The sequence below is a fragment of the Fundulus heteroclitus genome, chromosome 9 (genome assembly GCF_011125445.2).
Source record: "Fundulus heteroclitus isolate FHET01 chromosome 9, MU-UCD_Fhet_4.1, whole genome shotgun sequence".
Lineage (NCBI taxonomy): Eukaryota > Metazoa > Chordata > Actinopteri > Cyprinodontiformes > Fundulidae > Fundulus > Fundulus heteroclitus.
This window is the reverse complement of record NC_046369.1, coordinates 18401697-18470811: the sequence shown is the minus strand read 5'-3', so window position 1 is coordinate 18470811 and position 69115 is coordinate 18401697. Positions and strand designations below refer to the sequence as shown.

General features: G+C 40.8%; 6 protein-coding genes across 7 annotated transcripts in view; 2 read left to right on the top strand and 4 right to left on the bottom strand.

The window, feature by feature from the left end:
- LOC105921724 (afadin- and alpha-actinin-binding protein) overlaps positions 1–9264 on the top strand; it is a 10572-nt gene extending 1308 nt beyond the window's left edge. Inside the window, exons 2-14 of the mRNA XM_012857581.3 lie at positions 44–139; positions 485–636; positions 787–990; positions 1179–1289; positions 1402–1537; positions 1999–2074; positions 2587–2767; positions 3002–3152; positions 3517–3653; positions 7021–7194; positions 7275–7392; positions 7481–7622; positions 7720–9264. Coding sequence (XP_012713035.2) covers positions 121–139; positions 485–636; positions 787–990; positions 1179–1289; positions 1402–1537; positions 1999–2074; positions 2587–2767; positions 3002–3152; positions 3517–3653; positions 7021–7194; positions 7275–7392; positions 7481–7622; positions 7720–7858 — 1740 coding nt within the window. The 5' untranslated portion in view covers positions 44–120 and the 3' untranslated portion in view covers positions 7859–9264. The remainder of the gene's footprint in view (positions 1–43; positions 140–484; positions 637–786; positions 991–1178; positions 1290–1401; positions 1538–1998; positions 2075–2586; positions 2768–3001; positions 3153–3516; positions 3654–7020; positions 7195–7274; positions 7393–7480; positions 7623–7719) is intronic.
- A 5991-nt stretch (positions 9265–15255) lies between these two features.
- On the bottom strand, positions 15256–23753 carry LOC105921725 (vitellogenin-1-like). The gene is made up of 33 exons (XM_036141157.1): positions 23682–23753; positions 23402–23416; positions 23061–23212; positions 22712–22963; positions 22459–22620; positions 22230–22378; positions 21994–22144; positions 21750–21907; positions 21496–21661; positions 21285–21410; positions 20976–21194; positions 20673–20890; positions 20494–20591; positions 20293–20417; positions 20099–20200; positions 19889–20008; positions 19614–19803; positions 19344–19437; positions 19055–19240; positions 18835–18973; positions 18537–18753; positions 17898–18448; positions 17734–17820; positions 17409–17612; positions 17182–17324; positions 16968–17103; positions 16761–16884; positions 16491–16671; positions 16299–16393; positions 16060–16154; positions 15765–15930; positions 15512–15673; positions 15256–15428 (listed from the first exon to the last, which is right to left on the bottom strand). The coding sequence occupies exons 1-33, from the start codon at positions 23719–23721 to the stop codon at positions 15337–15339; spliced, it is 5115 nt and encodes a 1704-aa protein (XP_035997050.1). The 5' UTR covers positions 23722–23753; the 3' UTR covers positions 15256–15336.
- A 9963-nt stretch (positions 23754–33716) lies between these two features.
- On the bottom strand, positions 33717–42195 carry LOC105928625 (vitellogenin-1). Its single transcript, XM_036141158.1, has 33 exons — positions 42152–42195; positions 41884–41898; positions 41543–41694; positions 41194–41445; positions 40941–41102; positions 40712–40860; positions 40476–40626; positions 40232–40389; positions 39978–40143; positions 39767–39892; positions 39458–39676; positions 39155–39372; positions 38976–39073; positions 38775–38899; positions 38569–38670; positions 38359–38478; positions 38084–38273; positions 37814–37907; positions 37526–37711; positions 37306–37444; positions 37008–37224; positions 36360–36919; positions 36196–36282; positions 35868–36071; positions 35641–35783; positions 35427–35562; positions 35220–35343; positions 34950–35130; positions 34758–34852; positions 34519–34613; positions 34224–34389; positions 33967–34128; positions 33717–33883 (listed from the first exon to the last, which is right to left on the bottom strand). The coding sequence occupies exons 1-33, from the start codon at positions 42189–42191 to the stop codon at positions 33792–33794; spliced, it is 5124 nt and encodes a 1707-aa protein (XP_035997051.1). The 5' UTR covers positions 42192–42195; the 3' UTR covers positions 33717–33791.
- Positions 42196–49683: 7488 nt separating this feature from the next.
- Positions 49684–59589, bottom strand: LOC105928644 (vitellogenin-2-like). Its single transcript, XM_012866001.3, has 34 exons — positions 59520–59589; positions 59289–59309; positions 59051–59202; positions 58676–58927; positions 58426–58590; positions 58190–58338; positions 57953–58103; positions 57712–57869; positions 57465–57630; positions 57248–57373; positions 56846–57064; positions 56529–56746; positions 56344–56441; positions 56134–56258; positions 55902–56003; positions 55691–55810; positions 55410–55596; positions 55216–55309; positions 54924–55109; positions 54693–54834; positions 54364–54577; positions 53863–54275; positions 53715–53759; positions 53208–53276; positions 52904–53110; positions 52133–52275; positions 51875–52013; positions 51655–51784; positions 50953–51136; positions 50686–50780; positions 50498–50592; positions 50238–50403; positions 49961–50122; positions 49684–49873 (listed from the first exon to the last, which is right to left on the bottom strand). The coding sequence occupies exons 1-34, from the start codon at positions 59557–59559 to the stop codon at positions 49761–49763; spliced, it is 5046 nt and encodes a 1681-aa protein (XP_012721455.2). The 5' UTR covers positions 59560–59589; the 3' UTR covers positions 49684–49760.
- Positions 59590–61882: 2293 nt separating this feature from the next.
- On the top strand, positions 61883–67980 carry ctbs (chitobiase, di-N-acetyl-). The gene is made up of 7 exons (XM_012866066.3): positions 61883–62098; positions 64302–64440; positions 64615–64823; positions 64915–65086; positions 65181–65278; positions 67244–67408; positions 67513–67980. The coding sequence occupies exons 1-7, from the start codon at positions 61985–61987 to the stop codon at positions 67708–67710; spliced, it is 1095 nt and encodes a 364-aa protein (XP_012721520.2). The 5' UTR covers positions 61883–61984; the 3' UTR covers positions 67711–67980.
- Positions 67970–69115, bottom strand: part of spata1 (spermatogenesis associated 1) — a 5809-nt gene continuing 4663 nt past the window's right edge. For both annotated transcript variants that reach the window (XM_012866065.3, XM_036141156.1), the window contains 2 exons: positions 68412–68510; positions 67970–68293 (listed from right to left, as the gene is read on the bottom strand). In XM_012866065.3, coding sequence (XP_012721519.2) covers positions 68174–68293; positions 68412–68510 — 219 coding nt within the window. In that variant the 3' untranslated portion in view covers positions 67970–68173. The remainder of the gene's footprint in view (positions 68294–68411; positions 68511–69115) is intronic.

Below are 69115 nucleotides of genomic sequence, written 5' to 3'. Positions count from 1 at the left end.
GAGTGCGTTGACTGGCCTTTGCTAATCTGACTGTCTATTTCAGGACCTAGCAGTCATGTTTTCTAATCTGCACAAGCAGTAGATTTTCCACGGTGGTTACCTGACGGCCGCACTGCAAAAATGCCAGAGTCCTCTCAGGGTGAGTATAAGCTTTATAGCAAGTCTTGTAAATTATTGTAATCAATCGCTGAATGCTCCATGTCTCCCAAAGCATTGTGTCCTTGTTTTGTGTTATAATTGATTCTCCTATTAGCCTTACCCTTCAGTGCTATCTATACATAGCTGTCCTGTAGGTTTCTCTTCAGCTTAGTCCTCTGTCTCGTGTCCTTTTTCAGAAATCATAACATAAATTCTGTTTAGTTACTGTGCAAAGAATGACCTAAATCCTTGAACAGCTTATTTTAGTTGAAAAGTTAGCTCTTCTTTCATATATTAAATGAGAGTGCACCGCAGATATTTTGACAGACTTCTTTTCTCCTTCAAGTCAAGGACGCTCCCTCCTGCTCTGTTGAATGTAGAACACCCCCCTTGAGGCAGTTCAGCCAGTCATCGCTGCCACTCCACAGAAACTCCCATAGGCTCAGCACCTTCTGCACAGAGCACAATCTGCAGGAATGCCTGTCTCACATCAGTCAGGTTTGTTAGCCTTTCAGCCGTGCCTGTTGTAGTTTTAGATGGGAAATGCCTAGAGGTAAACTGAGTCCAAATGAAAGATCTGGTGCAACTTGCAGCAGTGTCTTGGAATGCTGAATGTCAGCCCTTCATTTGATTTGTCTTCTTTTACAGGAGGTGTCATTGCTGGGCCTCTCCCCCGTCTGGTCCGAGTCGGACGGCGGCTCACAGCTGAATGTTGTGGCTGTGCTGAATTGCATGTATGACCTGATTCAGTTACACCACAGGAGCTTGAGAACGCTGGAAAACATGGAAGTGGAGCAGCTGAAACTCAGTAGCAACGTGGATTACCTGAAGATCAGTAACACTCATCTAAAGGTGCCCTAATGAGTGACTTATCTGTTTTTTTTTTACATTATATTATTATTAATATTACAGAATATTTAATAAATTGTGAATAAAATCGCATCTAAAGCACAAATTAGCAGTTTTGGCAAAAAAAAAAACACATTCGATTTTACTGTGTTAAGCTTTACTACAGCAAAACTTTCCATTGTGTTGTGCAGGAAGAGGTTGAACTTTCCAAAAGACAAAACACGGGATTGCTCGAGAGAGAACGACAGCTGCAGCTGAAACTGAAGAGTCTCCAGAACTGCCTGAAAAATGAAAAAGAAGAGGTATGATGAGGCAATGTGCACTCAATCACGAGTCAGGTTGTCATAGTTGGCCTCACACATTTTGTACAAAAAAAAAAAGCATAATTTTTTGTTATTTTCTTCTTCTCGACAGGTGCAAAAACTGCAGAACATAATCTCGAGCCGCGCCTGTCAGTACAATCACGAAATGAAAAGGAGGGAGAGAGAATTTAACAAACTGAAGGAGCGACTGAATCAACTCCTGGCTGACAAAAAGGAGAGGAAACAAGGTTAAAAAATGCATAAATTGTTTGCATGCTTATTCTTTATTTTAGTATTTAGGGCATACTGAGGAATTTAAAGTTTGCAGCCAAAGGTCTGAAAGGTGCTCATTCCTCTAAAGAGCTGCAAATAAGAGTGATAGTTGTGTTTATGAAAAGCCAGCAGATACTTGGGGGAAGATTGATGAATTTTTTTTGAAAATAACATTTAATTTAATTTAATTTAATCCTTTTCAGTTGAATCAGAGGTTTTAATGTTAACGTGGGTAGAATAATAACAAACGAAATCTGCCATAACACATAAACTGTTGCTAATGACCAAGGGCTTGGAAACAGCTGTAGAACAAATTTGCACGCAATATGAGACAAAACTGAACAGATAAAAGGATATCCTTATGCACAACGTAGCGGGGGAAGATCTTCACTGGCCTTATTTTCTGTTCTGTGTGTTTTATTTTGTTTTCTTTCAGCGATTGACGTGCTAAACAACATAGGAAGAGCCGATGGCAGGAGAAGCCTTTGGAAAACTGAAAAGACAGAGGCGAAGTAGGTTCTGTTCACTTTAAAAATTACATCGGTATAGCCATGATAACCCAGTCAGTTTGTTTCTAAAATAGACATTTTAACATCAGAATGCTATGTTATTTTAATTAAGTGAGGCAGTTGCAAAAATGTTGTATTGACATACAAAGGGAAAAAAATTAAATTGGAAGTATATAACATGTATGTAAAGAGGTTTTTGACAAAGATTATTAAGGATTATAATGTCATATATGTAGCTAAAGTGTTATTTTCAGCAAGGATTTTTAAGTAACGTTATATTTCAAACACGAACTGCAAAAAAAGTAATTTAGTTCTATCAAGTCATCTAGGTTTTTATCAGATTTTAATATAATACGGAGCTTTACCATTGAGAACATCGTGTCTAAGAGAATTTTAAATTCGGTTCTTGATTATGTATGTATTTTTTTACTTTTCTGTGCAGATTCAGCTGGTTGCTGACTCTAGTTTTATTACTGCTTAATAACGTAAATTATGCTGTTGTTTCTCACCTCAAGGCATGAGGGGGAGATGTATCGGACTCTTCTGAGCGACTACGACATGAGGCAGAGGGAGCTCGTTCTGGAAAATGCAGAACTGTGGAAGGTGATGCAGCAGATGAAGAAAGAGATGGTGTCCATCTTGAAGTCAAGAAAACTGGCCCTGAAAGGAGGAAAGCAGGAACTTAATGGCATGCAGGTTGGATAGGGCTGTTTTGTTGTTCCTCTTTAACATCGGTGCTAGTGCTGTTTGTAAATGCTGCGTAAAACCTGTTAATCCACTGCTGCACATAATCAAATTATTTACTCTTATTTAAAATAAATAACAAGCTTTCTTTCTTCTTTGTGTATTTTAGTAGAAAAAAGGTAAAAAATAGATATGTTTTTCCACACTTTCCAAAGCCTTGACAAGAACCTTGTATCCTGATTTCAGGCTGCCTCAGACGATGAAGACGAGGAGGTGTTTGACTCCAGTAAGGAAAGTTTAGAGCTGTATTGTATTCATGCCAGGGAGAAGCTGACCAACAGTATTCGCCTCCAGTGGAGAAGATTTAAGAGCCATGTTGAAATACTGGACAGCCAAGGTAGTTTGAAGAAAAAGTCTTGTGGGGTTTGACGACATTTTGCCGTTTCCAAATAGATAGGGAGGGAATTACTCACAACTAACCATCCAAACAATGATTTGATTTTATTCTTATTTTTTTTTAGGCTAAAAAAATTACATTTAAAGATCAAGGATTGAACAAATGTTCTCAAATTAGCCAAGATCTTATAGAGTGTACTTAAAAAGCAACAGCTAAAAAAATTGTTCAGTTTTCTAATAACCCAACGCTCCGCGTTTGCATTAACCTATCATTAATTCTCACGGCTCTCTTCCTTTGGTAATAAGATAAATCTAGACTTGTAACACCTTCGGGACACAGCTGACTTTCCATGGTGTTTTTTCAGTATCTTTGACTCAGATGTCGGAATCTAAAAATACTGACGGTGTCCTTCGTGAGAGTCAGGAGGAGGAGATGGACAGACTAAAGAAGGAGATCCAGCAGTGTAAAGATTTCATTCAAACACAGCAGCAGCTCCTACAGGTAAGATAACATTGTTGGAGGGCCTAAATTTCAAGTTATGTTGGAAAAACATGTTGCTGTGTTGGATAAATCCTTAAGGAACAAATCATCCTGACCTTTCTGCTTTCTCACTAAAAGGAGATAACTAGTCCATCCATAATGGTGTCTCACACTAAAATAGTCAAATCAGCCTTATTGGTGGGTTGATTATATTCTAATTTTAATCGGAAATGAGCTCTAATCCTACTTTAAATTAACTCGTTTTTAATGAGGATTAAGGCTGGATCCCATTCCAAACCTTTCCTTTCATTATCAGTCCTTTTTGCATTCTGTAGTTTCTTGCGTGCAAGGAAAGGAAAAGTGGCAACGATTTCTAGTCTGGAAAAACATCAAACCTTTTCTCAGGTACCAACCCACCATTTTTTATTATATAGAGTGGTGTATGTGACTATACATTAACCTTAGTAAGCACAAAAATAACTTATAATTTAAAGTGTATTAGATTTTAGCATCAAAACAAGCATTATGATGTGTAATTCAATGCATTGTATTATATTTTGTTTGTTGTCCTTTTTTTTTGTTTCAGATATGTTGTCACAAAAAACAAATCACAAAAAATGTATTGTTGTTCTTCCTTAACAAGCTAAAATAAATAGTGTATGTTGACATCTGCTACAGTTGATATAGCTGTTCACAGGACACATGTGGGCTTATTAAGTTATGAATTTTAACATGCAGGATTACTGAAAATGTATGATGTTTGGGCTTCTTGAAGGTGTTTTGTAATTTTTAAAATAATATTTGGACCACTGCCTGGTTTAGGTAGGATGGGATTTGAGAATGGCATGAGAGTATAGGTAACACAACTGTGCCTAAGTCTAGGACTGTTGTACACCGCGACTGAAAAACCACGATTAGATTAATTTGCTTTAAATTCTTTTTAACCGCACATGTCATCAAATTCTAGAACAAAAATAAAACCTATAAATCCTTAAAGAAAACCAAAAAAATCGATCACAGGCTGCCCAGATAAGACAGAAAACTGTTGTTTTTGTAACAAAAGAATGGATGTGTGATCGCTTATCATCTGCACAGAAAATTAAATTTAACAAAGACTTTTCAAACTTTAATGTTTTAAAAAAGGCTTTCTTTTGCAGCAATCTTTACTCTTTATTTGTTATCTTTCAGTAGAAGGTATCTGCTGATGTCCACAGGTGGAGTTAAATCAATAGCATGCTCTCTAAATGATCTTCCTGTATGTTGAGAAACAATAGTTGGCCTCAATAGATTTTTTGCTGTGTGTCTGTGACAAATAACTAACTGTTTACCTTACTGCTGCTGTCTGGTTGTATATCAGTCTTTTCACTTCCCTTTTATCTGTGATATTTACCATTAGGGTTAAAGTAAGGTTTTAGGGTCATATTGTTGGAAGAAATGTAACTTTAAATAGACTGATGCAGTATGCTTTGGGTAATAGATGGGGTAAAAGTAAGACTTGCTCAACTACTACATAGTTCCCTATTACTTGTTTTTCTGGTGACAGTTGTTTGAAAAAATTAGAAGGGCTGAAGGCAGTGGAGATCATAGTAATAATGCTGGGCAGAACGGCAGCAGAAATAGTTGTTAATAATAAGTTAATTAAATGCTTGCATTATTTTGGCTGTTAAAAGTAAGAATTGGTTCAACTGGTAAAGTGGGATCGATTATTGGAACGTTGATTTAGCTACGCACCAGGATTCACATGCAGTAAAACAGATAACATCTCCAGGACAACACATTCTTCCACAGGACAAAGCTAGGAGGCAGCCCCCTCTTTGGGGTCGTGCCTCAATGTTAGGGGGCCAAAAACTGTTCGGGCCAATCAAGTTGCCGTATTATGGTGGAAGGCGGGACATACCAGCTGTGACAAAAGCAAGAGCTGCAGATTCCACAGCTAGCATGGCAGCGCAGGACAACACATGCGTAGCTGCTGCTGTCACATCTGCTTTGTTAGAATCCACGATTTCTTCTTTGAAAGAACAGCAAGAAGTGCCTTGACCAGCATAACTTTCTGTGGTTTCTCATGGCGCCTGCTGCTTACATTTTCCTTTGATACCGCGATTGGCTAAAACCAACCTTTGGTAGTCGGGCACTAGGTGTTGCTTATACCAATCAGCTCGGGAAGTTCTGCTGAATGTCCCACCTTTCCACAAATGGATTGGATAGAAGCAGATCCAGATTGATAATGTGCAGAATGTAGAGTGCTACACATTATCAATCTGGCTGGCCAGGTTAATGTTCCCTCTCTTTTTCTACTGGAGTTTGTGGAGTTACCGGCAAGAAGCTCAGCGCTGAAACTTTTGATTATTTCTCAGCCATATTAGAATAAATGGGTAAGCCATCCTAAGTCATCCTTAGAGGGTGTTTTATAGTGTTATATAGTGTTTTATAGTTCCGAACCGAAAGGGCTGTGGGTCTATCCCCACCACGCCTCAGGGTTCTGCGGGGTAGCAGTGCCGTGCTGAGCTGAGCTGGCTGCAGCGCTCCCGACTCAGAGGGGAACTGATTTTCACAGAGGAGCTGAATTTCGCACACCGGGACTTTTTGGGTACGGAAATGTGTGTAAGGAGACATTATCCTTTTTGGTATTTGACCCACCATAAGCCACACACTTTTTAGCCATGTTTAATCCGTCTATTTGTGTTTGAGAAAGCGAGTTTGCAACCAGGAAGTATCTTGTTACCATGTCAACAGATCAATGCTTGCCTACAAATTACGTCATCGGTCATGCAAATTTTTTTTATGAGCCTTGAGGTAAAAAGCCTTAAAAATACACTTTTTCATCGATTTAAAAAAAGAAAAAATTCCTCAGGTCATAATAATATGTTAACTTTCTAACATATAGCAACTTGTATGATCTCAGATTCAAGAAGTACTTTAAATATGAACACTAACCTAAATGCAAACAGATTTTTTTCCTTTTCTTATTGCCGTTTTTGTGTCAATCTTTATTTTCTCTGTTGTGATTTAAAGGCATAATGGGCTTGCCAGAGGATGCTTTTAAATGCCTTGACAGAGGATGGTTTGCTAAGTCTCCCTTACAAAATGTCTCCTGACTTCTTCCTCCCCAATAGTTAATTCATAAATCTTCATATTATCAACTCCAATTTAAGGTGCAGGAACCCATTCAAGAGATGCCATCGTACAAATGGCTTTTGATAACAACTGAAGTTAAAAAAAAAAAAAACAACAACAATGTGAGCATATCTGCAGGAAGGCACACCAGCATCTACACTGCTTGTTATGATGAGACTGGTTTATAGCGCTCTTATTTTACTCTAGGTTTTTCTGTAGGGTCATGGTGCTCTTCAGATCCTGACATATGCACACTCTCTCTATCTGGTTGCAGAGGCAGCTGAGCTCTCCGTGCGATGACGACTCAGCATCACTGCAGAACGATGGCTACATGCTGCAGGAGAAGAAGCGCCTCGCCGAGGAATTGAAGAGCTTAGAGGAACAGAAGAAGATCTTTGAGAGGGAAAGGAGGAACTTTACTGAAGCGGCTATTAGATTGAGCCATGAGGTGATTATAATACTGCACAGGAGAGGCATGCCCAATAATGTTTACCTTGATTGATTTTCTAAATGTCATTTAAATTGCAGAGGAAGAGTTTTGAGGAAGATCGGGCGACATGGCTCAAACAGCAGTTTCTAAGCATGAGCCCTTTTGAAAACTCAAAGCAACTTCATCTGTCGAACTCTGCAAGTGCCTTAATGATCAGTGAGTCTGTCCTTATCTTCAGAAGGATTTAACAGTTACTGTTCTGTTCATCTTGGCATGTCATTAAGTCATAGTTTTATCTAAGCAGCTGAAACAGAAGTCAGTCCACCAATGGCTCCAGAAACGACCAACGAATGGCAATCAGACTTGGATTCTCGGACATCCAGATCTGTCTCTCTCACATCGTCTTCCACAGCAGACTTGGACCTTTGCCTTACTCCAGAAAATGGGTACAGTGTCTCTACTTGAATTTAGGCATGTAAATTAACAAGTTACGAGTTTCAAAGTAGCTATGCTCTGTCTCTCTCTGCAACGTGTGACTTGCAGCTCATCAAAACACAGAAAATTGGAACACTTTGAGGAATCGAGCCACCTCTGCGAAGACGTTCCTCTGCGGTGCAAACAGTGGAGGGAGAGCGACGACCTCAGCAGCCATTCACTCACACAGGAGAACAGCACTATATGAAGTCATGGAGCTATCGTCCTTCGAATGAGGGATCTCTTGATATCTATCCTATATTTATGTGTAGTCGCAGAAATGTGTCTTAATGCAAACAGCGAGGATTAGAAAGTACAATGAAGCCAAACATGTCCTGTTGATGCCTGGAACAAAATGTATTATAAAAGGTTCTTTTTTATGCACTTAGTGTTTTTAAATGTTTAGAAAAGTATTTATGTGTACTTGCGGCACTGCCATCAGGTCCCTCTGTGGTGTAGCGGGCCAGGTCTTTCATGGGGGTGGGGGCAGGGGGTTGCGTTTGGAAGAGATCCAGCTTAAAACCTCTGCCAAGTTTGTGTGCAAGTTGTAGTGACTTGCTGCGGCGACCTCTAAATAAGGGAGAAGAGGAAAGGACTCGCTATGGCTACTGAAATCATTGTTATCAAGAGTCATACTTTTAAAAGTTGTCATGAGTGACAACTTTTAATCTCAATGCAGGTGCACAACAACAAACACATTTCTCTTTGATAGTGTTCTTAGTTGTGCTTAGTTTTTAATTCTGATTCATTTAGCCCTAAAAGAGGCCTTCCTTGTGAGAACTTGACAAGCATTTTGTTTTTATCTGGCCAAGCTCTGTAACGTAAGGCTAAAGCAGCTATTTATGCCGGAGCAAATAGGATGTAACACAAATAAGATGAAACAGTCTATCATTTCTTAGTCTTAATATGAAGTTTATTAGAACCTGAGTTGCTGAATTTTGTGTTAATGTGTGAGAGGGTGCAAATTCGAAGAAAAAAAAAAAAGAAAGTCATGTGTTAGATTTAAACCAATTCAGTGTTTCTATGATTGTAAACGTAATGCTTTGTTAAGGTTGCTAGCAGTTACAGTACATCTAAATGTGAAATCATACACGTCATCCTTGAATAATTTATTACAGGTGTTACACTATCGTTCCGAAGATATTTCCTTTCATCAATCCGTTCATGAGCTTGTTTCTGATTTTTCACCTGCCGCTCTTTATGGTGCTGGTGTGCACTTTGGGAGACCTAAACTCAAATATGCTGGCTATCTTTGTTAATGCTGTTGGGAAAAGGAAACAACTAAAATCATGAAAAGAAAATCATCTAATTGGTAAATTATCTTGGGCTTGATTAAAAAGGAAAAAAAAAAAATTTAACTATTCTCAGCAGTAATGACAATATATGGATCCCTCTGTCTTTGAAAGGTCTTGCTGTCAAGCTGAATACATGAAAAGCAGATTTGACATAACCAAATTCGGCTTTTGCGTAAAAGCCAAAATATAGATGTAGTCCTATTTACTATGAAATTAAAAGAGAAAGAAATTGTGTTGTACCAAACATTTTCTATTATATGAACATTTGAATGTGTCATTAATGATTTAACCCTAATTAAAAGTAAATGCATCAACCACCTATGCTGGAGGGCTAAATTCGTTTTTGTAATTGGGGCTGAAGATTGGAACACTCCTGCTGTAGGAACACTTTTACTGGTTACCTCCTCTGTGACAGCCTACAGCTAATAAATTTGCTTGTGTCAGGGATTGTAGGATCTGAACCCGAATTCAGCCACACACAGAGCTTCATGTTTAAGAGTTTATTGAAGAAGCTAAGTTGTGGAGGATGAGAATCAGGCTGGAGCAGGTGAATAATGAGTGCAGGAGCTGGAGGTCTGGAGAGCTGCACCATGTGGCAAAACTGGACACACAAAAGCTGCAGAGTGGCAACACTAGAAAGAAGCTTTGCAAGACCATTCTTTTTCAAGGTTTTTAGCTTGCATACAGTACAGACTATTGTATTTAGACATACAGTATATGTGCATATATAGATTTAAGCCAAATAAATAGCTGTGTGATTATTTATATATATGGAGCTGCTGAGGTTCAGGAAGAAGTGGAGCTGTGCATAGAGCCCGTTTGGGACACAAAAAATAGGTTGTGATGATGTGAGGTAAAAAGGTGTTAAACAGGTTCAAAAAAGGCACAGACTTGGAAATCCCCTTTACAATAATGCAAGCGATTGAGTGTGTAGTGCAGCATGAGCATGTATAAACTTACCAGTGACGTGCAGTCAGGGGAGGCATGTGAGGCCAGGCCTCACTTGTCATCATGGAAAGAAAGAAAATATATAATAATAATAATGATAACATAATATATATTGTGATTCACCCAGTAATTTGTAATGAAAGTTCTTTTTTTTTAATCCATCCATCCATCCATTTTCTGATCCGCTTTATCCCTTATGGGGTCGCGGGGGTGCTGGTGCCTATCTCCAGCGTACACTGGGCGAGAGGCGGGGTACACCCTGGACAGGTCGCCAGTCTGTCGAAGCTTTTTTTTAATCTAATTTCTTTATTTTTTTTTAATCATATTCTCTTTAAAATCGAAGACTTTTTGCTATTTTTCATGTAAATCCTTGGTGGCGCTTCATAGCGAAGTCGGTGAGGCCGCAGCCAGCTTGGCCTCCCCTGGGATTGCGCAATCCCATGTTAACTGCACTGGCTTCCATTCTGTGAATGCATCTTCCTGTCTCTAGATCATACATTCAATTGTTCAAACATTTATGAACTGGTTTTCCACAATTTATTATATGTGGATTACGAATTGTGTTTTGGTCATTAAACTGTGTGTTTTCGTGTGCTGCTGGGCGATCATAAAAGCCAAAGAACGGGTTGCAGGTGAAGCTAGCAGTTCCTTGGCCTCTAGGCAGGGGGCGCTCAAGGAGCACCGCTCGTGATCCCCAGCGTCAAAGCAAGTTATGGATGTATTATTAGCGAGTTCTGCTAAACAAGTAAAGCACTAAAAAGATTCTAAACATACAGCCGGAGCAGGACTGATCAAGGAAGGCTTTCCTCCCTGGCAGTGAGCTCCATTGAGACTGAGAGACTTTTAAAACTGAAGAAGATAAAGAGGACGTTTACCGGAAAATGACGATATTTTTGTTCAGAAAGAGCGCAGCTGGTCTTAATCTATAAGTAGAGGTAAGACAGCGATAATTATTCATGTTTTGTTTTTGTAATGAAATGTGCATAGTGTAGGTTATAGTTTTTGAATGTGTTACAAATGCAGAAATCCATCATAACTCAAACTGTTACCAATCAAATGACAAATAATTTAGTTTTATTTATTTTTTTAACCAAGAATCAATCCTTCAGCACTTTGCAATGAGTCTACTCTGTAGAGTGTATGTATTTGTAAATCTGACTGGTGACATCAGTGCCTCACCAGCTATGGACCCTACCGCACGTCACTGAAACTTACATAAAGTGTGTATAACTTCATTATGTATATGGTAGTAGTTAATGTGCAAGTGTATTGTTTGCTCCTATAAGGTGAGTTAACTCTGGTCAGTGAGTCAGCTAACATGAGATCATCTCTGGTTTCTTCAAGGCCTTCTGTGTCTGAAGAGCCATCAGCCGTGGTAATCAGGCATTGTGGCCTGAGAGGTCTGGATAAAATAAGAGGAGAAGAGGATATATTATGTGCAGAACAGACATTTTTAAAACACAAGAAAAAAATACAACTAAACTGCCTCTTGATTCTGCCACAGCTAGGGAAGTGCAGTGAAACTCATGTTCAGTGCAGAGACTCAGAAAGATGTTATATCCTCAGACAACTTAAACCTGAGTATATAGCCACTCTGTTTTACATAGCATACTTCACACACTACATTACTGAATACGTTAGTTTATCACTTAAATCATGTCAACGCTTTATCACTTTAACTTTACTAATACTCTAAGTAATTTTTTTTCCTTTCTTGTCAACCGTTATTTCCATCAGTGTTCCTATTTTCCTCCACTCATTTAATTTTTCTTTCTGTCTTCCTATCTTCTTCCTCTCTCCTCTTGTATCAATCTTACATTAATTCTAAAACAGAGACATTATATAATTAAAATCACTTCCAAAAACATTAGAATATACAACATAAAAACGTCCTATTATTATTATTATTATTATTATTATTATTATTATTATTATTATTATTATTATTATTATTATTATTATTATCTCGTCTGATTAAATACAAATAATGCTAATTACCACAGTATTAGGAGCTACAAGCAAAAACAACATAAGTGACCATTAAACAGGTCGTTATCTCTCTTCCTCCATCATTCTCAGGCCATGCAGATCTTCATTCAGTTCTCCTGCTACTGACTCCTATTTTTTCATGAGGAACTTTCATATATCCAAACTGAGCAGTAAAAAAGCACACCTAAGCCTGGCGGTCTACGCTCATAAATCACAACCATAAATCAGCAAAACAACTTGTAATAACTCTACTTATAACTAACTATCTGAAATATAAACTAAAGGTCACCAATCAGTTCTAAAACATCTTTAGACAAACCCTTGTTGATCCCTGGAGAACCAGCGTACCAGATTAGCGCCTTACAAAGAGTTTTCAATCATTCCGTTACATCGGGGACGTCTGGTCACCCTATCTGAGAGTCTGGTCTGTGGGGGTGGTTTACAGCAGGCACCCTGCTGAGAGAGAGGCCGTCTTTGCAGCAGGGTGGTGAAATTCCTTCTGGTACCTTCCCATAGTACATGGTCAGAATTCAATCTGACTACGATTATTTCCCATTCCTACCTGGCTAGTTTGGCCCTTTGTGGGCTAGAATACTCATCCATGACCCATTTTTATGGTTGTTGTTAAAGAAATTAAGTTCTTTCGCAGCTACTCCTGCTGTTACTCTGTTGTATGATGCACCTGCTACAAAAACTGATTTTGTATCTGGAGGGAGTGTAAGAACTCTAGGAATGGGTCGAAGCAGAGCTGCTGGAGCTGAAGGACGAAGATGAGGAGTGCTCTTTTCTCAAAGACAGGAATTTGTTTTGTTGCTGCTTCACCAGGACTGGACCTTTTAATGCAATGCAAATGTCCTGTAGCCTCAGTAGAAAAAACAGAACCAAAGCATAAAGTTTAGCTGATTTTAAGGGTTGTGTTGTTCAGGTCATAGTGAGCATTTATCTGCCTCTAAACTAGGCCTTCTGCCCCTTAGAGCTTTCAGGGCGGAGATTTCAGTCTATTACAGCATAGCGCTTTTCCAAAGGTGTTCTTGGACCCGAATTCCTTCAGATCCTCACCAAGCTCCCTCCTGTTCAGTTGTGGGCTAAATGTTCATCTCTCTCAAAATCATGCTCACCCCTATAAGGCTTGGTTTTTGATAGAGTGATGGTCATTTTATATTTCATTTATTCCCCATGATCACTCCATATTGTCAACATTAGACAGTGTTTGGTCAGCACAGTCGGAAAATCAGCAGGGAACCAAATAGTTATTTTCCCCCACTGAATTTTGGCTACTGACTTAAATATGAAATGTAAAGGGTAGAAAAACAAAAATTTTCCACTTCATTGTCGGATATTTCTTTGAATAAAGAAGTTTCCTTTCTGCAAGGCTTTTAACTCACATAAACAAAAGAGATCACATTACCCCAGTATTAGCAGCTTTGCACTGGTTACCGGTCCAGTATAGAATCCAGTTCAAAATTCTTGTCCTTACTTTTAAAGCCCTGCATGGTCTAGCTCCTCCCTACATTTCTGAGCTGATACAGCTCCATACTCCGACCCATAGTCTGAGGTCACTGGGCCAATCATTGTTAGTGGTCCCACGCACTTATTTTAAAACTAGAGGGGATCGCTCATTCCAGGCAGTGGCTCCGAGGCTGTGGAATGTTTTGCCTCTCTCTTTACGTTGTTTGAACTCTGTTGCTTCTTTTAAAAAGCAACTAAAGACGCTGCTATTCAAGCAGGCTTTTTATTAGACATGTGGGTTTTATGGTTTCGTTTGTATGTTTTTTTTCCATTTTGTTTTAAAATGCTGTTTAGTATTGCTGTATACTGTTTTTGTTTTTTTTTGTTTTTTGTTTTTTGTATTTGTATTTTACTGTGAAGCACTTTGTGATTTTTATCTGAGAAAAGTGCTATATAAATAAATTTTACTTTACTTACTTTACTTTCCTTATTCCATTTGAAGCAGTTCATTGTGTGTTTGAGTTATATAAAAACCCCAAAGTTAGTTGCAGGTCTGCACATTTTCACACCCAGAATCAGTAAAAGCTTCTTTCGGCACTTGAAGAAGGCAGAGCAGCTGAGTCTGGTGAGCATTTTCCCTTTAGTCTCTGTTCTGTCTCTCTTCGAGGTCGATTGTGTTTGTTCCTCTCCTCTCCAGCGCTTCAGCCCCCCCCCCCCCCCCCCCCCCCTGCTTCTGCTGCTATGTCTTGTCTTTCTGAGCACTTTCTTCATATCAACCGAACTCTGAAAAACATGGATCTGGTAAGCTGGACTCTTAATGCTATTGATCAAATTTTTTCGACGGGTAGGCAACAAAAGGGGGACCTGTCCGGCCCCGATTTGACTCATTTCGTGGGATACACCCTATATTCTTGGATGGGAAATGGTGTGACTTTCAACTTTGTCATTCCTGGACGTGGAAACATTTACATTTAGATTCATGAAACTTGGATTTCTACTTATTGGATTTGGTGTATTTTTGATGTATCAACAAATACAGCAGATGTCGGTAGCAATTTGGCCTTGATCAGTCTACCAGCTGCATATGACGCGCTCACTAGGCGGTGAACGGACAGACCCGGATGTTGTAGGAGCAGCTGGATGTGCTGGTACGCTGACTGGCTTCGGTGGTTGAACTCAAGGGGAGATGGGATAAAATCTGGAAGCGAAACGCGGAACAGTCTAACAATTTGGAATATTGGATTCGCTATTTGGAGTCAGCAAAGACTTATAGCTGACGGGAAAGTCAGTGCAGCTTGTCTCATAACAAATGAAGTATTTGGACTATGCCTTCCCTATCTAGTCACTCCTGGATTGTTATGGCAAGAGAGCTCAGAACTCTTCCCTGCTACCTCCTCCCCCGCTGACATCTATGGATGCTTTCTGAACTGTTGGCTGGCTGATAACATCAAGGACAATGGCCTCTGGAGAGTGTTCACGGAAATATAAACACTTCAGACACACAAAACTGATGCTCATAAAAACAGATGAAATTACACACGACTAGTCTCAAATGTTTTAACTTTCTGCTTATATGTGTCTCGTCTTATTTGTGCTTCTCGTGCTGAGGTTTTTGATATCAAACTGTATTCTGTTATAGGATAAAGTTTGAAATATATATTTTTTTCCTCTCACCTCCCTTTTTGTGCCCTCTATCTTTCCACAGAGTAATGGCAGCGCCCTGTGGGCACCATGTAAGCAGTTGTCCTTGGCAGCAAGGCCTCAGTAAATTGTCTCCCTCTGAAATGTTTGTGATGATTGTGATGGTGGTTGTACTGAAACAGTAATTTCCCTCTGGGATTATTAAAGTATTTCTGATTCTGATTTAAAATCTATGCAAATTAATAGATTGCCTACATATACTTAAATAATCACTCCAGTGTAATGATGTTGAGATGCAGTTTATTTACTGTTACAGATTAAAAAAAAACGTACACATAGTAGTGACTTAAAGGAAATCTTATGTTTAAGAGCACTTGGCGTTGCAGCTGCAAGCCAGGTGAGCCTGGGTAGTTTGTCTTAGATCCACACTTCTGTCATAGACGGTGGTCTGAGGATCTGCACAAACAGGTAAACGCACCAGTTAGAAATTGCACTTTGAAAATCTTTACACGTTATTAACTTAATTAAAAAAAACTCACCAGATGCCAGGCAGCTGAAACCAACAGTGACAGGTGTGGTCTTGACAGGCAAACAACCGGGCAGACAGCGAGGTACAGGCTCAACTGAGAAGCATGTGGAGTCCTCACCGTGGATGGTCAACTGTTTCTCCAGCTGCACAGATTCAAGTTTCAGACGGCACTCTGTAGGAGGACAACATGTTGATGAGTTTTTGAAGAAGGCAATACGCACTTTATTCACATGCAAAACCTGTAGATACAGATAGGGGTTTACCAGATGCATCCCTGCAGCTTTCAGCAGGAAGAATCCAGGAGTGAGCAAAGCTGACTGAGTTCTTGGCCACGCGTCCGTTGGGAGTGTGGTACTCCTGTCTGATCTCTCCATCAGCCTTTCCACAGAGTCCACAGGTCTTTCCTTTCATCCAGTCAGCAACTTTGATCTGCATTGCAACATCAGATGGGGCATTGAGAATAGAATTATACACTATATTTGAGGTTTCCCTAAAACCCCACTTCTGAGCTTCTGGCATTTGCAGGGGAAATCTATCAATAAATAGCATTGCTTGTACCCTCCATGTCTTCCTATCAAAGTAGACTTCTTGGAGACCGTGGCTGGGTGCATAGACAGCAAGTCCCTCTCCGCTTTGTCTGATCTCGATGGAAGCTGTAACAGTTTCATGATGCATACTTATCAGTGAATTAATAAAACATTATGACACTCAGAAATGGAAAGGGAAATTATCAGGAGTATTTGTAGCTCATAGTTATAGGTGCAATAATGAAATAAAACAGGACTGTTCATAGTGACCTGTTGGGTGGCGGTAAGGCAGGCTGGTGGGGGGTATTTCCATTTCGTTGACCTTCACAGTGACGTTGTTGTCCTTTGGAAACATGTCAATATCGCTGAAAGCAGAGAAGTGAAAACCCTCTTAATCTTGGGGTCTTAACCATCTTGTAAATGAAGCTAAAATAGTTACCCTACATTGTGCTGGAAACTTACATCTCAGAAATCTTGACATTGATGTGGTGTTGTTCGGACGTATCTTTCCTCAGGAGAACCATGAATTTCAGCTCATCTGTGCAGTCCTGTGCTGCAACCTGGTAGCAAGAGGAAGGCATCTTGTTCTTGTAGCTCCTGTTGTTGAATGTGTAGAGTGTGTCTTCGACAAAGCTGCATTCAGCTGGAAAGCGTAAGAAAATAGGCTTTTAATCTGGACTTGCCAGACAAAGTCATGTTGAATATCTCTATGAAAGAAAAATTCCCCATTACCTGCAGCAGCCTTAGAAACCATGAAGTGGATCTTGTCAATGACTTCATCAAAGGGGCTGAGACCTTTGATCTCATCAATGGGCATAGACATGGGAAGATGCATAGTGACATTGTAGACAGAGCTCTGTAAGAAGAGTTAATTAAAATTATTAAAACAAACATTAATGGTACTTTCTACTGGGAGAACAAAGCTAGAACCCTTCATACCATTGGAGTTTTGGTTATGATGTCAATTGTCTTTTCAGATGTGGCAACTGCGATGACTGAGATATTCCTGGTGCTGTTTTCTCTCTTTGTGTGGATCAAGTCAGACAATACTTTAACAGGAATGTACTTGTTAACCCTGGGGGGGAATGAAGAAATGTCAGAAATTGTGCAAAGATTTTTGATCTGAGATCTTAGGAGTATTGTAGATACTTACATCTTTCCATAGCGTTTCAGGGTAGAAGGCAGTCTTTCCCAGGACACTCTGAGGCGAGCAGCAGGGCTTGAAGAAACAATACCAGTCTCTCCTGTAACATTGGTGCTGTATTTCCTGCACTGTTCTCCCCAGGAAATCTTGGTCTATTGACAAACATCATTACATTAGTAGAAGTCACCTACAGTTGCTTATAGTCTTTAATTCTATAACTTGTAAACAGGGCTTACTGTAACTTTGTGCTTGCTCAACACAACTGCATCAGCACAGATCCTCCAGTTGCTATCAGAAGAAATGTTGGCGACAATGATCTGAACTCTGGCATTTGGTTTGTCAAGGTAGAAACCAAGCTGGTATCCCACCATCCTCTTGTCAGCTTTGACAGCACGGAGAATCACTGCCACAACGGCTTCTTCCTCGCCAAGATATTTTTTCTGTGGTTACAGTCAAGATAAATTATTGTAGGTTCACACTTAAAATCATGCAGAATAAAAATGATAACTCTAAGTGCTTATTGTTTTTTTTTTTGTTTTTTTTATTATGACCAAATTTCACCTCTTTGTAGATGGCTTCAACGCTTGAGGCACTGCTACCGGAGGCAACCATTTTCTTGTGTAACCTCTGGAACTTCTCCATCACTTCCTGTAAAGCACAAATGTTGTCAACTTTCCCAGATGTGTTAAAACTCTTGCCTGAATAATCAAAAGGAATATGTTTACCTTTGAGCGACGATCACTGGAGCTAGAAGAGCTTGAGCTGTCACTGAAGAAAGATGCAAGGCTTGATGCAGAGCTGGTCCTACTTGAACTGCTGCTGGATCTTGTTGAGTTGACTCTCCTGCTGCTCCTACTGCTGCTGCTGCTGCTACTACTGCTGCTGCTGCTGCTTCTCCTGCTGCTGCTGCTGCTGCTACTGCTGCTGCTGCTACTGCTGCTGCTGCTACTGCTGCTGCTGCTGCTGCTGCTTCTGCTGCGACGGCTACTGCTGCTGCTGCTGCTATTGGTCCTGGCTGCAAGGTCAATCTTACGGCTGGAGCGAGATGAAGAGGAGGACCTTGAAGAACGGCTCTCAGAAGAGCTGCTGGAGCTGGAGGAGGAAGATGAGGAGCTGTTCCGTCTTGAAGACAGGATTTTGTTGAGCTTCACCAGGACTGGACCTCCTTCTTCAGTTTCTTCGTCCTCACTCAGGTTGATGCGTTTAACAAGCTTCTCTGCAGCCTTTGCTCCGACTTTAACCTCCATCTCCAATCTCTCAACAACTTCTCCTTCAACTTAAAGGGAAAGATAGTAATGCCATCAAGACCTTTTACGCACAACATGCTTCCACAGACTACTATGTGTTGTTTTGCCAGCGCTTACTTGGTGTCACAGAGAAAGAGAAGTTGTGGCTACCAGCCAGTTTGTACAAGACAATGTCTTGGATGGAGGCTCCATTTTGACTGGCCAACTTGAAACAGGCCTTCAGTCCAACACCAATGTGCTTAGCGCAGTACTTTTTGGCAAATCGACGGAACTTATATTCAGGAATGGGCTCTACATCTTCTTCTTCCATGGGAAGGAGTTCTGAGGAGTCTAACTGTAAGAGAAGTAAGTGATTAATTAATCACAATTTGATTGCAGATTTAACGGTAGCTGTCGAAGCGATGTTAAAAGTTACCATGCTATTGCCAGTGGGATCAAGCTTGGATGAGCGTTTCCTGTTTGGGAAGGATGCCAAAACTTTGGCGGGGAGAAGAGGAGTGATTCTCTCAACCAAAGGTTCCTCGATGTTTCTTGCTACAGCAAAGGTTGTAACACTGTTGGGGGAAAAATAAACCAATTCAGTTGGGCTCTAAGGGTAAGGACAAAAGTCATGTCAAAATTTTTCACAGGCTTACTTCATGGATGTGATGTTTTCCGGCACATCAACAGGAAGAGCTTCAAGCTTAAAGTCACCCTCTTTGATATTAAGTCTTGCAGCTATTTTGGCTGGCACAACAGAGTGCACTTTAGCGCGAGCTACCAAAGCAGCCTGGAAGATGTTGGTGTTAAGTCCCATAACGGCATATGTGTCCATGGCAACCCTGGAGAAATAAATGAAAAGGTTTTTATTTTGAATTTTATCATATTAATAATTTTGTGCTGAATTTTTTGTTGGACAAGCAGGGTTAGACACTAGCCACCTACATTGGTCTGATCTCAGCCTTGAGCTCAACGTCTGTCTCCAGCAGAGTCTTGACGTCGAAGTCTGCTGACAGACGTGGTGACGTGTTGGGCTTGACTGAGAAAACAGAAAGCTTGTGAGTTTTCCCATTGCATTAAACTGACTGCAAGGTTTTCTTTTGAATACTGTAGTCAGATTTCATTGAGAGAAGATGTGAATATCCTCAAATCTAAAAGTGAAGGTAAATTGCAAAGCTTGGTCAGTCTTTCACTGTAAAATGGTAATTTACTCACTTTCAACAGAGGCTGCAGCCACAGCAGCACTGTACAGACTGAGTTCCATTGGAATACCAGCGACAGTAGGAAGAATGCGTCGCATCTCAGCAGCCAGCACTGGCTTAGCGTAGTGGAAGTTGATGTCAGACAGGAGCAGAGCCTTGAGAGCCTCTCTTCCATATTCCTGAATGGGTAATTCCTTGCCAAACTGTAAAGGAAGAGGACATAGTTCGTACCGTGTCTCACAAAACTGGATTTGCTTTGATTTTAACTGATTCTTGCTTGTTTAATACCTTGACAGCCTTTTCGATCATGGGTTTGTCAATGTTAGCAAAGCCAATCTCTTGTCCAAAGAACTTAACATACACAGAGGCTAGGGGTTTGCTGGTGGGCAAGGATCTCCATTCTGACAGCTGTGGAGAAAGAAGAAAAGAGATTTAAAAAGCTCATATTGGACTATATAATAATTCTTCTTTTATTTTGGGCCTTTCAGTGTTCCTTACAGCCTTAATGACTCGCTTCATTTTGGTGATCCTGTCAGTACTTTCAGAGAGAGCAGGGTTTTTCAGAATCAGCTCCTGCAGTCCTTCAATATTCGCTCCAATCTGTAGAGAAAACAAAAAAACTCAACAGTGTTGAACAACAACACCTTTACTATTTCTTTTCCAAGCAGTGACTGTATTTTTGATGGTTTTACCTCCAGGACTTCAGCAGTACTTCCAGCGATGAAGCCTTTGGTCTTTGCAACAAAGGATTTTGGCATAAATGTGGCAGCATCATTGATGTAAAAAGCAGTTGCAGCAGCACCGACCGCCAAGGAACCTGATATAGTTTTTAATAAGTAGGTTAGCTGGCAGTTCAGGAAAACAGAACTCATCTTCTCTTCCTATTGCCTTACTGTTGTAGAGGTCCACATGTACAGCTTTGCTATAACGCAGGCTCAGTCTGTCCAACTTTGTACCCAAGATCTTCATGGCGGCGCGGCATGCGGCAGCACTGCAATAACAGAATTATAGAGATAACTTAGCATTAATTGGTCCAACTTGATGATAATTCAAGCACAAACAATTGCCTTACACATCAGGATGGATCGTTGCGGGGCTCCTGCTCAGGGACTTCATGTGAGAGTAAGTGAAGCTGGCCACCTGCAAATTCTCCTCGGTTTTCACAGAGTTGGCAACAGTTGTCACCAAACCCATAGAAGGACTTGTCTCGAAGAGAACAATGCAGGACAGCATACGGAGCTCTGGGTGGAGAGCCTTGTCCATGTAGAGCTGGAGAGCCAGTTCCTGGACCTAATTCAGATGAGAGCGATAAAGTCTCAATGGAGCTCCGCGGACAGACACAAACACTTTGAAATACTTGATATTTAGAACCTACCATTCTGGACTCCCTCTTTGCAATGTTCCTCAGAGCCATGATGGCTTCAACATGAATTGTCATTGGCAGAGATACAGCAGCAGTGCCATGGATGGGCATGATCTTAGTGAGTGACTTGAAGCTAGATGGATGGCCGGCATTTCCCAAAACCTTTATGTACAGGATGATGTTCTCTTCCTCGTTCTTTGCAATGGCGTCTGACAGCCGTTGTTGAATAGGCTGTTGATGTAAATTTGCAATTAACAACATGATTCATTTCTCACAGTTTCTCTTTAGTTTGAAGCAACAGAGTTTATGTGATCACATTACCTTTATGAGTTCAACAGGACAATCAACTGTCTTATTGCAGTATTTGTTAACCATTGTTCCATATCCAAGGAAGACAACCTCACGCAGAAGTGGGTTTTCCACTACTTTGTCGCTGTCTACCAGGCTCTAGAAAAGTGCAAAAGATCAGATACATTATATGCATTCATTTTTTTCTTAAAAATATGTTATTCACATTGTGCAGATTACCAACCTCAAACAGCTTGATAACCTCAGGGTCAGCAGTCACCATGTGCACAGCTGTAATGAAAGCCTGAGCTGCCTCAGCGATGCTTATTTCCTCAGCCATGAACTTCTCTTTGATGAATCTGAGACCAGCGAAGGTACCAGTGGCAGGAATGGTGTCCAAGAACCAGTGTCTGTGAAAGCAAAGAGAAATTAAGTTTCAAAAAAGTTAATTTAAATCCCGTTTTGTTTTACAAATTGTGTTGTGTCGCCGAGATGTACCTGTGGGGAGGCATCTTTTTGTACTGGTTCCAGTACATTTCCAAATCTTCATAGCGGGCAACACGGAGGAGTTGTACCAGTTCCAAAAACTTCAAAGGTGCATTTTCATGAACATCCTCTATGTTGTAGGTAGCCAGGTGCTTCAGGACCTCTGCAACCTAAAACCACATAATTGAAATGAATAATTTGAAGCCATTGTCACATATAATCTTTACCTGTCTTTAGTTAAAAGTCCAAACCATACCTGGGCTGGTGCATCACTGATCTTGATCAGCTGAAGGGGTGTCTGAAGAAGTTCATCGGAGAACTCGTATTTGAGAGATCCACGGTGACGATATTCAGCCTTGACAGATGGAATGGGTTCTTTCTCAATTTCAAGGAACTCCAAAGACTGCCTTTAAATTAAGGTGAAAATAAGTTAGGTCAAAGTTAGACTGAATCCTGACATCACGCTCATTATCTTAGTGACTCTTGACATACTTGGTCCTCATCTGAGCAGCTCCGTTAGCCTCAGAGAAAGGTGAAAACTGGATCAGCTCATTAACGTTCGCCTTCAGGATCATGACGGCATCGGCGACTGGTTTCAAGACGTAACTTAATGTTGTGGTACCTCTCAAGTTTTTGGTTTCCTGAGAAAACAAATCACAGATTAATTGCAATGTTTGGCTTTTGGAGACCCTCCATTGGTACATAATGGGTTGAACTTCACCTCCTGGCACTTGTCGCATTTCTCAGTGTATGCCAACCCGATGTCCTTATTGAGTCTTTCCTGGCAGTTGCTCAGGTCCCTGGTCTTGGTCAGAAGGATGTTCTCAATTCGTGCATCTTCACTGATGGAATAGAGGGTCTTGCACACACCCTGAGTTCCGACCTGTGGAGAACAGAAACCATTTTAGACTGAAGTTTAATGACTACTTGCAAATAACTTCTCAAACACACCACAAAGGAGAACGTTTACAAACCTCCTGCAAGTCATAGACTTTGTGGGTCTTCTTGATGTTCAGCTGGAGAATATTCAGGATGCCTCTGTAGATGTTCAGCACCAAAGTCGAGACTTCCTCAGGAGCAAAGACTTTACCAACAACACCATTGGTGTATTCAAACTTGATGGGAATTGCGAGCTGAGGTGCAAGGGCTGCTGTCAACTTGGTTGCTGGCACTGCTGGGTCCTTTGGCCAAATGCCGCTGTACTCAGAGAGCTCAGGTTCCACAAGCTGTGATTTTAAGCAAAATGTGTTTGTAAAGTATTTGAAAATTTGAATCACTGTTGTTACTACTTGCGAAATATTTATTTATTCATTTATGTATTACCTTCAGCATATAAGTATTTTGGTCAGCTGCACTGAGTAGAAGTTTGGTGCTGATTTTCAATCCAGCTCTTGCCAAACCTTCCTCAGGAAGACCGCCCAGGATGAGCGCTTCATACTTATATACGTAGGTCTTACCAGCAGCAAATTCAGGGGCTGTGAGCACAATTTTGCACAGTGAGAATGAATCTACTTTATGTAACAAAACTGCATAAAAAATCTATGGAATTTAAAGAACTATTAATCAGGGAGTATGCTAAAATTCACCAGGCTGAGTCATTCTCACTTAAGTTTAGCTATGGTACATGTTGAATTATTTAGTTGACATACAAATAGTGAACTTACCAAAATTTTGTCCAGCTAAAATTGAAATAAAATACAATAAAAATGTTTAATGTAAGTTGGTGTCAAATTAAGAAAAAAGAAATAACTCTAAAGCTTTAAAGAAGTTATAAAAAACTTTGACTTTAACAAATGGCTCAGAAATGGCAAATGCAGCTCTTTACTATTTAAAAAAAAGATAGTAGATACATTACATTTAAAATTAAGGCACAGAAAAACTCCTAAAACATTAGGTGAAAATTAAATATAAAAATTAAATTGATCAATTCAGTATCCTACTTACCCACGAAGGCCAGAGTCAGGGCTAGCACAACCGCTTTCATGGCTGATGAGGCTGTGACAATCAGTAGTGACAGGTAGCCTTTTATAGGGAAATCTTTGCCGTGTACATGTGCTGATTGCATTTGTTTTGATGGATAACTTATTTATCTTTGAATCAGCAACTGGTTTGAGCAACATACATCAAAAGAAGGAAAGTTAGGTTCACCTGACCTTGGTCTCTGAAGCAGGTCAAACCTGAGCATGCAGTTCCAACACCATTACCAAATAGTTCAATTTAGCAATTCTTGTTTCATCTGTAAAAGAGCTTCGTTCTTTTACACCTCTCTGACATTGGTATTTGTAAATGCATAAACAATTTTTCTAACGAAAATATTACCTAAGGATAACACATGTTCTATTAGAAAGGCTTCAAACTCCACAAAAGATACCTTTACAAAAGTAAAACCTGTTTGTTAGTTTGTTAGTCTAACATTTTCTATTCAGCAAGTATTATTTTTATAAAAGGGAACACAAAAACAATAAAACTTAAAATGTAATAATATTTTTTTCATTGTTGCTACATGTTCCTAATCCGAAAAAAAAGAATGATCAATAATATAAAAAGGAGAATGATAACAGTAATTATTGAATTTGAAACAATAAATATGTTAAATATTTCTGCATTTCCATTGTGCAAGAGATTTACTTTTTTATGTGTAAAATATTCTGTTAACATCAAATATGCTGGGATTGAATCCAGTTTGGTCTGGAAGAGATCCAGCTTAAAACCTCTGCCAAGTTTGTGTGCAAGTTGTAATGACTTGTTGTGGTGACCTCTTAATAAGGGAGAAGAGGAAAGGGCTCACTTTGACTACTGATATCATTGTTAACAAGAGTCATACTTTATGTTTGAATCTGAGTGACAACTTTTAATCTCTGTGCATGTGCACAACAACAAACACATTTCTCTTTGATAGTGTTGTTCTTAGTTGTGCTTAGTTTTTAATACTGATTCATTTAGCCCTAAAAGAGGCCTTCCTTGTTAGAGCTTGACAAGCATTTTGTTTTTATCTGGCCAAGCTCTGTAACGTAAGCCTAAAGCAGCTATTTATGCCGGAGCAAATAGGATGTAACACAAATAAGTTGAGACAATCTCTCAAAACTTGATATTAGTTTTATTTTCAAGTTTATTAGAACATGAGTTGCTGAGTTTTGTGTAAATGTGTGAGAGGGTGCAAATTTGAAGAAGAAAAAAATCACGTCATGTGTTAAGCCGGGCGTACACTGTACGAGTTTTTCAGTCGTGGTACTTATATACATGTCAAACTGTGCGACGGAACCGAGGGGTTTAAAAAGTTCACCGCTCACGATCTGTGCGGCGCGACGCTCGGACGAGACCGGACTGCTCACACTGTACGTCGTGTCCCCTCTGGGACCGCTCGATGTGGTGGCAGAGGCAGGCAAGCGACGGTAGGTGACAGGGACCCAGAGCAGGGGTTCGAGCCCAGCTCTGGCGAGGCCCGCAGGAGGCACCGGGCGTCAGGGGAACGGAGGGGAGAGAGAGGAGAGACGAGACGCATCGGCGGCCGCGCGGCACGGCAGGTCGCCTGGCCCGCAACCCCCCCCCAGCAAGCGGAGGAGTGCCGAAACAGGCGGCCAGCGCGTTGCGCGGACCGCGGAGGAGTGCCGAAACAGGCGGCCAGCGCGTTGCGCGGACCGGACGGCTCGCCCTCCCCAACACCGGCCGGAGGTTGCTTCAGGGACGCCCGCTTCCCTCCCTCCGCTGGCGGGGACGGAGAGGAGGGGAGGGCGCCCCCTCGTAGCTCTGCTCGAACAGCAGGATGCGCTCACGAAAACCTCACGACAGCCGACTGAATTTCAAACTTGTTTGATTTTCACCGATCGTCCGATTCCTGATCGGGAGGTAGTCGTGAGAAGCCAGTCCCCCCTCCTCCCCCCCTCTACGATCAAGCTGAAATTCGGCCCGATTCAAAAAATGCTCGCACGACTGAAGAATCGGCCCGAAAAGGGGAAAAACTCGTACAGTGTACGCCCGGCTTTAGACTTAAACCAATTCAGTGTTTCTATGATTGTAAAGGTAATGCTTTGTTAAGGTTGCTAGCAGTTACAGTACATCCCTGATGTGAAATCACACACTTCATGCTTGTGTTGTGCCATCAGGTCATGGGTAGGGATCGGATTTGGGAACAACATGTAACATGAGGAGAAATCAGAATGGGTTGTAAGCAAAGGAATTTCACACATCCACGCAGAGGCAGCCTCTCTCAGCAGGGTGCCGTGCTATGGAACCAGGCTCCACCTCACTGATTTTTTTTCTTGCCTGGGGACTCTCAAGGAGAGGGTCCACCCTGGGGGACCAGTCATTCATCCGGGCCTCAAAGACTCACAAGCTGGGTAAAATGTGCTTTCTGTGAAACTCATTTCCCGTTGCTTTAGTGGAGCGACAAAAGGGGAAATACTCGTTGTCCTCTGCGGAGCGGACCTGACTGGCATCGGAGACCTGCCGGCCGAATCAGAGTTAAGTTTGCAGTCTTAACTTCTGCGTCAACGCAAGGCAAGGCAAGGCAAGGCAAGGCAAGGCAAATTTATTTATGTAGCACAATTCAGTACAAAGACAATGCAAAGTGCTTGGGCCAGAGGAGACGCCAAGAGGAGACGCCAAGACTCCTCTGGCCCATTGAAAGGCATTTGGAATTAGACGCCTTTTTGATCCATCGTTTTAAGTGCTTTTGTTTTCTTGTATAGTTTGTTTCTTTATTATTGAAACTAATGTTTTTGCTTTCTTTTGTTTTGTCTTACTAATTTGTTTTCTTTTGCATTGCATGTTTTGTTCATTTATTTTCTTTTGGAACAACTGGAATTGTCTTAATTTCATCTGATCCCTTTTCAGAGACCGAGTAGTAGGGCTCAAGTTATGTTTTTAAAAGGAGAAATGTTTTAAGGAATTGGTTTAATAAAAAGATTGTGGACTACGCTGTCTTCTGGTGCGTCTTGTTTAAAAAGAACCTACACTCCGGTCACACATGCCATTGATGATGTAATTCAAGTGTGTTTTATGGTTATAACAAATGTTATCTCCATAAGGGTTTCATACATCGATGGGATATTAATGTTTGTGTTATCTGGCCCACTCATTACGACCAGATTAAAGCCGAAGCTAGCATAAATGCTATTAGCTTCCGGTAAGTTCCGCTTATAGACATTATATACGTAGACGCCCCATTGGACGCTGCCGGCCGCTAGGCTGACGTGCCTACAGGGCGGCCATCTTGGGTCAGACCACAGATCAGACAGCTGCTGTCAGAATGAATAGGAGGCAGTTTAGATCTCATTTTAATCATATATTCACAACGTTCGTGACCTTTCAGTTAGATTACACATATTTATTCAGAACCAAAACAATTTAAACTGAAGTCAAATTGGATGAGATATATACACCCAGTTATATATTTTGCAGTTACATATTATTAATATAATTAACACACAAATTATACACACATGTAGGAAGGTGGATTTTTTTAAGTGCACATTTTTTGTTTCAGCTTTGTTTTGTTGCATGGTTGTATGTATATTTCTTTGCATGCTTTTTGGAGACACCAATTCCTACCCCTTTCCACTGGCCACTGACTGACTGATTACACAGGTGTATCTCATCCAGAGTGATGGGGCAGGAAGAAAAGGGGCGGCCACACCCAGTCAGAGAAGCAGAGAGAAGGAGAGACTGACAGAGCAGGCTGTGGAGGAGCTGCCGGTGCCCGGCCAGCGCTTGGCCAGTGGCTGACCGAGCAGTGATGGGAAGGAACCTGAAGAGGCAGCTTGAGGGAAGCGCTGTCCAGCAACACTGCGACACAAAAGATGTGCGGCAGATCCAGACTGAGTCAAAGCAGAAGTGAACCCCAGGACCGAGAGCAGCGAGACCGTAGTGGGGCAATGGTGAGGCGCACCCGAGCCGAGAACTGCCGCTCAAGCTGCTATGCACAATGGCCGGACGGGGAGGAATCCATCCGAGCCAGGGACGAGGGCGGGATGGAGGAGAGGCTCAGGGAGACGCTGGCCTCCTCGGCTCAATCTCTGGGTCAATAACTTGGGGGGTTGGACTGCAGAAGGACGCCGAGCAGAAGTAGCTGACCAGCTGTACCCTATAACCGCAGGATGGTTTGGTGCTGGACTTTTTATTACTATTTTTTTAAAGCGTGTTTGCACTTGTAGAGCTTTTAGGGTTATTCGCTGTTCAGTTTTTAGGCTTTATTTTTATTAAATTGTAATCCTGTTGGTTTTAAATACACCGCTCACCCTTGCAATATCAACCCTGTTTCATTCTTAGTTTAATTTGTTGGCTGACTCATTAGTTTTGTTATTGATAATAACCTTAAATTTACCACTCGGGTCTCTCTCTCTCTCTCTCTCTCCTCTCTCTCTCCCTCTCTCTCTCTCTCTCTCTCTCTCTCTCTCTCTCTCTCTCTCTCTCTCTCTAAGCCTCAAAATCTGTCCTGCCCGGTTGAAGTCCTCTTCCTTGAAGTGCTCACTGCACTACATAGATCGATTCGTTGCAACAAAACCATCCCATCGCACGGCCAGCTCCCACTTTTTTCTTAGTGTACTGTCCGTCCGTCTGTTTTCTTCCGCTTATCCGGGGTCGGGTCGCGGGGGTAGCAGCTTCAGTAGGGAGGCCCAGACGTCCCTCTCCCCAGCCACTTGGCCCAGCTCCTCCGGGGGAATCCCAAAGCGTTCCCAGGCCAGCCGGGAGACATAGTCCCTCCAGCGTGTCCTGGGTCTTCCCCTGGGCCTCCTTCCGATGGGACGTGCCCGGAACACCTCACCAAGGAGGCGTCCAGGAGGCATCCTAACCAGATGCCCGAGCCACCTCAACTGGCTCCTCTCGACGTGGAGGAGCAGCGGCTCTACTCTGAGTCCTCCCCGGATGACTGAGCTCCTCACCCTATCTCTAAGGGAGAGCCCAGACACACTACGGAGAAAACTCATTTCAGCCGCTTGTATCCGGGATCTCGTTCTTTCGGTCACGACTCAAAGCTTGTGACCATAGATGAGGGTAGGAACGTAGATCGACCGGTAAATCGAGAGCTTCGCCTTTTGGCTCAGCTCTCTCTTCACCACAACGGATCGGTACAGTGCCCGCTTCACAGCAGACGCCGCACCAATCCGCCTGTCGATCTCCTGCTCCATCCTCCCCTCATTCGTGAACAAGACCCCAAGATACTTGAACTCCTCCACTAGGGGCAGTACATCCTCCCCAACCCGGAGGAGCCACTCTACCCTTTTCCGATTAGAACCATGGCCTCGGATTTGGAGGCACTGATTCTCATCCCGGCCGCTTCGCACTCGGCTGCGAACCGCTCCAGTGAGCTGTAGATAACGCCCTGGTTAAGGCCAATAGGACCACGTCATCCGCGAATAGCAGAGACGCAATCCTAAGGCCACCAAAACGGATCCCCTCAACACCTTGGCTGCGCCTAGAAATTCTGTCCATAAAAGTTATGAACAGAATCGGTGACAAAGGGCAACCTTGGCGGAGTCCAACTCTCACCGGAAATGAGTCTGACTTACTGTCGGCAATGAGGACCAGACTCTAACACCGGTCATACAGAGACCTGACAGCCCTTATTAAAGGGTCCGGTACTCCATACTCCCAGAGTACCCCCCACAGGATCCCTCTGGGGACACGGTCGAATGCCTTCTCCAGATCCACAAAGCACATGGAGACTGGTTGGGCAAACTCCCATGCCCCCTCCAGGATCCTGCTGAGGGTGTAGAGCTGATTCAGTGTTCCACGGCCAGGACGAAACCCACACTGCTCTTCCTGAATCTGAGATTCGACTATTCGACGGACCCTCCTTTCCCGAACCCCTAAATAGACCTTACCAGGAAGGCTTAAGAGTGTGATTCCTTTGTAGTTGGAACACACCCTCCGGTCCCCCTTTTTAAATAGGGGGACCACCACCCCAGTCTGCCAATCCAGGGGAACTGCCCCCGATGTCCACGCAATGCTGCAGAGCCGCATTAACCAACACAGCCCCACAACATCCAGAGCCTTAAGGTACTCAGGGCGAATCTCATCCACCCCTGGGGCCTCACCACCGAGGAGCTTTTTAACAACCTCGGCAACCTCAGCACCAGAGATGGGAGAACCCGACCCAGAGTCCGACAACCTTGCGGCCACAGCTCCGACTAGCCGCCTCAACAATAGAGGCGTGGAACATGGCCCATTCAGACTCAATGTCCCCCGCCTCCCTCGGGATGTGTTCAAAGCTCTCCCGGAGGTGGGAGTTAAAGCTCCATCTCACAGGGGACTCTGCCAGACGTTTCCAGCAAACCCTCACAACACGTTTGGGCCTGCCCGGTCTGACCGGCTTCCTCCCACACCATCAGAGCCAACTCACCATCGGGTAGTGGTCAGTAGAGAGCTCCGCCACTCTCTTCACCCGAGTGTCCAAGACATGCGGCCGCAGATCAGATGAAACGACAACAAAGTCGATCATTGAACTACAGCCTAAGGTGTCCTGGTGCCAAGAGCACATATGGACACCCTTATGCTTGAACATGGTGTTTGCAAGAAAAACAAAAAGTTACAGTTTGGCTACAATGAACCAGCAATGCTGCACTGATTCACATGGAGTGTGGTGTTTTGTATTTTGTTGCCCCTTGTGTAATGAATGATTGGAAGGGCTTAAACATTTGTGTGCAGGTTGTGTTGTTTGAGGGCAAAATTTGCTTTTGGTTCATATTTTAAATGTTTTGGCAGAGTTGGAGCCCTTTTGCAAACAAAATGTGTAATTTTGACCATTGTTGCCACTGTTTAGGCCTCTGCGTTAACTGTTTTTATAAAAATGTGGGTTTTGAGTTGACTGCTGCATCAAAGCAATCAATAAAAACTGTAACTTTTTGCTCTCTCTCTCTCTTCTTCATAGTAGGTACACCTGGTCAGACGTTCTGTTAGCTGTGACATCATCCAGGGAAGACAGATCACCCGCTATTACCATCTAATGTAGAACAGATTACTGGATCAATGTGTGCTTCTGTGCTTTTTGTCTGTCTTGTTGTGTCTCTGCTCTGTCTTCTGTAACCCCCAGTCGGTCGAGGCAGATGACCGTTCATACTGAGCCCGGTTCTGCTGGAGGTTTTCCTTCCCGTAAATGGGGAGTTTTTCTTTCCGCTGTTGCTTCATGCTTGCTCAGTATGAGGGATTGCTGCAAAGCCATGGACAATGCAGACGACTCTCCTTGTAGCTCTACGCTTCTCCAGGAGTGAATGCTGCTTGTCGGGACTTTGAAGCAATCAACTGGTTCCCTTATATAGGACATTTTTGACCAATCTGTATAATATGATTGAATTTGACTTTGTAAAGTGCCTTGAGATGACATGTTTCATGAATTGGTGCTATATAAATAAAATTGAATTTAATTGAAATTGAATATACTGTACAGCAGCAATACCTGCTCTCCTGTCGAAAAACCCTTACAATGGATGCAACCGTGTTTCTTTTGAGAACAGGTTGGACTCTTTGTCCAGCCCCTCTAAGTGAAAGGCCATGATTTACCACATGATCAATCATAGTTGCCTGAATTTCATCTGTAACTTGAGCCCTTCCAGCTACATCGCCACCTCGCACACGGATTCCTCTTCCTCATAATCTTCTTCCCCTGACCTATCTACCTTTTACTCTGACTTCATCTGCCTTAGACCATCCATGCTTGCAAAGAACAACACACAACATGGCACCTTTTTATGTAAAGCCTGTAAACTGATTGCAAATTGAAAAATTGTGTAAAGTGTCAATCAGGTGCTCCAGTGATTTCATTCCGATATAGAAGTTTCTAATAGCTTGGAACATATGGTTTCTGTTTGGCTACCACAGCTAAAGCAATGGAGTTTGGACTGCACGAATGACATCTGTGTTAACTGTTTTGCAAAAGGGCGGGAAAAATGTGTCAAACCAATGAGAATGGGTTAACTCATTTGCAAGAGGTGTCTTTTGCTCTGCTGAGGTGGTGATGATGAAAACTGAGAGGTTGCCAATTTCTTCAAACAGGTCAATGTAACAACAACAAAAACCGTAAAAGAACGCCAGTGCTTGAATCCTCCCTTTCAACTTTTGTCCTGATATCAGCTCTTGGGCTGATATTCACCGGACAATACCTAACAGACAGAGAGTTGTTTATTAAACGTTAAATAACTTTAAAAGTGTATAATTGCACAACACTTGAATAATTTATTACAGGTTTTTTAAACACTATATCGTTCTAAAGATATTTCCTTTCATCAATCCGTTCATGAGCTTGTTTCTGATTTTTCACCTGCTGCTCTTTATCCTCCGAGTGGTGCTGGTGTGCACTTTGGGAGACCTAAACTCAAATATGCTGGCTATCCTTTTAGATTTTGTCAAGAATGCTGTTGGGAAAAGGAAACAACTAAAATCACGAAAAAAAAAACAAAACAAAAAAACTTTATCTATTCTCAGCAGTAAGGACAATATATGGATCCCTCTGTCTTTGAAAGGTCTTGCTGTCAAGCTGAATACATGAAAAGCAGATTTGACATAACCAATTTCAGCTTTTGAGTAAAAGCCATTGGATAAATGTAGTCCTATTTACTATGAAATTAAAAGAGGAAGAATGTGTGTTGTTCTATTGTATGAACATTTTATTGTGTCATTAATGATTTAACTCTAATTAAAATTAAATGCATCAAACACCTATGCTGGAGGGCTAAATTTGTATTTGTAATTGGGGGCTGAACATTGGACACCTTTGCTGTAGGAACACTTATACTGGTTATACTGACAACTCCACCATCCTAATCTGCTACTCCTGGAGCATTCCTATGTATTCTGATTAGCTGTCAAGGCTGAACAACAAGATGTATTTGGGTTGACTAAAGATCTATTCTCATATTGACAATAACAGCTGATGTAGGTCTACCATATGTAGGTCTCGACTTGGTTTCAAATAGGTTTTAAGAAAACCAGCCATTCAACCCATTCCTACCGCAAATGTCAGCTGAATTTGGCCCTTTGTGGGCTAGAATATTCATCCATGACCCATTTTTAGTGTTGTTGTTAAAGAAATTAAGTTCTTCCGCAGCTACTCCTGCTGTTGCTCTGTTGTATGATGCACCTACTACAAAACTGATTTTGTATCTGGAGGGAGTGTAAGAACTCTAGGAATGGGTCGAAGCAGAGCTGCTGGAGCTGAAGGACGAAGATGAGGAGTGCTCTTTTCTTAAAGACAGGAATTTGTTTTGTTGCTGCTTCGCCAGGACTGGACCTTTTAATGCAATGCAAATGTCCTGTAGCCTCAGTAGAAAAACATAACCAAAGCATAAAGTTTAGCTGATTTTAAGGGTTGTGTTGTTCAGGTCATAGTGAGCATTTATCTGCCTCTAAACTAGGCCTTCTGCCCCTTAGAGCTTTCAGGGCGGAGATTTCAGTCTATTACAGCATAGCGGTTTTCCAAAGGTGTTCTTGGACCCGACTTCCTTCAGATCCTCACCAAGCTCCCTCCTGTTCAGTTATGAGCTAAATGTTCATCTCTCTCAAAATCATGCTCACCCCTATAAGGCTTGGTCTTTCATAGAGTGATGGTCATTTTATATTTCATTTATTCCCCATGATCACTCCATATTGTCAACATTAGACAGTGTTTTTGTCTTTCTTTGTAAGTCAGCAAAGTCGGAAAATCAGCAGGGAGCCAAATAGTTATTTCCCCCCACTGAATTTTGGCTACTGACTTAAATATGAAATGAAAAGGGTAAAAAAAAAAACATTTTCCACTTCATTGTTGGATATTTATTTGAATAAAGAAGTTTCCTTATTCCATTTGAAGCAGTTTATTGCATGTTTGAGTTATATAAAAACCCTAAAGTTAGTTGCTGGTCTGCACATTTTCACACCCAGAATCAGTAAAAGCTTCTTTCGGCACTTAAAGAGGGCTGAGCAGCTGAGTCAGGTTAGCATTTCCCTTTAAAATCTATGCAAATTAATAGATTGCCTACATATACTTAAATAATCACTCCAGTGAAATTATTTTCAGATGCAGTTTATTTATTGTTACAGATAAAACTTACACATAGTAGTGACTTAAAGGAAATCTTATGTTTAAGAGCACTTGGTGTTGCAGCTGCAAGCCAGGTGAGCCTGGGTAGTTTGTCTTAGATCCACACTTCTGTCATAGACGCTGGTCTGAGGATCTGCACAAACAGGTAAATGCACCAGTTAGAAATTGCACTTTGAAAATCTTTACACGTTATTAACTTAATAAAAGAAAACTCACCAGATGCCAGGCAGCTGAAACCAACAGTGACAGGTGTGGTCTTGACAGGCAAACAACCGGGCAGACAGCGAGGTACAGGCTCAACTGAGAAGCATGTGGAGTCCTCACCGTGGATGGTCAACTGTTTCTCCAGCTGCACAGATTCAAGTTTCAGACGGCACTCTGTAGGAGGACAACATGTTGATGAGTTAGTTTTTGAAGAAGGCAATACGCACTTTATTCACGTGCAAAACCTGTAGATACAGATAGGGGTTTACCAGATGCATCCCTGCAGCTTTCAGCAGGAAGAATCCAGGAGTGAGCAAAGCTGACTGAGTTCTTGGCCACGCGTCCGTTGGGAGTGTGGTACTCCTGTCTGATCTCTCCATCAGCCTTTCCACAGAGTCCACAGGTCTTTCCTTTCATCCAGTCAGCAACTTTGATCTGCATTGCAACATCAGATGGGGCATTGAGAATAGAATTATACACTATATTTGAGGTTTCCCTAAAACCCCACTTCTGATCTTCTGGCATTTGTAGGGGAAATCTAACAATAAATAGCATTGCTTTTACCCTCCATGTCTTCCTGTCAAAGTAGACTTCTTGGAGACCGTGGCTGGGTGCATAGACAGCAAGTCCCTCTCCGCTTTGTCTGATCTCAATGGAAGCTGTAACAGTTTCATGATGCATACTTATCAGTGAATTAATAAAACGTTACGACACTCAGAAATGGAAAGGGAAATTATCAGGAGAAATTGTAGCTCATAGTTATAGGTGCAATAATGAAATAAAACAGGACTGTTCATAGTGACCTGTTGGGTGGCGGTAAGGCAGGCTGGTGGGGGGTATTTCCATTTCGTTGACCTTCACAGTGACGTTGTCGTCCTTTGGAAACATGTCAATATCGCTGAAAGCAGAGAAGGGAAAACCTTTTTCATCTTGGGTTCTTAATCAACTTGTACATGAAGGCAAAATATTTGCCCTACATTGTGCCGGAAACTTACATCTCAGAAATCTTGACATTGATGTGGTGTTGTTCGGACGAATCCTTCCTCAGGAGAACCATGAATTTCAGCTCATCTGTGCAGTCCTGTGCTGCAACCTGGTAGCAAGAGGAAGGCATCTTGTTCTTGTAGCTCCTGTTGTTGAATGTGTAGAGTGTGTCTTCGACAAAGCTGCATTCAGCTGGAAAGGGTAAGAAAATAGGCTTTTAATCTGGACTTGCCAGACAAAGTCATGTATAATATCTTTACGAAAGAAAAATTCCCCATTACCTGCGACAGCCTTAGAAACCATGAAGTGGATCTTGTCAATGACTTCATCAAAGGGGCTGAGATCTTTGATCTCATCAATGGGAATACACATGGGAAGATGCATAGTGACATTGTAGACAGAGCTCTGTAAGAAGAGTTAATTTAAATTATTAAAACAAACATTAATGGTACTTTCTACTGGGAGAACAAAGCTAGAACCGTTCATACCATTGGAGTTTTGGTTATGATGTCAATTGTCTTTTCAGATGTGGCAACTGCAATGACTGAGATATTCCTGGTGCTGTTTTCTCTCTTTGTGTGGATCAAGTCAGACAATATTTTAACAGGAACGTACTTGTTAACCCTGGGGGGGAATGAAGAAATATCAGAAATTGTGCAAAGATTTTTGATCTGAGATCTTAGGAGTATTGTAGATACTTACATCTTTCCATAGCGTTTCAGGGTAGAAGGCAGTCTTTCCCAGGACACTCTGAGGCGAGCGGCAGGGCTTGAAGAAACAATACCAGTCTCTCCTGTAACATTGGTGCTGTATTTCCTGCACTGTTCTCCCCAGGAAATCTTGGTCTATTGACAAACATCATTACATTAGTAGATTTCACCTACAGTTGCTTATAGTCTTTAATTCTATAACTTGTAAACGGGGCTTACTGTAACTTTGTGCTTGCTCAACACAACTGCATCAGCACAGATCCTCCAGTTGCTATCAGAAGAAATGTTGGCGACAATGATCTGAACTCTGGCATTTGGTTTGTCAAGGTAGAAACCAAGCTGGTATCCCACCATCCTCTTGTCAGCTTTGACAGCACGGAGAATCACTGCCACAACGGCTTCTTCCTCGCCAAGATATTTTTTCTGTGGTTACAGTCAAGATAAATTATTGTAGGTTCACACTTAAAATCATGCAGAATAAAAATGATAACTCTAAGTGCTTATTCTTTTTTTTTTGTTGTTTTTTTTTATTATGACCAAATTTCACCTCTTTGTAGATGGCTTCAACGCTTGAGGCACTGCTACCGGAGGCGACCATTTTCTTGTGTAACCTCTGGAACTTCTCCATCACTTCCTGTAAAGCACAAATGTTGTCAACTTTCCCAGATGTGTTAAAACTCTTGCCTGAATAATCAAAAGGAATATGTTTACCTTTGAGCGACGATCACTGGAGCTAGAAGAGCTTGAGCTGTCACTGAAGAAAGATGCAAGGCTTGATGCAGAGCTGGTCCTACTTGAACTGCTGCTGGATCTTGTTGAGTTGACTCTCCTGCTGCTCCTACTGCTGCTGCTGCTGCTACTACTGCTGCTGCTGCTGCTTCTCCTGCTGCTGCTGCTGCTGCTGCTGCTGCTGCTGCTGCTGCTACTGCTGCTGCTGCTGCTGCTGCTGCTGCTTCTGCTGCGACGGCTACTGCTGCTGCTGCTGCTATTGGTCCTGGCTGCAAGGTCAATCTTACGGCTGGAGCGAGATGAAGAGGAGGAGGAAGAGGAGGACCTTGAAGAACGGCTCTCAGAAGAGCTGCTGGAGCTGGAGGAGGAAGATGAGGAGCTGTTCCGTCTTGAAGACAGGATTTTGTTGAGCTTCACCAGGACTGGACCTCCTTCTTCAGTTTCTTCGTCCTCACTCAGGTTGATGCGTTTAACAAGCTTCTCTGCAGCCTTTGCTCCGACTTTAACCTCCATCTCCAATCTCTCAACAACTTCTCCTTCAACTTAAAGGGAAAGATAGTAATGCCATCAAAACCTTTTACGCACAACATGCTTCCACAGACTACTATGTGTTGTTTTGCCAGCGCTTACTTGGTGTCACAGAGAAAGAGAAGTTGTGGCTACCAGCCAGTTTGTACAGGACAATGTCTTGGATGGAGGCTCCATTTTGACTGGCAAACTTGAAACAGGCCTTCAGTCCAACACCAATGTGCTTAGCGCAGTACTTTTTGGCAAATCGACGGAACTTGTATTCAGGAATGGGCTCTACATCTTCTTCTTCCATGGGAAGGAGTTCTGAGGAGTCTAACTGTAAGAGAAGTAAGTGATTAATTAATCACAATTTGATTGCAGATTTAACGGTAGCTGTCGAACTGATGTTAAAAGTTACCATGCTATTGCGAGTGGGATCAAGCTTGGATGTGTGTCTCCTGATTGGGATGGGTACCAAAACTTTGGTGGGGAGAAGAGGAGTGATTCTCTCAACCAAAGGTTCCTCGATGTTTCTTGCTACAGCAAAGGTTGTAACACTGTTGGGGGGGGAATAAACCAATTCAGTTGGGCTCTATGGGTAAGGACAAAAGTCATGTCAAATTTTTTCACAGGCTTACTTCATGGATGTGATGTTTTCAGGCACATCAACAGGAAGAGCTTCAAGCTTAAAGTCACCCTCTTTGATATTAAGTCTTGCAGCTATTTTGGCTGGCACAACAGAGTGCAGTTTAGCGCGAGCTACCAAAGCAGCCTGGAAGATGTCGGTGTTAAGTCCCATAACGGCATATGTGTCCATGGCAACCCTGGAGAAATAAATGGAAAGGTTTTTATTTTGAATTTTATCATATTAATTATTTTGTGCTGAATTTCTGTTGGACAAGCAGGGTTAGACACTAGCCACCTACATTGGTCTGATCTCAGCCTTGAGCTCAACGTCTGTCTCCAGCAGAGTCTTTACGTCGAAGTCCGCTGACAGACGTGGTGAAGTGTTGGGCTTGACTGAGAAAACAGAAAGTTTGTGAGTTTTCCCGTTGCATTAAACTGACTGCAAGGTTTTCTTTTGAATACGGTAGTCAGATTTCATTGAGAGAAGATGTGAATATCCTCAAATCTAAAAGTGAAGGCAAATTGCAAAGCTTGGTCAGTCTTTCACTCTAAAACGGTAATTTACTCACTTTCAACAGAGGCTGCAGCCACAGCAGCACTGTACAGACTGAGTTCCATTGGAATACCAGCGACGGTAGGAAGAATGCGTCGCATCTCAGCAGCCAGCACTGGCTTAGCGTAGTGGAAGTTGATGCCAGACAGGAGCAGAGCCTTGAGAGCCTCTCTTCCATATTCCTGAATGGGTAATTCCTTGCCAAACTGTAAAGGAAGAGGACATAGTTCATAACGTGTCTCACAAAACTGGATTTGCTTTGATTTTAACTGATTCTTGCTTGTTTAATACCTTGACAGCCTTATCGATCATGGGTTTGTCAATGTTAGCAAAGCCAATCTCTTGTCCAAAGAACTTAACATAGACAGAGGCTAGGGGTTTGCTGGTGGGCAAGGATCTCCATTCTGACAGCTGTGGAGAAAGAAGAAAAGAGATTTAAAAAGCTCATATTGGACTATGTAATAATTCTTCTTTTATTTTGGGCCTTTCAGTGTTCCTTACAGCCTTAATGACTCGCTTCATTTTGGTGATCCTGTCAGTACTTTCAGAGAGAGCAGGGTTTTTCAGAATCAGCTCCTGCAGTCCTTCAATATTCGCTCCAATCTGTAGAGAAAACAAAAACAAAACAAAAAAAACTCAACAGTGTTGAACAACAACTCCTTTACTATTTCTTTTCCAAGCAGTGACTGTATTTTTTATGGTTTTACCTCCAGGACTTCAGCAGTACTTCCAGCGATGAAGCCTTTGGTCTTTGCAACAAAGGATTTTGGCATAAATGTGGCAGCATCATTGATGTAAAAAGCAGTTGCAGCAGCACCGACCGCCAAGGAACCTGATATAGTTTTTAATAAGTAGGTTAGCTGGCAGTTCAGGAAAACAGAACTCATCTTCTCTTCCTATTGCCTTACTGTTGTAGAGGTCCACATGTACAGCTTTGCTATAACGCAGGCTCAGTCTGTCCAGCTTTGTACCCAAGATCTTCATGGCGGCGCTGCATGCGGCAGCACTGCAATAACAGAATTATAGAGATAACTTAGCATTAATTGGTCCAACTTGATTATAATTCAAGCACAAACAATTGCCTTACACATCGGGATGGATGGTTGCGGGGCTCCTGCTTAGGGACTTCATGTGAGAGTAAGTGAAGCTGGCCACCTGCAAATTCTCCTCGGTTTTCACAGAGTTGGCAACAGTTGTCACCAAACCCATAGAAGGACTTGTCTCGAAGAGAACAATGCAGGACAGCATACGGAGCTCTGGGTGGAGAGCCTTGTCCATGTAGAGCTGGAGAGCCAGTTCCTGGACCTAATTCAGATGAGAGCGATAAAGTCTCAATGGAGCTCCGCGGACAGACACAAACACTTTGAAATACTTGATATTTAGAACCTACCATTCTGGACTCCTTCTTTGCAATGTTCCTCAGAGCCATGATGGCTTCAACATGGATTGTCATTGGCAGAGATACAGCAGCAGTGCCATGGATGGGCATGATCTTAGTGAGTGACTTGAAGCTTGATGGATGGCCGGCATTTCCCAAAACCTTTATGTACAGGATGATGTTCTCTTCCTCGTTCTTTGCAATGGCGTCTGACAGTCGTTGTTGAATAGGCTGTTGATGTAAATTTGCAATTAACAACATGATTCATTTCTCACAGTTTTTCTTTAGTTTGAAGCAACAGAGTTTATGTGATCGCACTACCTTTATGAGTTCAACAGGACAATCAACTGTCTTATTGCAGTATTTGTTAACCATTGTTCCATATCCAAGGAAGACAACCTCACGCAGAAGTGGGTTTTCCACTACTTTGTCGCTGTCTACCAGGCTCTAGAAAAGTGCAAAGGATCAGATACATTATATGCATTCATTTTTTTCTTAAAAATATGTTATTCACATTGTGCAGATTACCAACCTCAAACAGCTTGATAACCTCAGGGTCAGCAGTCACCATGTGCACAGCTGTAATGAAAGCCTGAGCTGCCTCAGCGATGGTTATTTCCTCAGCCATGAACTTCTCTTTGATGAATCTGAGACCAGCGAAGGTACCAGTGGCAGGAATAGTGTCCAAGAACCAGTGTCTGTGAAAGCAAAGAGAAATTAAGTTTGAAAAAAGTTAATTTAAATCCCGTTTTGTTTTGCAAATTTTGTTGTGTCGCCGATATGTACCTGTGGGGAGACATCTTTTTGTACTGGTTCCAGTACATTTCCAAATCTTCATAGCGGGCAATACGGAGGAGTTGTACCAGTTCCAAAAACTTCAAAGGTGCATTTTCATGAACATCCTCAATGTTGTAGGTAGCCAGGTGCTTCAGGACCTCTGCAACCTAAAACCACATAATTGAAATGAATAATTTGAAGCCATTGTCACATATAATCTTTACCTGTCTTTAGTTAAAAGTCCAAACCATACCTGGGCTGGTGCATCACTGATCTTGATCAGCTGAAGGGGTGTCTGAAGAAGTTCATCGGAGAACTCGTATTTGAGAGATCCACGGTGACGATATTCAGCCTTGACAGATGGAATGGGTTCTTTCTCAATTTCAAGGAACTCCAAAGACTGCCTTTAAATTAAGGTGAAAATAAGTTAGGTCAAAGTTAGACTGAATCCTGACATCACGCTCATTATCTTAGTGACTCTTGACATACTTGGTCCTCATCTGGGCAGCTCCGTTAGCCTCAGAGAAAGGTGAAAACTGGATCAGCTCATTAACGTCCGCCTTCAGGATCATGACGGCATCGGCGACTGGTTTCAAGACGTAACTTAATGTTGTGGTACCTCTCAAGTTTTTGGTTTCCTGAGAAAACAAGTCACAGATTAATTGCAATGTTTGGCTTTTGGAGACCCTCCATTGGTACATAATGGGTTGAACTTCACCTCCTGGCACTTGTCGCATTTCTCAGTGTATGCCAACCCGATGTCCTTATTGAGTCTTTCCTGGCAGTTGCTCAGGTCCCTGGTCTTGGTCAGAAGGATGTTCTCAATTCGTGCATCTTCACTGATGGAATAGAGGGTCTTGCACACACCCTGAGTTCCAACCTGTGGAGAACAGAAACCATTTTAGATTGAAGTTTAATGACTACTTGCAAATAACTTCTCAAACACACCACAAAGGAGAACGTTTACAAACCTCCTGCAAGTCATAGACTTTGTGGGTCTTCTTGATGTTCAGCTGGAGAATATTCAGGATGCCTCTGTAGATGTTCAGCACCAAAGTCGAGACTTCCTCAGGAGCAAAGACTTTACCAACAACACCATTGGTGTATTCAAACTTGATGGGAATTGCGAGCTGAGGTGCAAGGGCTGCTGTCAACTTGGTTGCTGGCACTGCTGGGTCCTTTGGCCAAATGCCGCTGTACTCAGAGAGCTCAGGTTCCACAAGCTGTGATTTTAAGCAAAATGTGTTTGTAAAGTATTTGAAAATTTGAATCACTGTTGTTACTACTTGTGAAATATTTATTTATTCATTTATGTATTACCTTCAGCATATAAGTATTTTGGTCAGCTGCACTGAGTAGAAGTTTGGTGCTGATTTTCAATCCAGCTCTTGCCAAACCTTCCTCAGGAAGACCGCCCAGGATGAGCGCTTCATACTTATATACGTAGGTCTTACCAGCAGCAAATTCAGGGGCTGTGAGCACAATTTTGCGCAGTGAGAATGAATCTACTTTATGTAACAAAACTGCATAAAAAATCTATGGAATTTAAAGAACTATTAATCAGGGAGTATGCTAAAATTCACCAGGCTGAGTCATTCTCACTTAAGTTTAGCTATGGTACATGTTGAATTATTTAGTTGACATACAAATAGTGAACTTACCAAAATTTTGTCCAGCTAAAATTGAAATAAAATACAATAAAAATGTTTAATGTAAGTTGGTGTCAAATTAACAAAAAAGAAATAACTCTAAAGCTTTAAAGAAAATATAAAAAACTTTGACTTTAACAAATGGCCCAGAAATGGCAAATGCAGCACTCTACTATTGGCAGAAACATTACATTTAAAATTAAGGCACAGAAGAACTCCTAAAACATTAGGTGAAAATTAAATATAAAAATTAAATTGATTAATTCAGTATCCTACGTACCCACGAAGGCCAGAGTCAGGGCAAGCACAACCGCTTTCATGGCTGATGAGGCTGTGACAGTCAGTAGTGACAGGTAGCCTTTTATAGGGAAATCTTTGCCGTGTACATGTGCTGGTTGCACCTGATTTGATGGATAACTTATTTATCTTTGAATCAGCAACTGGTTTGAGCAACATACATCAAAAGATGGAAAGTTAAGTTCACCCGACCTTGGTCTCTGAAGCAGGTCAGACCTGAGCATGCAGTTCCAACACCATTACCAAATAGTTCAATTTAGCAATTCTTGTTTCATCTGTAAAAGAGCTTCGTTCTTTTACACCTCTCTGACATTGGTAATTGTAAATGTGTAAACATTATTTCTAAAGAAAATATAAATAGGGATAACACATGTTCTATTAGAAAGGCTTCAAACTTCACAAAAGATACCTTTACAAAAGTAAAACTTGTTTGTTAGTTTGTTGGCCTAACATTTTCCTAACATTTTTTATTTTTTCAAAAAAAGGGAAGACAAAAAACAATAAAACTTAGTAATAATATGTTTTTTCATTGTTGCTATATCTTCCTTATCCAAAAAAAAGAATAATCAAAAATACAAAAAGGAGAATGATAACAGTAATCATTGAATTTGAAACAATATTTTTGTTAAATATTTCTGCATTTCTATTGTGCAGTTTTCTTTTTTATGTGTAAAATATTCAGTTTTCACATTCTTTTAAAAGGAGTTCCCTTGATTAATTTTACAAAGGCTTGTGATAACGCTCCAATAATTTCAAAGTTCACTCAAAGAGGCAACCTAACAGCAAGTTATTTACTTTCCTTGTTTGCTTTGGTCACTGTGACCAAAATGGTCATGTCATTTTAACAGGTCTGGTTGTTGTGACTAGAACCGTTTTATCAGTGGAAAACTAAGCGGGAGCAATCAAAGCTTTTTATCATGTCTAGATATGACATCCTGTGCATATTTGTTTGGTTGTTTTGTTTTAATCCTGGCCAACACATTCTAGGAACATTATAGAGATGAATTTAAAACATGAAACAAATTACATTAATACAAAAAAAGTAATAACACTGATTATACTTCAACCTTTTTTAAGATACTGTAAATACATACAAAAGTTTGGGCTCTTCTGGTTCCAGTGTCCCTGCATCACACTAAACATTTACTGTATTTTATTATTAGGCTTGAGCTGTAAAATATGTCTATATTATCTGTTTTCTCTCATCTTAGGATCAATGATTTGTCTGAGATTAACAAGAATGGAAGAATAAAAACTAGCTTCTGGTTTTCAACACCAGTGAATGTAAGATTGTTTTCTCTAGGAAAGTAAGTACTGTATATAGTACAAGATAGAAAAATACCAGCATGATATCAGTGTTTTCTGAGTCATTTTATTCAGAAATAAAATACATATATTAACAGTTTGGCAGGAACAGCAAATTATCATTTCAATCTTTGCAATCTTTGCTGCCTAAACTATTTGTAATAAAGTATTCACTTCCCTTCACACACATATTAACTTGAGTGACATCCCATTCTTAACCCACAGGGTTTAATATGATGTTGGGCCTTTGTAGCTGGAACAGCTTCAACTCTTCTGAGTGTGTTTATAGGAAACATTAAAATTTCTTCCACAGATGCATTTATGAGGTAAGACACTGATGTTGGACCAGAAGGCCTGGCTTGCAGTTTCTGCTGAATCATCTGTGTTCATTTGGTTAAGCCTCAGAGTCAAGCCGGTCAAATCCTTCTTCATCAAACTTCACGCCATGTTGTTATTGACCCTGACCTACGGCAAAAGGTGTACAATCATGATGGAACAGGAGACGGGCTCATCCCAAAACTGTTCCCTCAATGTTAAGAGTATAAAATTTTCCAAAATGTCTTGGTGAGCTGAAACTTTACACTGAAGCTGAAACTTTACACTTCACATTTCACTGAATCTGAGCCCAACTCCCTCCTGAAAAACAGCAAAATATCCTTTGCACCAAACTTTACTCCTTTACAAACCCCAGATTATCTCACACCAGTGTCCTTGGAAGTGATTGAAATACATTAATTAAATTAATGATAAGGTAGTTTCTGTAGACTTGTCATGGTTTGATTGTAACACTCTGGCACAGAAACAATAAAGATACACAAAGCAGTTTTAAGTTTTATTGGTTTTTTTTTTTGTTGTTGTTTTTTTTTTTTTTTTTACAATTGTTGTGATCTTTCTATTCCAGGGTTCTGGAAGAGACTGGAAGAAATGAGAATTGAATAATTAGTTGTCCAGGAGATAAAAATAAAGAATGTTAACAGAGGAGAAATTGTTACTGAATTTTGGGTTTGAAGTCCTGGAGGAGAGGGGGCCAAATACTTGACTAGGACTGAGGCTCGCAGAAATTAGTGAGTTTTGTTGTTGTGCTTTTAGTGTTCCGTGTCCTTCTGAAGCCACCGTAGGCGGAGAGCAAATAGGCAGGTGAGGGTTACATCAGGAGGAAGGCGTGTTCCTGCAGCCTGTTTTCAATGAGGAGGTCCTAAAGGTTTCGAGAAGAACAAGATAATCTGAAACGAAGAGGAGGAAGAAAATGCATAAAAGAGGAACAAAGGAAGGGATCAAAGAACTAGTGTAACAGTAATCTTGACAGCTAGGGATCCAGCTTACTGCTGAGATGGGGGAGAATTAACAGGCGACTCTCTTATGAGTTAGCCCACCTTTTGATGAGCCTATCATCCGTACATATTGAGAAAATACATATATGCACATAGTACATCAATAAATGCATTGATAAAAATAAATGGATACATGAAATAAAAAAAAAATAAAAATCTTGAAACTGGGATACAAGCCATATTAAAAGCTCATTATTTTAAGTACATAACTACAACATCCCCAAACAAGCATGGAGATTATACACAAACAGGTGTAAAACAACCCCCCCCCCCCCCCACACACACACACACACGTCTCATTCTGTACAGTGATACCCTTTCACCTTGTGTAATACTATAGTTACTTAAGCATTTGATTGTTATCCCTTCAACTGAGGACTAGAAGAAGTAGAAATGCACGTATTGTTCTGAGAGAAACTAAAAAGATGCGAGGAGAAGCCAACTCCTGCAGTTCCTACAACAACATGCATAGTTTGACAGCTGCCAGAAAAATATTGTCTGCTAATGTGTGGCGTGCCTTAATCTGTGGGATGAAATGCATGCTGAGGTTGTTAACAGAGCAGGTTGTTCTGGCCCAATGGAGATAACCTTTGATGTTTGTGTTGTCCAGAAATACAAAGTGAGCTCAATGTTCATGACTTGAGGGCGTGATCTATATTGACATTTGGGCAAAGCAAATCAAATTAGAGTAGAACGGAAAATCGTCAGAGGGAAAGTTGGGAGAAAATGAATCAGCTAAATCTTTTAACACTTGTTTGTGTGCAATAATTTCAATGTTTAAAAAAATGGACAGCGTGAAATTATTACAGTTAAAATAGGTTAAATAAAAATGCAAAACAAAAGAGCTCAGATCTTAGAACTTGTTAATTTTTTTACTTATTTGATGCTCTATGTCAATACTTTTTAACAATGAAATATAAATGGTTTCACCCTTCACACATTGTTGGGGTCAAATTTAACCCACTGACATCTGACAACCCTACAAATACCTTAAATCTGATTTGTTGTAGTCTTAACTTTTACGACTTTTCCTTGAATTACAAAGAAATATGCAAAAACAAAGAGTTTAAAAACAATACTTTTGTACAGCTGTTACAGGTTTTAACTACATCTACTGAAATGGATCATACATCCATCAGGGTGGGCCAAACCAAGGAAAATTCTGTTTTTAGGGACTCCATCTGTGTTCCCAAACGATCTGATCCCGTATCTGCAGAACCAGTCACCCGTTTAAAGACCATGGGAGGGAATCTTGAAACTGTGGAACAGTAAAAATGCGTGGGGCAGCTACACTATATAGCACACACACTGACAGGACTGGTCAGAGAGCAGGGTGCTTGCATCCTGGAGAGGCTGCAAGGTTCTGGGTTTGAACCCCAGACTCCAACTCTGGGTCCCTGAGCTAGACCCCTAGTCCCAGAATGCTCCCCGGCATGGAATAAGACATTCTGTATGGCAGCCCACTGCTCCAGGAGGGAGGTGTTAAATGCAGAGGACAAATTTCATTGGAATGTATTTTGCAATAACAAATAAAGGTGATTATTATAACCAGCGCTTTAAGTGGGTCATTATGAACTGGCACGCAGTACCGGCACTTCTAAACGGGACCAATGGCGCAGAAAAGGGGTGAAAAGGAGCAGGATTCTAGGGACCATGACTGATAGGGCCCCATAGAGGACCTACTACAATTATAACACTGACAAAGTAATATGATAGTCAGTTATAAACTTACAATCACACATATATTTTATTTACAATGTATTGCTAACACTACGTTTATTTGTTTTAGAAACATTTCTCAATGCTCACCAACCCTTTCTAATTACATAAAATGGTTCAGTCTACCTCCTGCTCCACCTCCTTCAGCAAGGTTAGTCTGTTAAGTGGTTTATTTAATAAGTTCTGGAACATTAAATTGTTGTGTGTTCCTAACTTTGTTCATATTTTATAAGATAGCTCACTTTCCTCCCCACATTACCTCATATCTCTGAAGAAAACTGGATTTATACATTTCACTGTTGTTTTAGCTACTAAATAAAAAGCACAGACAAACATTTAGCAACCTACTCTGCTCACAAAAGTATGAATGTTCCAGACATGTCAAGTCCAGCAGCAGCAGCAGCAGCCGTCTCTCAGTCCCCGCTTCCCTCCCCTCCACTCCGCTCCACCTGCCCAAGCCGTAATGTATGATGAAGGAGGTGAGCAGCCGTTTGTTGAATTAATCGAATATGAATGAGAAAAAAAAAAACTTTAAAAGAATAAAAAAATCGTTCTGAAATTTAAAAAAAAGCCTAGTAAATAAAAAAGTATTCTAGTGATCTTACTCCTGATTTTGAAAATGAAGTCAGACACTTAAACAGTGTATATGCTTCCACCCCCCCCCCCACCCCTAACTTTTCTGCTCTTGAACTCTTGTATGCAGCCTATATGCTGCAGCTGCTTAGCATCTTTAGCCAAGTGTGCATTGTGAATATTTTGCACACTGCCAGTTACTGAGGGCTTTCAGTAGCTCAAACTGGAAAAAAAAAAAAACTACTTAAGGTCTACTATGTCTCAAGTAAGGTTTTGCAGTCTTGCCTTGCTGTCCATTTCGAGTCAGCTGGCCAGAAAGCTGGACTACAATGACCTGATCAGCGACTTTGCTAGTAAGAAGGCTCAACATTGGGCTCTTGGTGAGAAAGGTTGAGCAAGAAACAGTGAATGTAAATAGGGTTGTAAAAGGAAGTTATGCTATTTTTGTTTATATGTGAGCCTACTTTACTATGCTGATAATTATGTTTATTATTATTATTATTTATTTTGTTCATTTTTATTGTTTGCTTGTTGCTTACTGCTCTATAGACAATAATGTTCAAATTACAATAAACTATAAAAGGCCATTTTGTTACTGATGATGTTAATTGCTGAGATTTTATATATTTTTCCACAAATTTATGTAGTATTTAATTTTAATAGAAGAGGTTAATTTAGATTTATGTTTTGGCTTTTTCAGGTAATTAATCTTAAGAGAATTTTATGTTCAAGTATTTAAAGAAATAGAGGACTTTCTTTAAATACTTGTCTTGCAGCAAATAATTAAATTCAAATTAATTTCATTGTGTTTACAGTGCATCCCCTACCATGTAATGGTCAGGTTTTTCTTTTCACAAATATGGGAATGATAACCAAAAATATCCTTAAAATGCATAGTTTTATCTTAAACAGTATCCAAAGTTTCCGCTGGCCTATTAGGGGACCCATTGAGATTTTATTTCTGGAGGCCCAAAATCCCTGCCGCCGCCCCTGACCGGGACTTCTACCGACATTCTGCCCCCTGCTGACCTCTATGCATCTTGAAGCCTTTTTTTTTGTTTGTTTGTTCTTTTTTAAATCACCTCATCAGAAACCCATTGGCTTAGTCTAAAAATCAAGTGGGTGTAGGCGCTTCACATGAGCATGCAAAGCGCCTACAATGATCATGGCTATGATGTCTACCTGGCTTCAAGAGGACTCAAAGAGCACCTGAACTGGAGCAGTCCTGCATTACACAAGAAGATGGAGATCAGACTCAACTGGCATTAGCATATCCAACAAGGAACCTGCTGCTGCACAAACGCCTCTGTAAGATCATAGGCGGTGCCCTCTTTGGGCCCCTTTGCCTTATGTGCACCATACTGTATGACAACAGTATGGGGGCCCCGAAAATACACAAGATCTCACACGGCGTCAACACGTGTGGAGCTCTGCAGTACGAAATCCATCTGGCGAATGTCAGGTTAGAAATACTTGAGGGAAAATAAAAATACAGCCTGTCTGATGTAAAAAAAAAAAAATCTAAGGCAGGAGCAGGCAGCTAGAGAGACAATTATGTCAGAAAACAATGTCGTCAGCTGGTCTTCTTTTCCACATCATGTTGCAGGTGGGATGACATAGGAAAATATTATTCATATGAATCCAGGACCCACAAAATCATCAACTTCCCACTCATCTGACATGTTATCAACTTTCCAGCTGACCTGGGACTACTAAAACTGATTATATTATATTATATTTAAATGTTTTAAACATATGGGCATTACTTCCCAGCACATTCTAGAGCAGGAGTCACCCACATAGTGCCCGTAGGCACCAGGTAACCCCCAGGACCATATGTGGTGCCCTCAGTCCCGTTAAAAAAATAGCAAAACCTTTCAGTGAGCTGCATTAAAAATTATATTTGATTGAGTTGCTCTTCCTTTTCAATCATACTTGTATTTACACAGATTTAAAAATGAAAACATTAAAAACATGATATCAGGCATGATGTCATCATGTGATATTAGTTTTTGTTTGTTTTCTTGTTTTGTTTTGCTTTTTAAATTAGCTATGTAAAACCCAGTACAATAACAGCAGGCTTTTTGTTAAGATTTGTTAAGATTTGTCGCTCATGATTCTGTGTAGAGACTTTATTATGAGGGAATTTCTGGTCAAAATTCCCTTGCAGCACATTATAGAAGTGTCATATGTGAAAAGAATGAAATAATTAAATAGCCTTTTGCGAGATGGTTACAGCAGATTGGATTATTCTTTGTATTTTTTAACAAATAAAACAACCCTTGAAGAATATTTTTGTTTTTATTTTTTGCTAATTTCTATTATTTTATTCTTCTTTGTGCAACTTACATGTTCACATCACGTCAGTTTGTATTTTTCTCAATTTGTTTCACATTATTTCATGTATTTCTGTGAGTTACTTTTTAATTTAATTTTACAAAACTGTGTGATATGGGTTTTTCGTCATCTTATTGTCTTATTCTTCTTATTGTTGTTGCTATCGTTATTGATAAGACTCCAATGGATTATTTATTTAAAAAAAAAGTATGCCCTTTCTTTGTCCCCATAAAGTTCACCACAGAATAGATTTTAATTGCTTCTTTATTTTAGTTTACAAGCATCCATATAACACAAAAACAGAACGAACGTCAGGAGGCAACACGTTTAGGCACACTGAGGAGTGCAGCGACAGGCCAGGTGGGACTCTGCCGTCTCGCTCACGTCAACGCTCTTCTGATAGATGCTGCTGAGACTATCAGAGCGATTCAGGTTTGAATCTGCAACAGTGAGAGGGAGCAGAGCAGTTAGACTGGTGTAATATTTGTCTTCTTTGACTGAGGTGTGATTTGTTGTACGCTGCTCACCCAGAGACACGCAGTGGTAGCCGACAGTGACGGAGGTGGTTCTCACTGGTGCACAGCCAGGGAGACAGCGCAGCACAGGTTCGACTGAGTAGCATTTGGATTCCTCGCCTTCCAGGCTGATCTGTTTCTCGAGCTTCACCGATTCAAGTTGCATGTAGCACTCTGGAGAAAAGGATTTAAACAACGTGTTTAGCTCTGGGCTGGTTATCATCTTGTATTTATTTAAAAATTTTTTTTTGAATCCCAGTAACATTGTGAAAATCTGGAGATGTTTTACCAGAGGCGTCACGGCAGCTCTTTGCAGGCAGAACCCAGGAATGAGCGAAGCTGGTTGCGTTCCTGGACACCCGTTCATTGGGAGTGCTGTACTCCTGTCTGACTTCCCCGTCGGCCTTTCCGCAGAGCCCACACGTCTGGCCTCTCATCCAGTCAACAACTTTAACCTGGGAAGAAAAAGAAAAGGATTGGAGTCACAATTAGACAACTATCTATATGGGATTTGATGGATATCTAAGTTTACCAGAACTGTTGCCTCACCTGCACTTTGTTTAAACTGAGGAAGACCTCCTGAAGGCCATGACTGGGAGCATGCAGAGAGATGCCCTCTTCTCTTTGTCGGATCTGTATGTTGCCTGTTGTAAGCACGAACATTTGAAACACTGAAGATGAATGCTTGATGGGTGCAAATCCTGTATGTCTCAATATAATGCAACATCATTTCCCACCTGTTGGATGCTGATATGGCAGGTTGGTGAGAGGAATTTCTACTCCATTAACCTTCACCACAACAGCGTTGTCCTTGGGATACATGTCAACATCACTGTTGGGACAAAAAGTTTAAACATACATTAAGGTTATTTTCTGCAGAAATTTAGTATTTTTGTTGTATTGGATATATATATATATATATATATATATATATATATATATATATATATATATATATATATATATATATATATATATATTACACAAATACCACCATCCCTTACATGTTTTCAATCTTAATACTGATCTCATTCCGTTCTGCTGTTTGATCCCTCTTCAGCAGCACTATGAATTTGATTTCAGATGTGCAATCTTGAGCCAAGACCTGATGGCAAGAGTGGGGCATCTCCGTTTTGTACTTCCTGTTGTTGAAAGTGACCACTGTGTCTTCAACCACGGTGCACTCAGCTGAAAAGGAAGAACATATATACAATTAGCCCAATAAAGATTGGTATATAATTTAGGCAAAGTCCAGTCTCAGATTATCAAACGATTCTTTTTCAATTTTCTAGGTGTCTACACAACATTTTAAATCTGAAATTCATAACATAATCTAATTGCGAAATAGGTTGCAGCTCAGCAACTGTATTATTATGGGTGGGCGTCTTTACTTTCCACACTATCACTTTTTATTGTGTGCGTGGCTGTAAATGTTTAGAAAAAGCACAAAATGTCCTTTTCTGTAAGTATTAAAAAAATATCTGGAAGCCTCATTTCAGCCAGCTGACCACTGCACAGCAACAGATTGGGCAAGGGCATTTTTATGCTACATACAGATAACGAAAATCTACAATTTACACTCATATTTCAGGTTTTGAAAATTACGTTCAGAATACTTGCAAACCTTAATACCATTAACATGCCAATGCCTATTACATATTCATGTATTTGCAAATATAACTCATGGGTGTATGAGGGTTGTTCACCTGCAGCAGACTTGGTGAGCATGTATGTGACCTGGTCCATCCACCTGCCCTGGAATGCCTGCAGCTCAGCAGCAGTGTTGTTAATTGGTAGGTAAAAGGGAAGAACCCATCCCAGTTTGAAAAAGGTGTTCTGCATTTGAAAACAGACAAAAATGGTCTGTAAAGCACATTCAATGTCAACATGATGTTCTCGTGAGTTAAAATATGTTGAATGCTGCACCTTTGGTGTATTCAGCGTGACATTCAGGCTTGTCTCGTTGGCAACAGCTACAGTCAGTTTGATCTCTTTGGGTTTACTGGCGACCTTGGTCCTGTTCACTCCATTGTCCTCAGCGACGCGCGAAATGTACCTGGACACTCTAAACAGGCAAAGAAAGTTAAACAAACCCTTCCAAAAGCTTATTATATCAGTCAAATGAATTATTGACACTCGGAGAGGTGATGGGTGCAAGATGGTTTCCTTCATTTGTGACATTACCTTCTTGCATAATCCCTGATGTAAGTAGGGAGTCTGGCCCAGGCCAGCTTCACACGGACGGCAGGCTCCTTCTCAACGCGACCAGTTTCGGCCACGATCGTGGTGTTGTACTGCTTGCATCCAATGCCCCAGGTGACTCGAGTCTGAGCAAAAATGTGACCTGTTAAATGCCGAACATGAAAACATTTTTCTCTTCGCGCCAGCGTCACTTACTGCCAGCAATCCAGAGGTGACGTGCAGGTAGCAGAGGTGCAAGAACTTGCAAAAATAAAGCGCTGTTTGAACTAAATTGTTTTTTTTTTTTTTTTGGTGTAGTAAAAAAAAAGATGAAATTAAGGATTTGTGCAACTGTATTGGCTTGTTTGGCAGTAAAAGATACAATTTTAGAAAGATGTTGCAAAACAACACATAGCGCTTTCAGTTCTTTGAAAGCGCTATGAGAGGTTGGGTACATAGACGTCTACTATTTTACTGTAAAGCATGACGGTGGATCATAGACTGTGTGAAATGTATTAGTGACATGCAATTTATGTTAAATTGTGAATCGAGTGATAGCTTCTGTCAGTATTGCTTGAAAGCAGCAGCTGGAAACCTCTTTTGTTCGTTTGCTCAAGCTATAGCCGAGAACTTGATGGATAAACTGCAGAGCGCTGAGTTTTGCAGAACCAACAAACAGAGAGAAACATTGCTAAATCTTCCAGGTTTCTGGATGAATATTTCTAGCTTTAAGTAATAACAAAATAAGATGTCAGAATAATTTAAAAAAAGTACCATCACTTTGTGGTGGCTGAGCATCATGCTGTCAGCACAGATTCTCCAGTTGTCATCTTCAGTGAGGTTGGCCACAATGATCTGCACTCTGGTAGTGAGTTTGTCATAGTACACAGCGATCTGATACCCCTGGTTCTTGTGGTCAGCTCTGATGGCACGGACAAGGACTGTGACCACTGGGCTGACGATGTTAGACAGGTATGTGATCTGCAAGTACAAAGAAGACAGACAGATCGTTTTCTTTCCTCTTCTTTTCTTGTGTGGGAATTCACAGGACTACAGCCAGTGTGATATGATGACTTGCCTTGTTGTAGATGGATTCAAAGCTGCTCGCACTGCTCTTGCTGTTAAGACGTTCTTTTGAGACGGAATGCTGCAGAGAAGAAAAATAGAACCCATCACATTATATCCAGCTCAGACAGACTGCAAGATGCGGCTGTTCCTGCATTTTTTTTTTCATTCTTGTAAAAGGCCTGTTGTTGTTTTTAATGCATAAATAAACATGCAGGTTTTGTACATTTTTTTAAATCGCCCCACACTGTTGTAAACTTCTTTAATCTGAATATGCTATGTTTGGCCTTTATGTACAATCCCTCATTATTAGTTTTTTTCCTTTTCCTTTTCATGTATCTGTATGCTCCTGTTTGCCTTTCACTTTGCTGCTGGTGAAATTCCCCACTAAGGGAGATAAAGGTTTAATTCTATTCTATTCTATCATATCTTATGGCCAACCAGTTTAAACTGGCTATCTTCTTTGGTGCTTAAGTGAGTAAATGCACCCTCTAAACAATTACTAATAATTTATTGTTACCTGGTGGATGTGATCCTTGGTGAAGTTCCTTTCGTGCAGCTGCCACTGTAGTAGAAAAGCAAGTATATAAAATGCTCTTCAGTGTCTTCTCTAAAACAACACCACAGTTTTCGTATAAGTTCAAAAGGAAGTTGTGAAGGTGATTCACCTTGGTCTTGGAGCTGGAGGAGCTAGAGGAGCTGGAGGAGCTGGAGCTGGAGGAGCTGCTGGAGGACCTCTTTGATGTTATGTTGAGGGGATCGGCAAGATCCAACATCTTGCTATTGCGGCGCAAAGAGGAAGAGCTCCTGGAAGAGCTAGAGGAGGAACGGCTGGAGCTGCTGGAGCTGCTGGAGCTGCTGGAGCGAGATCTACTGGAGCGAGAGCTGCTCGAACTAGAGGATGAAGCTTTGGTGCTGTTCTTCAGACCAGGAGACAGAATCTTCTTCAGCTTCATAAGGACGTTTTTGTCTTCAAGTACTTCTTCCTCCTCATTCAGGTAAACCTCTTTAAGGATCTTTTCTGCTGCTTGTTCACCAAACTGAACCTCGATTTCGATCCTTTCGATGGACGGTCCAGCAGCTGAAATGCAAATAAGGGGGGAAAAAAAATTGGTTTTTGACCCATGAAAATAAATTTGGTTACCAACATAAATGCATCTGTTACTCGCCTGGGGTGACATTAACCAAAAGAGAGTGGTTTCCAATTATGGCATAGATGGGGGTGTTTCTGAGGAAGGTTGCATTGCGAGACCAAATGTCAACGCAGCCCTCAATCCCATACGTATACGTTGTTGCACACATTTTCTTCACAATGGGCTTGGGGATTTTATTTTTGCCAGTTTGCCTTTGCAGCGAAAAAGGAAGAAGTTCAGATGATGCTGACTGTAAACAAACAAACAAACAAAAAAAAACAGACAAAAAGAAACAGTAAGTGAACCAAATCATGGGGGACTGTGTTAAACCTAAATTGGAAAAGTGGTGATTGATTCAGACTTACTATGCTATCATTCAGATAGTAAGACATCTGTGAAAGATTTAAAGTGGCGTTCTTGCTCACAATAGGCTCATATGGGACAACCGGTGTGACTTTGGCAGCAGCGAGGTCTTCAACATCTCTTGCAATGGCAACTGTTTCAAGACTTTTAAAGAAAAATTGAAAAATACATTTAAAATAAACAAGAAAAGGGCTAGATTAGTTTATTCCAGGTGCCAGAAAAAAATTACAAACCGAGCAGATGCAATTGTTTTAACACCCTCAACAGGCAGGAACTGGTAGCTAAAGTAACCCTTGACTATGTCAAGTCTTGCCTCCATCTTTTTGGGAAGAGCTGCGTGGACTTTGGCTCTTGACAGCACAGAAGCCTGGATGAAAGGACTATTCACTCCCATAACTCCATAGGTGTGCAAAGATACACTGCAATGAACAGACGATGACATGGTTTTCACCAGTGATATGTTAGAAAATAACTCATATGAGCATCCTTTTTTCTACATGTTTATATTCAGCGCATAAGGTTCACCTTGGAGTGACTGAAGCCTTCATGGAAATATCAGACTTCAGTAGGTGGACAGGATGGAAGTCCTCGGGAAGTGGTGGTGAAATGGTGGCTTGTACTGCGTAAAAAAAAAAAAAAAATCAAATAAAGCGTTTTTTCCTCTGATGTTATGATTGATTTCAAACCCACAATTGTTAAACTGAGACAATGAAGCTTACCTTCAACAGATGCGGCTGTCACGGCAGCAGTGTACAGACAGAGCTCCATGGGTAAACCAAGAGAGGTGGGGAAGATGTGACGGACCTCAATGGCCAGCATTGGCTTGGAGTATTTCATAGAGTAACCAGACAACAGGGCGTCCAAGGCCTTTTTGCCACGGGTGCGGATTTCAGGTCCAGTTGCAAACTGTTGAAAACAAAATTCCTTATGAGACTGAAGTTTTAGTTTAAAAGAGTGAAAACAACTTTGCAGGAAGGCAAGAATCTGAGTGAAACACCACCTCAATAATCTTCTCAACCATTTCTTTGTCGATGTTTGCAAATGCAACATCCTGCCCAAGAACCTTCACGTACAGAGAGCCGAGAGGCTGGCGGGAAGGATTGGCCCTCCACTCAGTCAGCTGTGACAGGAAGAAAGTTGCAGGATGGATAGTGTTAATGGGTATGGAGAACGCTGTGATTCCACAGTAGGTAAATGTCTTATAAACCTACAGCCTTAAGAGCTTGCTTCATCTTGGTGAGCCTGTCTGCACTCTCGGGAACATCACGGGCTTTCAAAAGGGCCTCTTGCACTCCTTCAGCTCTGGCTCCAAACTATTAAAAAAAAATCAACATTCAAATAGCTCTTTCAATTATTATTAAACTGTTAGTCGTGTTTTTTTTAAAAGTGAATAAACTAAATAACTTTGGTTTTAGCAATACAACCAAAACATGACAATCATACCTCCAGAACATCAACAGACACTCCAGAGAGGTAAACGCGAGCTTTTGCCATGATGTTTTTTGGCAATACAGTCGCGGCATCATTGATGTAAAATGCGCTGGCAGCAGCTCCCAGCATCCAAGGATCTGCAGGTTAAAAACAAAACAAACCATTTGGTCACTTCTTAGTAAGTCTCTCTGAGAAGGAATATTTTTTCTGGTAATCTCTTACTATGATAGTGGTCATAATGGAAAGCTCGGCTGTAGCGGTAGCTCAGTCTTTCGAATCTTGGGCTGAGCATCCTGATGGCAACATTGCAGGCAGCGGCTCTGTAAAGAGACCAAATATTAGCAACGCTAAATTCTAGTTAACTTCACTGATACGTTAATAAAATAACAGTTCAACAGGGTTCTTACACAGTGGAATGGTCCGGGGTGGTGGTCTTGGTGAAGGCCTTCATGTAAGAGTAGACAAAGCTAAGGACCTGCAGGTTTGGCTCTTTCAGGAGACTCTGAGCGAGAGTGGTTATCAGACCCATAGGTAGCTTGGTATCAAACAGCACAACAACAGCAACCATACGGAGCTCTGGGTCAAGAGTCCTGTCCATGAAGAGCTGAAGGGCCACATCCTGAATCTAATCCAAAAAGGACAATTCTCTTAATACATCTGAACAAAATGTATAAACTTCAGGAACAGTTATTGTAAAGTATGGCGATCAGATGTTTTGCCTCACCATCTTGGGTTCTCTCTTGCCAATTTTCCTCAGCGCCAGTGTAGCGTCAATGTGAACTCTGAGCTCAAGTTCGGAGGCAGAGCTGCCAAAGCCAGGAAGAAGTTTCATGATTGGCTTCAGGCTGCTGGGATGTCCGGCATTACCCAGAACTTTGAGAGCCAGGGAGAGCTCATCATTGTCGCGTTTCTCAAGAGCCTTGGCAATAATGTCATGAACTGGCTGCAAGACAGACAGAAAACCAATGAAAGTCATGTATTCAATTTAATTCAGTTGATTAATATGGCACCAAGTCGCAACATGACATCATCTCAGAGCACTTCACAAATTCAGTTCTATCAAATCGTACAGAGATCAGTTTCTCTTCCTGGATGAGCACACAGTGATTGTTTAAACAGTACATACCCTGACCAGCTCAGATGGACATGAAGGGTTCTCCACACAGTATTTGTGAACCATGATGCCAAAGCCCAGCATAACGAGTTCACGCAAACCTGCATTTTCTCGAATATTAGGGGTCACAGCCAGGCCCTAGAATGGAGAAACATAAAAACCGGTTATATATCTAATTGTTTCCATACCACCACGTATAAAAACATGACACCTTCAACCATCAGCTTGCCTCCTGAAGCTTGATTGCCTCCAGGTCGGCCTTCACCAAGTGTGTAGATGACATGATGGCCTGAGCAGCCTCAGCAGCAGTGACTTCACCAGCAACGATCTTCTCCTTGATGAACTTGAGAGCAACATGAGTACCAATGGCAGGGATAGAGCTCAGCAACCAGTGCCTGCGGACAGATTTATACGAGTACAACTGTCTTCAAGAATGTTTGCTTTGAAATGCTCCCCCAAGTGAAAAAAGGCTTTACCTGTGATCGATTTTGGTTTTAAACTGGCTCCAGAGAGCTTCAATGCTCTCATACTTGGCCACACGCAGCAGCTGGATGAGCTCAATAAACTTCAGAGGGGAATCCTCATGGGCATGGCCCATATTGAGGCTCACCAGGTTGTTCAGAGACTCAACAATCTGTAAGCGAATCCCAATTAAATGCTTGTAAATGCAAATTATCTCAACAAGGTCAGAAAGCAAATACAAATACCCCAAGGTACCTGAGCCTCGACATTGGTGATCCTCAGAAGCTGAATTGGTGTCTGTAGGAATTCAGTGCCTAACTCGTACTTGAGCGATCCACGGGGAATATAGTCTGCTTTGAGGGGCTCTAATGGGGTCTTCCTGATGTCCACGAAGGTCACAGTCTGTCTGCGAACATGGGTTAACATCAAATCAATCAGCTATCCAACATTTAACATGCAGAAGTGGGCTTCGCTTTAATTTACAGCACATACTTAGCCTCCATCTGGACAGCTCCATTTACAATGTTGACGGGCGAGTACTGGAGAAGCTCAGTGGCGGTTGCCTCTAGGATCAAGGTGCCAGAGGCAGACGGCTTCATGATGTAGTTGACAGAAATTGCTCCTGAAAGAGTTTTTCCCCGCTGTAATGATATAACGCACGCCAAATTGTTAAACTGTTTACGTTCCTTAGTGGGGAACATTGGGGGGGAGAGGAAAATTGCACTCACAGCCATGCACTCTGCACATTTTTCCGTATAACCAGCCATGCCAACATCCATGTGGATGCTGTCGGTGCAGTGATTCAGGTCTGTGGTTTTCGTCAAGTGGAGGCGATCAGCCTTGGAGTCCTCATGAAGGATATAGTGTGTCTTGCACACACCTTTTACTCCAGTCTATTTTACAGAAAGAAGGGGGGAAAAAAACATCAGTGGGCACTACACCATTTGATGAGTAGCCATAAAGAAACAAATTCAGTACCTCTTGCAGGTCATACACATTCTGAGTCTTCTTGATGTTCATCTGAAACATGTTGAGGAGTCCCCTGAAGACATTCAGCACATTTGTAGAGATGCCTGGAGGTGCGAACACTTTTCCGATCACTCCGTTGGCATACTCAAACTTGACGGGTGTCAAGAGCTGAGCAGAGAGAGCTGAGGTGAGCTTTGTGGCAGGGTGGAAAACCTCTTTAGGCCAAATGCCACTGTACTCCGAGATCACAGGGTCTTCAAGCTGAAAGAAAAGGCCAAATATTGAGGAGAATGTGAGCATCAGCTACTCCTCTTTGTGGTGGATACGTTTGCATGGGTTAAATTTGGTGATGAGAATGCATTGATGCTGAGAAATGCCTTTTACTTTCAGAATGTAGCTGTCAGGATCTGCTGCACCGATCAAGACTTTGCTCTGGATCTTCACCCCAGCCTTTGCCAGGCCCTCCTCAGGCAGGCCACCCAGAATATAACCTTCATACTTGTACTCGTAGGTCTTTCCAGGGGCAAATTCTGGGGCTGTAACAGAAAACAAAGATTATGTGTTTCACCGACTTTTAAATGTGCAATTTTTGTCTCTATCATATAATTCCAAAAAGACTTACCATAGCTCACCTGGTTGCCGGCTGAAAAACAAATATATTAATTGTTAGAGGGATTTTGTTTAAGGAGTGGTTAAATTTTTTAGGGAACATGTTTTCTTGTGACTGGTATTGGATTGACTAAATAATATTGGATAAGGTTTTTAAAACACTAATTGTGATGCAAAATGCTTAACCACTCTTCAAAGCAGTTATATCCAATACCAGTGCGTCAGCGCATAAAGCAACACTCACCCACAAGGGCCACAGTGAGAGCCAGCACAAGCACCCTCATGGCTGGTGGATGTGGACGACTGTAACTAGAGGTTTCCTTTTAAAGGCAGGATTTGCAGACATTGTTTTTCAAAATGAAACATTAACTGACTGTTGGCTGTCATTTCAGCTGGTGTTACCGTGCCCCGATCATGTCGATAAGGCTGAGTAAATACACTAATCAAAACGTCAGTGATGTGAGAAGTTGTTTCAACCTGACTCCTGCGTTTCCTTACACTGACTGGATTTATTAAGAATCCCAACTACCTTCATTATCAGAGGGTTTAAACTAAAGAAATGTATTGAAGTATATATAAAAAAATAATCTGTTTGGCACATCCTACCATAGACATGCCTAAATTACAAAACTATATTTTATCATGATGCATTAGATAATCGGTGGCCAAAATTAAACACTTTTACAATAATGAGGTGGTAAATGTAATCTCAAAAATACTATTATATGCATTCAAAGAAAATTTATACTAAGCCAATATCAAGACTCTTACAGGTATGTCAGACCAAGCAGAGTGATCCTGGTGATTGAGTCATTCCAGGGTCATTATGTCCTGACCTTGCAATACAATCATCAGGAACTGTTTACTTTCTACTTGCAGCAATCCAAAGTGTTTAGGTAACCTTCATCAGCATAGTGCTACAAACTCATTAACCTACAACATTTTTTAGTGATTTTTTTTAAAAAAAACCTACATATGAAGTATACAGTGCCTTGTAAAAGTGTTCAACCGTTTTGTGATTTTCACCTATTTTGTTACATTCCAATCTGCAATTTTAAAAGTTTAATCTTATTTTATATGTTTTTCAATGTGATAGATCTGCACCAAATAGTATAAGTTGGTGAAATACATGAAGAAGATACTGAAAGATTTTTAATTTAAATGAAATGAAATTTTTAATTAAAAAAACACTGAAATTGGCATGTACATATGTATTCACCACCTTTGCTAGGAAGCCTCTATTATTGCCCCTATTTTGAAGGCAACCAATTACCTTCAAAAGTCACATAATAAGGGAAATTAAGTCCACCCTTTGTTCAATTTAAGATTGTCATGTTACACGAAACAATCTAAATTTAAATACAAACGTGATCATAGGTTAAGCCACTTTCACTTTGAAGAGAATTAAAAAGAAAACATTGTAAAAGACAACTGTACTTATGTAAATTTTCCCCCAAGCATTGGATACTGAGCTCCATCCCTGCCTCTGGTACTGATGTTGCTCTTAGGATCATCAAGGAGAAGAACGTTGCTGGTGAAGTTACTGCTACTGAAGCTGATTTGAGACTGGGTTCACCTTCCAGCAGGACAATGACCCGAAGAATACTGCTAAAGCAACACTTGTGGTGTGGTCTAAAGGGAAACACTGATGTGTTGGAATGGTCTGTTGGAAGTCCAGACCCCAATCCAATTGCGGTTTGCCTTGAAGATCACTCTTCACAAGTGAAAACCATCCAATATGATGGAGCTGGAGCAGTGTAGTCTTGAAGAATGGAGAAATATCCCAGTGACAAGATGTGGTGTGCTCATGGAAATTGATCCAAGGCCTCTAGCAGCTGGAACTGAGGTGGCCTAGTGGTTAGAGCACAGAGCTTTGGTCCCAGAGGTTCTGAGTTCAACTCCCACAAGCTGCCATTCTGGATCCCTGAGCAAGACCCTTAACCCCCAGGTGCCACACAGTGGCAGCCCACTGCTCCCCAAGGGGATGGGTTAAGATGCAGAAGTGAATTTCTCCATTGTGAGATCAATAAAGTTCAATTATATATATATATATATATATATATATATATATATATATATATATATATATATATATATATATATATATATACACACACATATTTAGATAGATATGTATAGACAGCTATAATCTTGACCTATAGTTATATATAATCACACAGCTATTTATTTGGCTTATTTATAATACTTGAAAATCTATATATCTTGGACATACATCTATGTCTAAATACAATAGTTTGTACTGTATGCAAGCTAAAAACCTTGAAAAAGAATGGTCTTGCACAGCTTTTTCCTAGTGTTGCCATTCTATAGCTTTAGTATGTCCAGTTTTGCAACATGGTGCAGCCTTAGTTTATGGGGGCAGATACAAGTAGTGAAATCAGCCCGAATACATTTCCATGCAGCACAGGAATGAGGCATCTTCTCTGATCCACGTTCACTACAACAGAACTTAACTTTTTTCTGCCACATACAATATGTCGTATATTGTGTCTAGACATAGACATTATATACGCGTCTACGTATATAATGTCTATGTGTGCCAGCAGCACGTTCCTCTTTAGATACTTGATTTATTGACTTATTGACAGGAGGAAGTTTGTCCCATGTCGTACTCCGTACAAAAGCCCACATGATCAGCTAGCTAGTAGGAGAGCTGCTGCGTTTGGGTCGCTCTGGATCAACACCGTCATGCTGCTGCTCGTTGTGTTCCTGTCGGTCCTGCTGCCGGTGAGCGGCTCCGGTGGGTGTCCGTGTGAGAGGCCGGAGCTCTGTCAGCCAATCCGCGGGGAGAGAGAGTTTGAGGTACCGCCGACTTAGCCCGTGTTGACAGACTGTGTCAACAACACATAAAGCAAACACACCTACCGCTGGGGTTTCACACTAACATAAGCTTTTCTGTCTGTGCAGACAAACCTGTTGACATTTATGTGGCAGAATAATGTAAAGAACGATCGACTGTCCTGGACCCAAGATTTTAGTGATTCATATCCTAAAAAAAAAAATCTTATGTTATGTCCACCTGTAGGTTATAATGCAACAATACTTTATGCTGGAGTTTGGATTAAACACATCGACGTGGAGGGGTAAACATCATTCAGTAGATCTTATGAGAACAGTTTAAAGTTTTGCTGCTAAACTTACTTTTGTGAGGCTATTTTTAATTTCAGCAGGATGTGGTGACTAAAGTTCCTTTTTTTTTTTTTTAGCTCTTTCGCACTGATGGACTTCTGCACTGCAGCCATCTTTGGCTCAGGAATGTGAACTATGACTTCAGTCCTGCAGCTCTTCAATGCTATTGAACATTTATCAGGGAAGACACTGAGTGGTTTGACCCAGTGTCACTTTGGAGTTTTATTCGGTTCCTCTGTGTTCTGGGGGGAAGAAAAAAAAAAAACAACTAGTGACTAGTTTGGATAAATATGAGGGGGGAATTTGAGTATGGCAATAATATTTTAATTAGCAGACTGTTATTTCATGTTGCATTGTCTCGGCCATGTTTTCTCTTCTTTCTTGTATCCCCCTGACTGCAAACACATCTGCCGGAAAATCTGGTGGATCTATTTTTTTTTTTTTTTTTTTTTTTTAAGACAGGACTGGGAATTCAGGAAATGTGAGCATGTGGACATTTGATATATTTACATGAAAAACTGTGTAGGAAACCTCCTTAAAGGATACCCTTAGGTGGATCTGTTTTGTAGTTGAAAGAGATTTTACGAGACTCTAAAAACTGACACTGGATTAAACCCACGAGGAAAAAAAGGTTAAACATGTTTTAATTTGCTCAAACTCCAACACTGAAACCCTGAAAAAAAGGTTAAATAGCTACTCTTTATATATATATATATATATATATATATATATATATATATATATATATATATATATATATATATATATATATATATATATATATATATATATATATATATATATAACAAAAATACATCTAAAAGCAAACAAAGTAGATACAGTATATATGTGCCTCCTAAGCCGCTGTCCCACCATTTTTAATAATGGTAACATAATGACAATAAAGAGTCTTGATTCTTGAATAAGACAATACTTATTCAGATGAACAGTAGCAGTGAGAGAAAATTTGCTTTTTTTTAATTGCTTTATTGTGCATTTAGGAACTGTAATCTTTGGTCCACAGAGGAGGACAACTGACATTTTTTACCATTTAAAGGGTTCAAGCCCATCATCCTCTTCAGGTGTCTGATGAACTGCATCAAGATCTTAGATAGCGTCATAAAATATCTTGTCAACATGAAAGGTGGTTAGTTCAACAAGCAAAAGAAAGGCAGCAATGTATTTCTGCATGCAGCCTTGGAGTTTGTGTCAAACTTCAGTCTTGTACTGATAATTATTCCAAGGTAACAGTGATACTGCACATAATCCACAGATTAAAGCTTTGTTCTGAAGTTCAGCCCTAATATATCGGGTTTTTTTTTTCATTCACCGGTGAGTCCTACAAGGACAGAACATGTTGTAGATATTAAAGCTTTTAAATATGTTCTTTTTGTTTGTTTCAGGACTCCATGCTTGTTTAGAACTGGAATCCTTGTGGGTGGTCTTTTTTTTTTTTTTTTTTTTTTTTTTTTTTTTTTTTTTCAATGGACTGGGTTTAATAACACAAAAATGCCACAAAGATCTAATTTGATTGTCAGGATACTGAATTTTTTCCCCAGAACTTTTTCTCCCTGAAGAAACCGAATAAAACAGAGTTAAATTTCAAGAAATGACATTAGCTTATGCTAAATAAAACTTGGAGAATATGTAATTGTACCAGGAATATTAACCTTAAAGCAACTACATCACGTCAACTGTGAAAAATGTAAAAAATGAAGGTCAACTACTCATGTGGTTTGAAGCAAAGTATGTGTGGCCGCATGAAACGAAACAAAGTTAATAGAATTTTTTTTTGTTGTTTTTTTTTAAAATATATTTTCTGTTTACGAACCACCTTAAAATCTAATCTTCCAATAATGACTGTTTGTGCTTTTAGGTGTTTGTATTTGACGTGGGAGGGAAGACATGGAAATCCTACAACTGGAGCATGGTGACAACGGTGGCAGCCTTCGGGAAGTACGATCCTGAGCTCATGTGTTTCGCTCACTCCAAAGGAGCACGAGTTGTCCTCAAAGGTGAGATCACACTGGTTTGCCTTGTCTGTTGAAGTCCATCTCTCTACTTACCGTAATTGCTTTAAAAACTACACTTTTTTTTGTTTCTCACCAATGTGTTTTGCTGATCCTGTTTTAATGTCCTGTTATTGGGCTGTTGTCCATATCTTTGCATTTCCCACGGCGGTGGCAAAGGTGATGTTCGCGTTCCCTACATGGTGGACCAAGCCAACAGGACCGCATGGATAACGGAGCAGCTCAGTTTGGCCAAGAAGCAGTTCATGGATGGGATTAACATCGACATCGAGCAAGCAGTGGAGGACGGCTCGCCAGAGTACTACGCTCTGACGGCGCTGGTCAATGAGACGACCGAAGCCTTTCACAGGGAAATCCCAGGCTCACAGGTAAACCAAACAATGCGTGGCAGAAAGTGTGTACTGTTAAACTTCCCATTACCTTTCCCATTTCCTTTTTTTTCCCCCCCTGATGTTTTAGGTTTCATTTGATGTCGCCTGGTCACCCAAATGCATCGACAAGCGCTGCTACGATTACGTCACCATCGCCAAATCCTGCGACCTGGTGTTTGTGATGTCCTACGACGAGCAGAGCCAGATAACCGGTGACTGCATTGCAATGGCAAATGCTCCGCTCAATCAAACTCTAAAAGGTCTCTATGTCCAAACGTGTGCTGTGTTAGTGTTGAGAATCAATCAGCTTGTCAATGGAAACTAATGGAAATACTGTTTATGTGACCTTCTTAGCCTACGATGACTATTTGGATCTGAGGATTGATTCAAAGAAGCTGGTGATGGGAGTGCCATGGTACGGCTACGACTACCCGTGTGTTAACCTTTCTCCGGTATGGAATTGTTTTATAGCAAGCTGTACACTTTGCATTTATTGCTTTATGCTCGAAAATCATAGCAATAGAAGTTAATACTTTGCAGAACAGGCATTATCCAAACTCTGGGACCGATTGACTTAAAGTTGCTTAATTTTTCTTAAAATAAATCCCTCTGCGTTTTTATTCCTCCTGTAGCACTTTTAAAAGCTGTTTAGCATTTAAATATGAGCTCAGTCGTGTAACGTGTGGATTTTGATTTCATTATTTTACGAAGCTTAATAAGTGTAGTAAAAAAACACAAAACAGAGAAATCTTTGATTTTAAATCTTTTATCCTACATTTCATTGTTAAAAAAATATAAAAGAGTTTTTACTCTGTTACACTATGTATGATTTTCCAATTAGATTGCTACATCTTACAAGGCCTTGCACTGGTATTGTTTTGACCATTTGTTTGTAACCATAAACTTTAATGGACTTTATTATTTATTATTGTAATCTCATGTGCTAGACCAACAGAGTGGTACCAGAAGTGCCTGATTTAAAAAAAAAACAAAACAAAACAAATATTTTAAAGTTTTTGGCCTGCATAAAAAAATAAAGTATTTTCACCAACAACCAATGCTGCAGATCACCCTGAAAATGTCATCCTAAGGATGAAACATCACGATGGCAGCATCATGCTGTGGGGATTTTTCCTTTCACTTCTTACTCATACAGAATTGTGTATGTCTCACATAAAATAGTTAGAAAATGTACTGAAGTTTATTCTAGCATTACAAAATTTGAAAACAATATACTGTAAAATTATCATCAGTGATACATTTATTCTGTTTCCAAATCCCAACACTATCCATCTAGTGAGAAACAAGTACTGACGGAGACACAGACTGACCAGGTCCAAACATTTAATGCAACGTACGAATTAGGGCTGGGCAATATATATCGAGATTTTAGAAATATCTATATATTTAAAAAAAAGAGATAATACTATATTGTTTATATCAAGATAGTCTATGTTGAGTTAGAATTATACTTTTATGTATTTCAGTAGATTGTTTTCAGCAGTTTCCCATATTTACTTGCCTGTGAGACATTTTTGTAATTACTTTATCAAAAGAAAAACATATTGAGATAAATATCGTATATCGGCATTCGGCCTAAAAATATTTTTTATATTTCTGGTCCATATTGCCCAGCCCTAGTATAAATGTGCTTGCAATAACAATTGATCTCATCAGACGAATGCCAAAAAAGACATAGTTACATAGGTTGATTTTTGATAAACAAAATGAATGTGGTCATTCAAGGAATTCGTATTAAAATAATTCTGTCCAGATTAAAGTTGCCCAATACATTTTGAAGAAGAGCTGATCAATGGCAGTACAGATGCCAAAAAAAGGAGCCAAACTGGCCCTTAACATACTGCTCAACTGTTGAAATGGTTGCAATATTTTATGATTTGCAAAAGATACGGATAATAAAAGTCAAATAGGTAAATGTTTTGTGCTCTTATGTCCAGAGTGGTAGGTGGAAAAAGTGAAAAATTTGAGTTAGAAAAAAAAGTTAATAATTTCAAAATGGAGAAATTGTAAAAACCCTTTGAGTAAATCATTGGCCCAGTTTTGAGTCCCAAATCACTTATTAATGCAGTTTATTTTTTATAGTGTCAACTCATGACAATCCTTTTCCTTTACTGCCACCATGAGGATGACCCTCTGCCACTACACGTTTCTGGGCTCACTAAAAAAATAAAAGCGCTACAGATTTTCTTCTTTTGATTAGTCAACAGTAAGAAAAAGAGTAAATTTCTCTCCTTTATTCTAAAAGGACTTAACATCAGCCACAGAACACAACAACATTCTTATAAAAACACTGCAGGTCATTTAGCTTTTCCTTTTTTTTTTTCTTTTGGGAAATGCCGTTGAAGACCTGCTTTTTAAGCAGCACTGCACTAATCTGTTGTGTTTTCTCATTCAAGGAGGGCGTTTGTTACATAGAGAAAGTCCCTTTCCGTGGAGCTCCCTGCAGCGATGCCGCAGGAAAACAAAAACCATACAAGTGGCTCATGAAGCAGCTCAACAGCCCAACGTCGTCCGGCAGACTGTGGGATGATGAGCAGAAAGCTCCTTACTTCTATTACAAGGTTTGTCTCTTTTTTTTTTCTTCACTTTACTCTTAAAACAGTACTATCAACAAATACAGAAGAAGTGTCATGTTTTTTTGTTTTTTTTTCACTGGTTTATTTAGGACGAGTCAGAGCAGATCCATCAGGTCTGGTACGACGACCCGCAGAGTCTTTGTCCCAAAGCGGACTACGTCATGGCTAAAGGCCTGAGGGGCATCGGCATGTGGAACGGCAACATTTTGGACTACAGTGACGATCCCGTGGCCAGGCAGCAGACCGAACTGATGTGGAATGCCCTGTTGGGATCCAAGCGCGGATAAAACTGAATGCCGCTGCAGCAGTAATTACTCAGCCCGTCTCTGTTTGTTTCCAAACACATCCCTTTTGTCACTTTAGCAGGGCGTGGCGTCTCTCCATCCTCAGGGATGCATTCGTGCATGTTGCCTTTTATCTTAATTATCATGAAATGTGATCCACTAACAAAGACAATCATTTTGATATCATTTGCACTGTTTTTTTTTTAATAGACATTCCAATGACTGTGATCTTTTTTTTTTCTTTCTTTGATAAAGCTTTTACTAATTAACTTAGCCGACTCCCTGGTGTTTTATTATTGCAGTGGAAAAAAAATACGAGAAGAATAACAAAAATTGTGGTATTCAGTTCATAAAAGTTAGAGAATAACTGAACCACATACGAACTGTTGCAAACATTTGGCACATTGGTCCGTGGCTGGGTATGGCTAGGAGGAGGTGTCCTCTTGGCGTTGCTGATGAAGCTGCTTTAAGCTTGTGTTTTGTCCCATGTTGAATTTCCACTCCGTCCAGGAAGGATATGACTGTTTCTTTTTTGGGTAAGTTCAGCCTTCAGGTCTCTAAGCTCTGCAGCTGCCTGCTTCCTCAACTTGTAGGGAGGAAGAAAAAAAAGAAAGAAGAGAAAATACTTTTTTTTTTTTAACCAGAACATTTCTGAAATAGACCCAACTCATCACCTGTTTGACTGCATTTAGACTGATTATTACCTTTATCTCTGTTATCAGCTTCATCTCGGCATCTTCTACCTTCCTCCTCAGGTTGTCGATCTCGTAACTTTCCCTCATGATCTGAATGATGAGCTCATTCTGAAATATATTGCTCTTGGATTAATGTATTTATTCTGACTGTGCTGGGTTCTTGTATGTTATTTGCTGTTATTTCAACTTTTAACTTTCTGTTCTCTTTTTTTTCTTTATAGTAGGTAAACCTGGTCTGGTGTTCTGTTAGTTGTGACACCATCCAGGGGGGCAGATCATCTGCTATTACCATATAACATATAAAAAAGGATTCCTGGATCAATGTGTGCTTGTTTGTGTCTCTGCTCTGTCTTCTCTAACCCCCTGTTGGTCGAGGCAGATGACCGTTCACACTGAGCCTGGTTCTGCTGAAGGTTTTCCTTCCTTAAAAAGGAGTTTTCCTCTCCACTGTCGCTTCATGCATGTTCAGTATGAGGGATTGCTGCAAAGCCATCAACGATGCAGACGACTGTCCACTGTGGCTCTACGCTCGTTCAGGAGGAGTGAATGCTGCTTATCAAGACTCGATGCAATCTGCTGAGTTTCCTTAGGAAACTTTTTGACCAATCTGTATGATTTGATTGAATTTGACTTTGTGAAGTGCCTTGAGATGACATGTGTTATGAATTGGTGCTATATAAACAAAATGAAAATTGAATTGGTTTGAAAACTGT

Coding starts and splice junctions, on each gene's coding strand:
- LOC105921725 (XM_036141157.1), bottom strand. CDS start 23,721: ATGAAAGCGGTTGTGCTAGCCCTGACTCTGGCCTTCGTGG. Junction 20,592..20,672: donor GCAACGATCCATCCTGATGT/GTAAGGCAATTG, acceptor CTGTTATTGCAG/TGCTGCCGCATGCCGCGCCG. Junction 20,009..20,098: donor TGAAGCGAGTCATTAAGGCT/GTAAGGAACACT, acceptor CTTTCTCCACAG/CTGTCAGAATGGAGATCCTT.
- LOC105928625 (XM_036141158.1), bottom strand. CDS start 42,191: ATGAAAGCGGTTGTGCTTGCCCTGACTCTGGCCTTCGTGG. Junction 40,144..40,231: donor AAAAAGATGTCTCCCCACAG/GTACATATCGGC, acceptor TTGCTTTCACAG/ACACTGGTTCTTGGACACTA. Junction 39,893..39,977: donor AGGTTATCAAGCTGTTTGAG/GTTGGTAATCTG, acceptor GCACTTTTCTAG/AGCCTGGTAGACAGCGACAA.
- LOC105928644 (XM_012866001.3), bottom strand. CDS start 59,559: ATGAGGGTGCTTGTGCTGGCTCTCACTGTGGCCCTTGTGG. Junction 58,339..58,425: donor AATGTGCAGAGTGCATGGCT/GTGAGTGCAATT, acceptor ATATCATTACAG/CGGGGAAAAACTCTTTCAGG. Junction 57,870..57,952: donor TCACCAATGTCGAGGCTCAG/GTACCTTGGGGT, acceptor ATTCGCTTACAG/ATTGTTGAGTCTCTGAACAA.
- ctbs (XM_012866066.3), top strand. CDS start 61,985: ATGCTGCTGCTCGTTGTGTTCCTGTCGGTCCTGCTGCCGGTGAGCGGC. Junction 64,441..64,614: donor AGCACGAGTTGTCCTCAAAG/GTGAGATCACAC, acceptor GCGGTGGCAAAG/GTGATGTTCGCGTTCCCTAC. Junction 64,824..64,914: donor GGGAAATCCCAGGCTCACAG/GTAAACCAAACA, acceptor CTGATGTTTTAG/GTTTCATTTGATGTCGCCTG.